Source organism: Sciurus vulgaris (genome assembly GCF_902686455.1).
Source record: "Sciurus vulgaris genome assembly, chromosome: 11".
In the NCBI taxonomy this organism is placed as follows: domain Eukaryota; kingdom Metazoa; phylum Chordata; class Mammalia; order Rodentia; family Sciuridae; genus Sciurus; species Sciurus vulgaris.
The window spans coordinates 17,556,846-17,628,934 of record NC_136472.1 but is presented as its reverse complement, the minus strand read 5'-3'; the positions used below and the strand labels follow the sequence as shown (position 1 = coordinate 17,628,934).

Sequence of the window (72,089 nt, the reverse complement as noted above, 5' to 3'; positions counted from 1 at the left end):
ATTTGTGAAGCACCTCAGGGGTTCATAGTTCAGAAAGTCTCTGAAAAAGCAATTAACTGAGTGCATTGACATTATTAACTTGTTCAATGCAAAAGAAGAAAATGATTTTTTAAATGATGATGATGATGATTATAATATATTGAAGACTTTCTTTTAAATCTCTAGGAAATTTTAAACACATAAAAGCTAAAATAAATATTGTCAAATAACTCCTCTAATGTCTGTTCCAAATAATATCATAGCCTATCAAATATATACAGAATAATAATTGGCCTGCCCATGAAAATTTAGTTGTGTGTGCAAATAGGATTTGACTCTAAGGCAATTTGATCATAACATTCATGGTTGTTAGGCTATAGTAAGGGAAACTCAGAGAAGGATAATTTTCAAATGTCTATCCATTTGTGACCAAGTTGCTACAGAGGTGAACTTGACTTATCCTAAGTGTCAATAAAGATAGCTTTCTGCAACAATTAATCACTATCATTTCTGAAAATCATTACTTCATTTTGAGGTATAAAATGATAGCATTAATTTCTGTAATAGTTTAGGCAATTTTAACCAAGGTGTCACACTTGCTAAAGTAACTTGTCAACTTCCTCTCTTACTTATCATAATAATATTTGTTGAGCACATAATATGGGCCAGGTAGTCTGCTGAGTCCTTTAGAAGAGTCGTCTCATTTCAACAGTAATAAGCTTGTAAAGTAGAAATCCTTACATTCCTGTTTTACAGAAGAGGTTTCTGAGATACAAGAATGGGTCCATACACACTGCTCAAGGTCACACCGTGTGGACTCTGGTAGAGCCAGGATTCAAAACCATTTTTCCCAGTGCTTCTCATCTGTCCAGAACCTGCATACCTGTCTGGCATTTACTGTGTTCTAGATTCTTTGCTGGGTACTGAGGTCAAGAGATATGAGGCCTAGGGCCTGACTGCAGAAAGTCTGTAGTTTAATACAGGAAATCAAATTTTATAAATATAAATGCAGTAGACTGATAAAATGTTCTTTCCTGATTGTGGGAGGCTGGCCAGGATATGACTCTGCCCCACACCACCTACTAGAGGACTCTCTCCTCTAGAGGGAGGGATTTTTTGTGTGGTGGGAAGAATGAATACAGAAGGAGGAAGTTTGCTTCTGTGCTTGAAATAGACGGTTACCATGAGGTAGGAGGACATCCCTGCCAAGGGAAAATAAGCTGCACCTGTGAAGACACAGAAGCAGCAAAACTGGGTCTAGGAAATGTGCACATTTGGCAGGTCTGTCTGTGGAAGACAACATATTTATGGGAACTCTAGAAACCATGTCATAGAGCATTCTTGGTGATAGTGGCTTAACTCAAATCAAGAAACCCTTGAAACTCCAGGGTCTATGGCAGAAGGGCTGCTGGTGTTAAGGAAGCAACTATCACTGTCCAAATGAAGACCCACTCTACAGAACACCTCCTCTCAGCTCCCCTCCTGGTGCTGTACCAGAGACAGAGGAAACCCAGGCCTCCTGGAGAAGGAAAATGACTCCTGGATCCTAAAACAATCAGGTGTGAAACCTGAGGCTAAAGCTATGTGCTCCAAACTCTGCACTGGGTTCTTGTCCAATAGCTAAATAGGTGCCTCCTAAGCCACCTCCTGTCATGACATGAATCCTCCTTCCTAGGACGGGTTTTGCATTTTGGGTCATCTGGAGGAGAGACGAATAACCCTTGACTTTCTGACCCTCACATGTTAACTCGCTCTCCTCTGTAAGAGGCTGTTTTGCCAAGTGAGGGGCTGGGGGGCACAGGTAGAAATGGGGCAGCTCTGGGATGAAGCACACTTTTATTTCTCATGGAACAGCTTGACAAAAAATATTGGTATTTCTCCCCAAGAACTTACACACACCTGTGCACACACACTTGCCTCCTATGTAGCTCAAAGGCTTTCACATACAACATATTTGCATTTGATGCTTTCTGTTCTTAGAACCTTCTTTTACTCCCATTTTTTCCTAAGGGGTGAGGGGAAGCAATATTCGGCTTGCTCAGTAATGTGTGGGTCCCTTAATCACACTCTTCTAAGCTGTGTTTCCTTCCACTCCTCCACACTCTGCCTACCTTCCCTGCTCTAGGGTTCTGCATAGCACTTACCATATGACTCCTCATGTAACTCACTGACTTAATTACCTAGCTTGCTGTCTGCCCCACCAGGAGGATGCCTGTTCGAGAAGGGCTACTTTGTCACTCTGGCTTCAAAAAGCATCTGACTCAGAGTAGGCACAAGTCATGCATTTGCTGAACATATGAGTGGATGGACCACCCTTATCCTCAAAGGCCTGTCAATCAAACCCATACTCTGTTCTGATCTAATGATGACATTTAAGCCTTAAAGGAATTGTTTCTTATCTCACATTTTTGTCATAACTTCAAATCGACTACTCTCCTGTACTCTTCAAAGGTGGGCACAAGGAAAATCAGAAAGTTTCAGAAGACATCTGACCACTGAAATGTATAGATAACTATCTGAGCAGCAAATAGTCTTTCATGTTGAAAGGAACCATATCCTCTACATCAGAGGCAGGCAGGGAGAAAGTGGGCAACCAGACACAGCTCGGGAACTTCAAATGGATGGCATGGATTCAGGTCCAATCTCCCTGCTTATGAGGGACCTCAAAGACCCTGGGTGCTTTACTCAGTTCTCATCAGTCTCCCTGTCTCACGTGTAAGCAAGAATAATAATTCCTAGTGCTAGTAGGGCTGTTTTAAAAATTAAAGGATGTAAGTTTTTAAGAAACACTTGGAGAGCTTAAATCCTACAAGGCTTCAATACGTCAGTGACCCTCTAATTTGAGAGCATACGCATCACTTGACATATTGCTGAAATTGCAGCTTCCTGGGCCTCACACCCAAATGATAAAAATTTAGATGGTTGGGGGTCCAGGGAGCCTCCTCTTCCTCAAGTAGAGCAGTGTTTTTGATGCAAATTCATTGTAAAACTGTAAAAAACACTGAGAAGTTTGTTACTAGAATGTCAGCAGACCTACTTTACATGGGTGTGAAGATGGACTGAACTACTCTGCATACACACAAAGGTGTTTTGCTCAATTTTATATAATAATTCAGGAAGCCACATGGACTCTTCAGTATGAGATGTGGGGTCATGTAGACCTGGATTTAATTTGATGCCAATCCTTTATAGTTTGGTCACCGTTGAAAACTCAGCTAATTCTACTGAGAAATCACTTCCTCATCTGTAATATAATAAAGTTCTTATCTGCAATAATACATTTCTTGCATAATAGAAATGGTTAGATTTAAAGAGATTGTGTCAGAGATTAGAGTGTCTGTAATCCAATGAAAGGTACTGTGAGCTAAGCATTTAACATTATTTTGTTATTAATGTCATGAAATCATACAGTGATGGGACTGTTATAATTTATATAAACGAGTGAAATAATGAAACTGGTGGCAATACTGCCCCTTTTTATCTTGCAATTCTCCTCTGTTAATGAAACCTACATCTCTGTGGTTCCTAGCTCCCTTTCAAGCTCGATTTTCCATCATGGTGCCCCACCCTTATCTTCTTTTGCCTCTGTTATTTCTTTCTTATTTTCCATTCCTTTAAAAATAAGATGGATGTTTTGGGAACAGTGATAGCTTTGGAACCTCAATTCTATAAATCTTCCCCATAGAAAATGCTCAGATCCACAATACAAATACAAACGCAATAGTACACATCTTTTCATGATGTTTCCCTTGAGCCTTAAATATGAACTCTAGGTCCCAGGTTAAAATTGTGCTTTAAGAAAGGAGTTCTTTTCTCTCTGACCTCATCCCACAGTCACCTACCTGACTGTCATAGTAAGCTGTCATGTGATTCTTTTTAAACATACCTGTGTCCTTCTGCCCACCAGAGGAAAATAAACTAGTATCACTTGAATTTTTAGTTTATTATAGTAGAAATTGGGGCTCTTGATATATTCATAAACATTTATCTCTTTAACAAATGCTTTTCTTTGACTGTTGTTTTCAGTTTTGTCAGTTGTATGATTTTATTTCCCATTCTTATCTTTGACATAAATGACTCTCTCTTAGCACAAATAATATATAAGCTCAGTCTCCCTTTTTACCTTTAGTAGTTTCAGAAACTGACCCAGAGTGATGATGAATGAAAATGAGGTGCTTTTTTTCTTATTTCTTATTGTTGTTCTCATTGGGTTTTTTGCTTGTTTGTTTGTTTTTTAGTTCCTGTTATATAACAGAATGTAAAAGAAGGCTGAATTACTATGAGACTAAAGCAGAGCTTCTCTGTCATTAATTATACCCAAATCATGCAACTTACCAAAATTCAGCAGCACCTTATTCCAACATTCCAATGTCCAAATTGGCTATTTCTAGAATTATTTTTAAAAAATTATTAGACGTGCTTTACACACATGGATTTCCTCATGGCTTTGTAGCTTAGGGAAATGGCAAAGGAAGCAATTAAAAATATACTTTGAAAAACTCATTTCAAACTTAATTTATAATACTCAGAAAGGTCAGGTTTAGAGATTGTGATCGCCAGTGATCAGTATATTCAGACATAATTTTCCTTTGCATTCTGTACTGTTTTTATTGAACCTAAATGCATATGTATATGTATATATGTATGTATATAAAACATATGTATCTATACATGCATATTTATATAAATGCAAGGTTTTGGAAACTGCTATAAGGTTGCTAGATTTATTCCTTCTTCACTTGTAGATCAATGCTTGCTTTTTCATTCTGGTCTCTTATCCATAAACCAACCTCGACGAACTCTACAACCAACTTGGACAAATCATGGAAAAATCTACAGGAGAAAAGAGACTGAAGTGAGAGTCCTCATTCCCTGAAGGCTCTTTCCTTCAGGGTTACTGTTGCTCATTTCATCCTGGATCAAAGTCAATAATCATTCACAGAACCATCAATGATGTCTTGGAATGAAGTGTGGGTGGAGGGTGAGGCTTTGAAATATCAATTGATTGAAGCATCGATTATGATCATTCTAATACTGATTTTTAAATCATTGGAGTATCATTGGATAATTCTAATATTGATTACAAAGTTATGTAAAACAATTGTTTCCAAGTGATAAAAGATCCTTGGAAAAATCTAATTACAGCTTCAAAGAAGTTTCTTATATCTTATATTTCTTTAGGAGTATATAGTGAGGTTCAAGCCAGTGATCAATTATAAGGATTACAGTAAAGCAGTGTCAATTAAGTTCTGAACCTTGCCAAATATTCTAAGGTAAGCATAAAGAATTTACAAAGGTAAGAATTGGGTAGCCAAGGAAAACCCTTGCCAATAGAAGTAAGACCTGATACCCACTCAATCCTGTCCTCTCTACAGGAACTTAGTTTTTCTCTAGAGGAAAGTTTTTCAATGACCTCGTAAGCTCTTGTGAATCTCCTCAGATTCCACATTGCTTCCATGGTGAAAGTTAAGTGTCACTAGCCCAGATGAAGAAATCCAAGACTTAGGGACATAATGTAGAAAAAGTGCTATTAGAGTTCCTCATGTATTATGTAGTTTAGACCCGTATCAGATATAGGATGCATGGTTTGCAAATGTTTTTATTTTTTAATTTTCTTCCTGGTGTTGTATATTATCTTCTTCACTCACTTTTTGACATGATATCGCTTTTATCTATTTTGGTTTTTGTTGCCTGTACTTTTGGAATCCTATCAAAGAAATCAGGGCTCAGACAAATGTGAATATTTCCCCTTTTTTTTCCCCTAGTAGATTTATAGTGGTCAAGTCTTATCTTTAAGTCTTCTATTCATTTTGTTAGTTACTTTTTGTATGGGATTCAATTTGTAGAGAAAACTTTTCACCACCCTTGGCTTCTGAGTCTTGAATATTTCACTTAGCATGAAGTACTCCAGTTCCATCCATTTCCAGCAAACACTGTAATTTAAAAGGTCCAATTTCATTCTTCTTCATGTGGATATTCAGTTTCCTTAACAGCATTTTGAAGACACTGTCCATTCCACTTTGTGAATTCCTGTCATCTTCGGGGCAAAACAAATTTATTATAAATACCTGGACTTATTTTTGGGTTTTTCTATTCTTTCCAGTGTCTACTTTTATAAAAGTATTAAGTTGCTTCAATTAAAATATTTATGTATTTGAAATCAGGGAATATGATGCTTCAAAATTTGTTCTTTTTGCTTGTATTTACTTTGGCTATAGGTATATTCTTGTTCCATATGAATTTTCTGTTTATTTTAAAGTAGCATTGAAATTTTGATACACATTCTATTTGTACATAATTTGGGGGTGGTATGGACATTTAAATAATATTAATGTTTTCCAATTCATGAACATGGGGTAACTATTTCATCAATGTTTTATAGTTTTCAATGTATATATGTATTCAGATTCTTGGTTAATTTTACTTCAAAGTGTTTTTCAGCTAGTTTAAATGATATTATTTTCTTCATTTCATTTTTTTGGGTAGTTCATCATTAGTATGCTGCTTTTTTCATTGATTGTGTAACCTGAAAGTTTACTAATTTTTAAAAATCTGTTCCAACAGATCTTCAGGAATCTTTAGGGTTTACTATATATAGATCCTGCCATCAGCAAAAGAACAATTTGACTGCCTTCTTTCCTCTGTTTTTTTTTTTTTTTCCTATATGTTTATTTATTTATTTTTCCTCTTTGCTCTGAAGAGAACTTCCAGTCCTATGTTGAATAGAAGTGATGGGAGTTGACCTTTTTGTCTCATCCTTGATTTTAGAGAAAAAGTTTTAACCTTTTTAGTATTTAGTAAGGATGTTGACTGTGGCGGTCAGATGTGGCCTTTATTGTGCATAGGTAGATGACTTTTATTCCTATTTGTGAATAGTTTTAATCATTCACAATAGTCAGTTATGGTACCAATAAAATAATGGATAGGAACATGTGTGTCTGTATAGAAACACAATGGAATTTTACTCAGCCATGAAAGAATGAATTGTGGCATTTGCCTGATAAATGGCTGAAACTGGAAAACATCATGCCAAAATGAAATGAGCAAGACTAAAAAGTCAGAGCCAAAAGTTTTTGCTCCTACTTAGAAGCTAGAGCAAAATAAGGGGAAAAGTAGGGATCCCATGAACATATAAAGGAGATCAGTAGAGCAGAGAAAGGGGATCGAGGGACAGGGAAGGAGGGACAGAAAAGGGGGGAATTATGTAATTAAATTGACTAAATATGCTTTGTGCATAGATGAATAAGCCACAGTGAATTTCACATTTATGTGTAGTTTATAAGCACTAATTAAAAACAATTAATATATAGAAGACCAGTAGAGCAGAGGAAGGGTAATCGGGAGATGAGGGATGAAAAAGAGGAAGTACTGGGGACTCAAAGGGAGACAATTATATCCCATTCTTATATGATTATGTCAAAATGAACCCCACTATTATGTATAATTATAATGCACAATAGAAACATTTTAAAACAGACTTTTATCATGAATAAATGTTTTTGTCACTCCTGTGTAAAATGGCATATCACAGTTACTGATTTACATTTGTAAGCATCCTTGCATCCTTGGGATAAATCTCAATTGATTGTACTAATTTATCTTTTCAGTATGCTATTGACTTCTTTTTGGTAGTGTCCTGTTGAGGGTTTTTACATTCATGTTCATCAAGAACACAGACCTGGAGTTTTATTTTTTCTAGACTCCTCCACTGACTTTGTTGCCACTGTAAATCTGGCTTTTTAAAATAAATTTGATTATGTCATGTTCTTAATTTCTTTTAAAAACCAGCAACAGATTCATGAAAAATGTTCAACAGGTGTAATGGTAAATTTGAACTGTCAACATGATTGGATTAATAGATGCCAATGATTAAGATGTCCCTGGGTGTGTCAATGAGGGTGTGTCTAGGGATCACTGGAATGTGGGATAGTGAACTGAAGTGGAGGCCCTCCATAAGCGTGGGCAGCACTGCCCAATAGGATGGAATAAAAGTTGGAAGAACAATGAAGCAGATGAAGATGCAAGCTCAACTCTTCTTGAACAGGTTTCTTGATCACTGCTTTGATTGTCTGAGGATATCAGACTCTCAATTCTTCACTCTTCCAAAGTGTACTCTCCAGGTAGTTTCCAGAAGCCTTGGTCTCAGACTAGGGTAGCACTGTTGATTTTCTTGCACTGGGGCTTCTGCCTCTTGGACTGCACAGCTACTGGTTATGCTAGCTCTCCAGCCTGCAGACAGCCATTGTGACGATCCAGATTCTGGTCATGTAAGCCAATCTAATAAATCCCCTTTTCATAATCATACTTCCTATTGATTCTGTTCCTCTAGAGAACCCTGACTAATACACAGGGGAATGGTATTTAAAACTATAATGGACTACCACTATAATGGCCTCTTTGAATGGCCATTTTCAAAAAGAAGAATGGTGATAGTGTTGGTGAGCAGAGAGGGAAAGACAATCCCTTATATATTATTGGTAAGATCATAAATTATAACAGCCATTTTGAAAAATTAAAGTTCTTTAAAAATCTTAAAAGTACCATATGATCCAGCTATCCCACTTACTTGCTATAAATCCAAAACTTCAAGGTCAGTATGTAAAAGAGATGTATTCATTCTATATTATTTGAGCATTATTCATAATAGATAAGAAGTGGAAGCAATCTATGTATCCATCCATGAATGAATGGAATGTGGCAGATAGATATAATGTTAATACTACACACCTGTAGGTAAATTCTGTCATTCACAATAATGTGGATGAAAACTGGGAGACATTTTGCTAAGTGAAATAAGCCAGGCACAGAAATGCAAATATTACATGATTTGCATTACAGAAATGCAAAACATTACTCTAATAGATGGAATCTTACAAAGTTGGTCTCAAAAACAGAGTGAAAGGTGGTTACCTGCTGCAGGGGAAAGAGAAGAATAGGGAAAGGGGAATTGCAAAGGGTACCAAATTTTAGTTTAACTGCAAGAATAAGTTTTTAGGTGGTCTGATGTACTGCATGGTTAATATAATGTGTTGCTATTCAAAAATTGCTCAAATAACCCCTTTTATTGCTCCTATCACAAAATAAGTTAGTGAGGTGATGAATATGTTAATAAGTTTGAGTTAACAATTCTAAAGTGTATACATAGATCAAAACATCCATTGTACCTCAAATAAACGCAATTATTATGTAGGAATGAAAAACAATATATAGAGAAGAATAAACTGAACATCATGAAAGTGAAATGGTGTGTTTGAGGTCACATGTCTAATAAGCTTCAGTGTCAACCTTGTTCCCTTACAAACTATTTACCTGATATGCAGTAAGAGATGAGTCCAGAATTTGCTCTGATCAGGGAGAAGGTAACAGAAATTTAAAATTTGTGTAGAAAGTATACTAGGATTATAGCCTCCTCTAATTCCTGTGGAATCTCCTGGTCCCTCTATTTTAGGTGTGGCTATTCCTGTGGTGAATGTACCCATTTTCATGATTAGGAGTGTTAAGCAATGCAAAAGGATGAGAATATTCTGTTAATTTGTAAAATATTCCATGTCTAAATTATTGAAAACATTCATACTCAGGAAAGAGGATTAGGTGAAGAGAGAAACTAGCACTTGAACCATTGAATCCTTCATAGCAAATGCTTTAATTTTAATTATTGTTCTGGGACATTGTCCCTCAAGAATTTAAAATGAAGCCTAAGGCCCAAAAGTGAATTAGAATATTTAGGATGATTTAGGGATAGTGCATCTTCCTTTTTTTAAGCCAATAAAAGGGTAGAGTTGGTTTATAGCAGTATCTTGTGTGTAGATATTGTGAAGGAATGCTTTTCTGTGGAACTAATTGTTTTGCACATAAATATCACCTGAATTGTCTAGAGGACAGATATGAAGTCGATTATTTCCATGTACTGCTATGATTTTAGTATGATTTTAGGGTATGTTTTATCTATGTGCCTATATTTGAAGTAGTTTATTGAAATGTAAATATTTTAAAAAATGCAAATCAATCGTCATTCAACTAAAAGACATATTGGGATTACTCAGACATGGTTGCAAATTAGGACTCTAAATAACTCCTTTGAGAAATTTGTATAACCTCTCTGATCTTCAATACTTTTCTGCAGAAAATGGAAATAAACATATCTCAGGGTACCCATGAAGACAAAATTTGCTGTGTACAAAATACCTAGTAAAAGACTGACCATTTAGTAGAGAACCATTGTAGGTAGTAATTAGCATCAAACTTTTGAGGAAAAGCTGATTGTTTGCTCCCACTGAACATCTAATAGTATTAATGTTGATGATGTCATTTCCCAGCTGGGCACTCTCGCTGACCCAAAATTTGTCTCTCTGCTAGGAATGACCTTCCAGGAGACCCCACTCTCATCTGTTCCTCTTTCTTTACAGTGTCACACAACCAGATCTCAATTATTTTATTCAAGAGAATGTGAGAAACTCACTCATGCTAAGTGGTAAAGTATTATCCACAGTTTAATTTTTAAGTTCCGTAACTGCTGTTTTTATACTATCTAGTAGTAATTCCTTTTCCAATATATTTTTCATATTTTGTAATGAATTCATTAGAAAGTTGTTCTTAGACTACCCAGTAAATCCTTGTAATAGTCTTCCTTAGTTAGGATAATATTATGATGATTTGATCTTTAGTGTTATTAGTCCTTAAACCTTTCCCTCCCTGAATTTTATTTTAATATTAAATTTTCTTTGCTGATGATTTCATGGTCCTTGAGGAGACATCATAAATTTTGCAATAGGACTTGTGTGAGTTAAGTAAGCTCTCAATGCCTCTGTTTTGATTTGTCAAGTACTACCCGTATCACTATATCTAATAGTCCTTACACCCTTACAACACAGGTAGCAATTCAATAAACCTGGAGTCTCTATACTATTATTAGTTATGATTTATAAATGTTTACTGTGCCAAAAACTCCTATCTACACTTCCTATAATAACCCCAGGAAATAACTGCTGATCAAGTCCTTATTTAACATAGGGCAAAGGTGGGTTTAGAGGAGATTACAAACTTGTGCAAATGATCCAGCACAGTAGTGATGGGGTCAGAACACATATTCCTGCAGTTCTTGTCCTCAGATCATGCCCTTAACTCCTACACTGTATTGCTTTGCCAGATTATCCCTGAAAAATGAATCACTACTAAAAACCAAAACCTCACTGCTATAATAGTATAGAGGAATTATGACTTGATACAATCAAAACATCAGTGAAGAGCTTCACCAGATGAAGCAATAATCATTTTGATTACACATTAGAGAAATGATACTTCCAGTTTAAGTGGTTTATATTATAAAGATTCATAGAGTTAGGTTTTTTTTTTTTTTTTTTCAAATTCAGAACATATGAAGAAACATCAGACTTATCTAACTAAATGAAAAGATATTTGGGATTTTTTTTCCTGTTATTTGAATAATTAGTTAAATTTATATAACATATAAAATGTTTAAGGTGCTAGGTCTATATAATGCCAAATATTCTGATGTACAGTGGAAGTTAGTAACACATTAGCCTGCTTGATATGAAGCCATGTCAAATGTTTTTCTTCTTTTCCTTTTCAAACTGAATTAGATGACTTAAGCATTAGGCACTGTTGTTTGGAAAAAAAAAAAAAAAAAAAACTACTAGGGAACAAATGACTTTGATTCTCAAGTACACGTCATTGAAATTCTGGGTACCATGTGGATGAATTTATTTACCTGAGCTCAAGACTTGAAAGTAAGAAATTAGGGTTCATGCAAGTTTTACCAGGCTTAATAGTGCTTACTGTATGCTTCAGGGTGGGAAAACATAAAGAAAAATGACAGGATTTCTAGACCCTCAAAGTCAAATGAAAAGATAAACTGATGATTTTTTATTTACACACACACACACGCACACACACACACACATAGTCTATCCAAAAGATGGAAATGGTTTGGTAGAAAAGACTGATTACTTTTGTACAGGTGAATGAAATTAGGGTGTGTGTCTAAGAGGCTATTGTTTAGTTTAAAACAGAATCAGCAGAAATTTTCCAGGCAGACAAATTGGAAGAAGGCATTTGACAATTGGTGCCTTTGCCCTGTGAGGTAAATCAAGGATGTGCAGTGAACTAGGTGATAGCTTACTTGATGAGATGCCTGAACAGAATCTGCAGGTAATTACAAACCATCCAGGGTTCTGGAATTCCATGTTTAATTTGGTGAGTTTGCTCCATATTATGGGTTTTAAAATTTCTCTTATAAAGTATCTTTATTTTTCATTCCTTATGAAGAATATGCCGCTATGTGTGTGCTGATAGGAATGCATTAAAATTGTGCCCTGAAAATCTACACAATTGAATATGCTCCACTATCTTTTGGCTGATGATGCTATAAGGTGACAGAAGACACTCCTTGAGGCAACTGTGCATTCAAAGGGATTGAGGGACTCATTTTGAAACTTCAAAATATAGACAGTGTTTAGAGTTGACTGAAATATATATGTTCCTTTTTATTTGCAGTTTTTCTTCTATTTGCTTACCTATAAAACCAAGACTTTTAAGATAGTCTCATTATTATATGCATGTGTATATGATAGAGTCCTATTTACATATACATATGATATAGATATACTATCACAGGTGGGTTCCAAGTTCTTGCACATACATTAAGTACTTACTCAAATAAACTCAGAGCATTTAATATGTTGAAGATTTTGTCTCCACCACTTTGGGGAGAATTTCAATAATCCTTCCTCTGTACATTTAAATAGAATCATCTAATGCGGATCATATGGGATTATGACTATCTATGCTTAACCATTTTAGGTGTTCTGCATGCATTATGTCATTTAATTCCTCCATCAACTCTGTGAGGTGGGTTCTGCTTTTGCTCCCATCTACAGAGGAGGAAGATGAGGCCCAGACTGGTGGTATGAATTACACCTCTTAGATGCGGAGCCAGGTATGTAATCCAAGCTGTTTGGTGGCAGACAAGGTCCTGCTTCCTCACTAACTGTGTTCTCCTTATTGCATGTCATCATGCTATCAATGCAGAAAAACTCTGGATATTATTTATTGTTATTCTAATCACTCCTAAAAGCTCACAAATATAAATTATTAGCAGCAGAACTTCTTAGAGAGTCTGGAAGGCAACTCTGAAGCCTCTCTTTCCTACCCACATCCTCTCCTGCTGTTTTGTTGAAGACAAGACTGTGAATCAACTTCTCTCTTCTCTTTCCAGGTCCATCCTTTTCTGATCCCTGGACTTCAGGTTTTAGATAATGTAGTTCATTCTCTCATAGAAGTATTTAATGTGAAAATCTTGATTTAAATCAAATTACTTGAAAACTCTCTAAAATATTCTGAATTGAAGTCATTTGAAGAAAGGCATTGTCCAGGACGTATTCTTTTCCTGACCTGCAACTACTTGTTTCTTAAATGTCTTCTTGAGCATGCTGCCCCCACTCCCTCAGCAACCAGTTGGTTTTCTCCATTGCAACTTTCAATGGGCAGTGAGACCTATGGGCATCAAGATCGTCTGCTGTGTTTACTGTGTACACCAAACATCTGGTACCTGCTAGAACATCCAAAGCATAGTTTTGAAAGTATACTTTTGAAAAGCATAGAAAGAGAAAGAAAGAAAAAGGAATGAACAAATGTATCAACCAATGACTGACAGTTACTTCTTGCTCTTGTGGCTGAGCTCACATTTAGGTTTCTTCTTTACTCCCTGTTTTTCTAAGTTGCTCCTCTTCAACTGCTGGGGGCTAGAAAAGAGTTGACCAAACATAGTAATGCAGTGCATGTACAGATGTGTATAGGAAGGACCTAAGGAGGTCCCCGTAAATAGACCTTGTAACTTTAACTTGTCTGGATCTTTTTCACTAATATTATTTGTCTGAAATGACTACTTGTAGAGAATTGAATTTCACACAATTTAGCATTACATTTTGTTATTAGAACTATTAATTGCAGATGTTATTTCTGATTGCTTCCTACGTGTAGACATTGTTTAAAATTCTTTAAACACTTTAAATGTCATTTAATCCTTAAAGTCCTCACAAATTGGTTCTGTTATTATTCTGATTTTAATAGCAATGGTTCCATCCCAGATCACATAGCATGGAAGTGGGGAATAAATATGAGAATTGGCACTGAGTGTGCCTCGTGTCTGGTTTTGCTGGTGTGCACTCTTGTTCTTCTGGTGGTCAGTGTGCCTGAGCCCAAGAAGGTACATCAGGGTGACACAGAGGTAGCACAGGCTGCTGTCCTGCCTTTACTTGTCAATCAGTGGGACAGCACATGAAGCCGTGGCTTTAGATGCTATTTCCTTGAATGTTACATGTTGCTTCTCTACTGTTATATATAAAACAAAAACAGAATGAGATATTTTTGAAGGTGGCTTGGTGCAAGGAAGGCTTTGAAGACTGAATAGTGCTTGAAATGATGATGAACAGGCAAAATAAAATTATTTTTCTGGGAAGGCAAGAATCTGCTAACTTCCATTGATACTTGAATTTGATATTCTCATCTCACCAGAATATTCCTTCCAAAACCTGAAGAAAAACTTCCCATTTGTAATAAACCTCAGGGAATCAAGATATAATCCCAGACTAAGAGTTCTCCTGACTTTCTCATATCTTTCGTTCTTAATCTCTGGTATACAGGGCACTTGATTTTATCTTCAGTCACCTGCATAATTCTTTGAAAGGAAGGTACCCTGAGAAAAAAAATGGATAAAATGAAAATAAACTACACTGTGACTGAATTTGTGTTCCTAGGACTTTCATCTGAGCCAAAGATACAGCTCTTTCTTTTGTTATATTCTTGTTCTTCTATTTATTAACAATGGTTGGGAATATTATCATCATCACTATTATCCAGATAGAACCTCGTCTGCAGACCCCCATGTACTTCTTCCTCACTAATTTGTCCTTTCTGGACATTTGCTACACGTCCACCAATGTCCCACAAATGCTGTCCAACATGGTGGGGAGAAAGAGGACCATTCCATTCTCCAGCTGTGCTACTCAGATGTACTTCTCTCTCTCCTTTGGAATGATTGAATGTGTTCTCCTTGGTGTCATGGCTTATGACAGATATGTGGCCATTTGTCATCCTCTTCACTATACCATCATTATGGACCGAAACACTTGTGTCCAACTGGCAGCCATTTCTTGGTCCAGTAGCTTCCTGAGTTCCATGGTAATCAATGTCCTCACCTTAAGTTTGCCCTACTGTGGGCCCAATGTCCTGAATCACTTTTTCTGTGAAGTGCCTTCTGTCCTGAGGCTGGCTTGCACTGACACCTCACTCACTGAGCTGGTTGTTTTTATCTTCAGTATTGTCATCGTCTTCATCCCTTTCCTCCTCATTGTTGTTTCCTATGCCCGGATCCTTCTGTCTGTTCTCAGAATGCGTTCAGCCTCTGGGAGGTACAAGGCACTGTCCACCTGTGCCTCCCATCTGACAGTGGTGGCCTTATTCTATGGAACCGCCATCTTTATGTACATGAGACCCCAATCCAAGTCCTCTCGGGCTGGGGGCAAGGTCATCGCAGTCTTCTACACGGTGGTCACACCCATGCTCAACCCCTTGATCTACAGCCTGAGGAACCAGGATGTGAAAGGAGCTTTGAAGAGAGTTATCGAAATACAGAGGAAGTGAGAGACATTAACAAGACCCCAGCTCAACTGTAGTTAGACACATACACACACATATATATACACATTACAATTTGTACTCAGGAATGTTTCCTGGGTTTTGAAGCTTTTTAGCCAATGGTATCATTAAATTAAACTATTATTTAAATTAAGAGCAATCAAAAATGATTAGTATAAAAACAATATCAATCATATTAGCAATCATTGTTTAATGGCATCTACAACTGATACACTGCTTCACTAGAAATAAACTGTATCTAACATCGTTTCTCACTTATTTACAATTGCAAATAACAACAAAAGTTTGTAATTCATCTTTCAAAGACATCCAGTTCCTAAAAAGCAACCACTTCTTCTTATCCAAATATAAAAAACTCATATACAATCAATAAATATTCAACACTGGTAGTACATGTCAAGTCAGCACTAACCAAAAAATTAAATAATTTAAAGTCAAAAGCAAAAAACAAAATCACTAAACAATGGGTCAAATTCATTACACAGTACTTACTGTACTTTAATATTTACTCAGGTATACAATGATATAGATATGTTATATGTTTACTTAGTACATGAAGTACAATTATAAACACTTTCAACAAACTTTGTTCTGAACAACTTATTTAGATCAAAAAGCAACATTTCAAATTCTCCCAAATATCTTCAAGTAAGAAACAAATTTTCCTTCTGTTTGCTCCTTTTGACATGAAAGGAAAATACAACATTTTCAAGACATTGAATGGGCTATTCTATTTACTATATTTAACAATCATTGTTAGAGCAAAGAACATTTGATTTTTTAAAGCTAAAATCTTTATTATTTCATAGAACTTTAATGGTGTTGACAATTGAACAACTGATTTTTAAGATTAACACAAATCTGGTGAACTATTGGTCCCACACATCTTCAAATGCCTATTTGCATAATTTTCTCCCTACATTTGTTTGGGACCATGGCCACTTAAGGGCAACACAGCTGGGGTTACACTGGCATTTTAAAATAAAAGTCTAGAGAAAAACAGAGAACACTGTACTATCATAAACTATGTTTCTCGATGCTTGATTAGCCAGCATCACTGTGTACTTCAATCCACTATACTTAGAAATAAAATTGTAAACCCAAGATTTTCATTAATAATGTTTACATGGGATGTCATTCCTGGATGTCCAAGAAATGGACCTCAGTTTCTTCATTTATAAAATAGGATATTTGTTGGATAAGTCTATGTATCTATCAGCTCTCTATCAGCATTATCTAGTATCATTTCTTTGATTTCTGAAAATAAATGTATTATAATTTTTTATATATCTATAAAATTGATCCCGAAATGATCTTCTTTTAAATTCTTTTTCATTTGTTCTAATTAGTTATACAGGACAGTAGAAATGCATTTATATATTTTGATAAATTATACATAAATGGAGTATAATTTCTCTTTTTTCTGATTGTAGATCTTTACTTTTACTGTTTGGGTTTACCTGCTTAATTTAAGAATGATAATGCAATTTTGAAAGGTTTTAACATGTCCCTGTAGGTTTGAATGACATAAAAACATGCTTCTTTCCTGTTACCATTTTTTTTCCCAGTAGACATGTTTCCCTTTAACTTGAGAAGCATTGTTGAGTTGCCCAGTTAGAAAGGATGAGAATTATAATAAAATGTTGAAAGAGAATTAGTTCCTTGGTGAAAGGGATTCATGGATATCACCTTTCTGCATAATCTGAAATGCTCCTTGGAAACCATCTCCTCTCTTACCTCTCTGTCTAGGTATGCCCAGTGCAGTGACTTCTCTAGCCTGCTTGACCTTGCAAAGATTCAGCTCATTGTAATCATAGGCTAACTTGGGTCTTCCAACAAGTGTTTCACAGTGTAACCCTGTGCAAATACTGGCTTATGAACTAGTCATGCCACCAGACTGAACATGTCCATGAACCCTATACATGAACATGTCCATGAGCCTCTGTAGGGGTACCCTCAACTTCTTCCCACATTCTGATCATGGCGCTCACTCTTTACAATGCTCTCCATTTCCCTAGTCTATAAAAAATGTTAGAAAAAGAATCAGGAAACATTTGTTCTCATTCCACAACTCCAGTTTCATGACAGTAAGATATGGGACTACTCATACCTTCTCATGAGTTTTATGGAGCTCATACAGATGTCCAATACATTTCCTGAGGCCCAGAATTGGATCTAGGCTTCATTAGCTCTCCTTGATCTCAGCCACGTATGGTCATTCATTTGTTCAATTAGCATCTGTGGCTTACCTAATATATCCCAGAACTTGAGGATAAAAAAATGAGTCTTCTTAAATTCTCTCAGTCCCCCAAGTGGGCCATCACTTTAAAGTGTGTATGCTTTAAAATTACAGCAGAATTATATGCATAGCACTTCCCAGAACATTGTAGAGCAACCAATTATTAAGCCTGGAAGCACTTGTATACACTGTACTTCAGCTTTTCATTTATTGTAATATCTGAGGTAGTACACTTCTGAGAGTGAAAGATGGCAGTGTCAATACTTATTCCAGGACAACTGGCACAACCAAAACTTGCCTTGAGCAAGATGGTCAGGTGGCCTCCATCATACTAACGTGTGTAGACCTGTCATGGAGACATTGCTGACTCCCAGTTACAGGCCAGAAAATCCTGTTGCGGGAGTCCAGGAATGATTTACGAGAGAGATGGTTGATTTGTAATATAAACCTAAGTTTGCATTTCATAAGTAGATTTGGGAACATAGGGACGAATATAAGAAAAAGCAGAAGGGAAAAATTGCATCCTATACTTGAGTTCAATATGGCTTGAACTTCAAGAAAGGATGTGGAAGGGAATGACTGGGGACAAAACTGAGAATTGAGATGTCACAGGTGGATGCCATTCACAGTGTTGATTTCACTGTGGTCCAGTCTCCTAAAGTCAGGGCTGGTGAATACTTACTGTCTTCATAAACCCTCAATTGAACAGAGTTAAATACACAGATCCAAATACCCCTTCAGGAGCTTCTCACAGGACTGCACAGTTCTGGGGAGTGTTTAAAGAAGTGCCACCAACAAACATTTCCTCTCTATTCTTCTCACAGGCACTCCCAAGTGTCCATGGTGACCTTGCTTTTGAGATGGGGAACCTGAATCCACCTTATATAATATTTAAACCACTTCTTCATATATATGCATAATGATAATACTGAAACACACATGAGATAAGATGGCTACAAATTAAAGGATTTTGCTGTGCTTTTCTACCAGCTCAGGAGATTGGAGACAGAGGGTTTCTGAGGAGTGAGTGGTATTTAAGCTGGTCCATAAAGAATGAGTTCAAACATCCTGAGTCAAGGAGCTGAGACTATCAAGGAAGCATGGAGAGTGGGGGAAAGAGAATTGTCAAGAATAGAGAGGCAGGAAGAGGTAGGGGTCATTTAGAAAGAGCTTTGTAGGAGTCTGGTGGAAGACTGAGAGCAGGAGGAATTAACACAGAGATGGCTTATGAAACAGAAACATGAGGGACAAGTCAAGGACTTTGGCAGTTGTTAGCTCCTGAGGGTAAATGTGTGATTCATCAGGAATCTTAAACCCTAATGATTCCAGGAATCCTCTACAAGGCATAAAGACAGAGGTTAGCCTAAACTCTTCCCTTGGGAGCAGACTAGACCTGGAGCCAAGTGTAAGTACTTTAAGCAAACCCCATCAGGACAAGCACCTGACCTATGCCATCAAACTGATTCCATAGCCAGAGGCTGCACAGATTTACCAGCTCAATGGCTATGTTGCTTTGCGTGTTTCCAAAGGTTGCTCTGCTGATGGGTACATGACAGTATCCCAGGGCCAAGGGAAAGATGTTCCCTGGAATAAGCAAGAGAAAACACTCTGCTCTCCAAGGCATATATTCCATGACTTTAAATTGGTTCCAAATGATTGAGCTGCACACACACTTCACCAACAAACCCTCCCAATGAGCATCCAGCACAAATGGCCCGTGGATGTGAGCCTCAGTTTTTGTCCACTCTGTCTCTGTCACACTGTACTTCCTTCCTCATTTTGATATGCTCCACCTCTTCTACTTCCCTTGTTAATTTTTGGTCCATGTTTCAAAGATAGTTCAGGTGCCCATCCTCCACAGGCCTCTCCTAACCTCCCAAGAGAATGTGCTATCCTTTGAGTGAGCCACCATAACATTTTGTCTATGATTCTTTTTTAACTTGAAAAAGAATTTATTTCTTAAATTTACTTAAATGATTCGAGCCAATATATAGTAAAATGTTTATAATATTTAGAGTTATGTCAACATGAGAATGATAGCCATGGTTTTGATTAGCACATGCAATTCACTGCAAAGGTAAAAATACATACACAAGCCTCCCAGACGAAGTGGGGTGAAGTGGGGTGAGATAGCACGTGAACATAAAGGGTTGCACTTACAAAAATGGAGCATGGATAGCATATACAAAGATACGTGCCTAATGCTAATCACTGAATGTGGTGCTAGCAAATTGCACATTTACTTTCAGAGCCTATCATTCAATATAATGCACATTAAGACTAAACAGATTTCAAATACCCAGCTGTATATTGTTTTGGACACATCATTTTGGTATCCATGTAACAGCATTTGAAACCTGTAGTTACCAAAGCATGTGTTACAGGGACAAAAGATCTGGAATATTTATCACCATTGGCCTTATTTTGATCCATGATCCATCAACTGTCAACAACTGGTACTGAAATTTACCACTCTGAGGGAGTGATTGACTGCAAAAGCCCTTAGGAATATAGAAATCAGTGAGTAACAGAAGGGCTCACCCTGAGCTGCCACCTTTCTATGTAATGCTGTGTATTCTAGAACATGGTGCTAATGCACAGACTCGGAGCATATATGGTAGAAAAAAAATCAACTAATTTAAAAGATACTCTGCTTGGATTTACAGAATTTTGTTTGACTTATATCTGAGTTCAATTTATTAACATTATGAAAAGGAAATTCTGCCAAGGACAAGTCTAAAGAATTAGGCTGTAGGTTTGGCAGTCTAGACCTTTGCAATCTGTGATAATCCCCAATTTCAGGCTAATTCGAAATATCTTGCTATTTTATGGCTGCATATTTTCTAAATTTACATAAACATACAAAACTGTTTTAAGAATGTAATCCTACCTGGGCAATATAATCTAACAGTAATGCCTACAATGTAAAGCTATTCCAATTCTTTAAAATAGCATTAAGTTTTACATAGTTTTTTTGTCTTGGTATTTTACTCATCTCACCAAAATAAAACTTTACTGAAACATAAGTATATGGTTTATACATTTGCTCTTAAAACTAACTGAGTAAAATCAAATACAAGAATAATGGAGAACATAAGTAAACAGAGAATGACCACTCCTCCTTGATTTCCTTGGTTAAAATCTACCAACAGACAGAAATCTTTCTGGGAATTCTATATGATTGTTACACTTTTACATATATGTTATGGTTTTAACTAGTGAATAATATGTGTAAAAAAATGACACCTTTAAAATTTACTTGCCAGATTTCTATTTCAAAAGCTACGTTAAATATGAGCTTTAATAAATGTCATATAAATATGCAAACTTTGTCCACCTTTAATTTCACAATAAGAGCTAGGATCACTGGGTGATTTCAGGTCATAAAATCAGTTTTCAAGGCTGAACTGAAATGAACTAGGTAGAGAACAGGCATGAAGATATATGCTCTCTTTTAATACATTATTTTTTCCTTGTAACACAGGGTAATTTCATTTATCTTATCTCCCTACAAACTTAAGTTCTATGAAATCAGATATATATGTGTCGAAAGAATTCAAAGACCTGAAGAAACAACAGATCATTCTTTCAGACTCCCTTTTCCATACATTTCACATAGTTCCCCAGCACCCTGAGTGCATCAAGAGAATCTACGTACGTTTCCCTCTCCCAATGGGATAAAGATTTAGATTGAAAATATAAGGTGACATATGCTACTTTATGTGCTTAGTAACTGACCATCCAAGGCATTCTAGATCCCAAAGGACAATAATCACTGCATCATAAACACATCTCCCAAGGAAAAACATATGAATCAAATAAGTTTTCAATTACCTAATGGGAAAAATAATGTATTTATTATTATTTTTACAAAACCCGCCATACAAATCCAAAAATCAATACATGAGGAAAGTTTCAGGGTAGTGCAGGAGATCACACTTCAGGGCTCACAGAGATGTGTTAGGGATCATGCTCTTTTTCACTCCCTCGTAATTCATGTCAGCAGTGTCTTAGGGAAAATTGCCCTCATTTCTCTGATCTGTGCTTATTCTAAGGTCCACACAACCATTTAGTTTTTACTGGAGGTCTGTCATTCCTGGAGTTCTAAAGTTCCTCTATTTTTGCTCCCCTAACCCTGCATCTCTGAAGACAAAATTTCTCCTGTGCTGAAAGCCTGGCTCGGTTCTTCTCTGCTAGACGGGTCCACAGGGAATGTTATCTACTGGCCACCAAGAATTATTACCACTATGTGTCCATTTCAAATCTCTTATTTATTCTTCCACTGTGCTCCCAAAGTTATAAACCAGTATTGTGCAGCTTCATGCCTTGATGACTTTATAAACTCAATTTTCATCACCAGTGAGACATTTACCATGAAAAAAATATCATTGATAACTTGTGATATCTGCCTCCATTTGTGAGCTGGCCTGTGATATGAAGGAGAGTACTAAGCTGTGCTGAATTTTAGACTCATCACCAACATATCACTCCAGCCATATTGACTCTATTCCTTACTCCTTCGTCCCTGCATCCATCTTGAAGAAGGGTTCCACCAGGGGCTACCTGAAGGCTTCTCCACCTGTCCATCTCAAAAGCTGTCACCTTGTACCATGATTCATTTCTTTTCATTAATTCCAATTGCACAATAGCAGTGTCCTGGACAAAGTGGTACTGGTGTTCTGTGCTGTGGTGATCCCAGTGTTGAACCCTTGAGTAAGAAATAAAGAAGTGCTGGGTGTGGTGGCACATGCCTATAATCCAGGGACTGAACAGGTCAAGGCAGGAAAATCACAACTTTGAAGCTAGCCCCAGCAACTTGGTGAGAATCACAGCAAATTAGGGAGACACCGTCTCAAAATAAAAATAAAAAGGGCTAAGACTGAGGATGTAACCCAGTGGTAAATTGTCCCTAGTTTAAATTCCCAGTACCAAAAAAAAAAAAAGAAAAGAAAAGAAAGAAGAAGAAAAAAGGAAATAAAGATGTGTCAAAGATGCCCTGAGTAAAATGTTAGATAGCACAAAGTTTTCCTTAATAAAAAACATTGAGGAAATGACTTTAAAACACATTATATCAATGTCATTGAGATAACAAGAAATAATCATTGTTTAAGGTGAGAACCCCAGGCTGTTATTGTCTTTTTAATTTGGTTTCAATGAATTTGAATATATTTTAAAATTAATGACGCTATGACATTCATAAAAACAGATGTGTATATCACTGTGTATTCTTACTTTTTAATCTTTATAAAAATATATTTCATTTATTAGTTCTAGAAGTTTTCTAGTGGAGTTTTTTTGGATCTTCTAAATATAGGATCATTTCATCAGCAAATAATGACAGCTATAGTTCTTCTTTTCCTATTTGTATCCCTTTAATTTCTTTGGTCTGTCTAATTGCTCTGGCAAATGTTTCAAGGACAATGTTGAAGAGAAATGGTGAAAGAGGGCATCCCTGTTTTGTTCCAGGTTTTAGAGGGAATGCTTTCAGTTTTTCTCCATTAAGAATAATGTTGGCTGTGGGATTAGCATAGAAGGCCTTTACAATGTTGAGGTATGTTCCTTCTATTCCTATTTTTTCTGTGTTTTAAGCATGAAGGGGTGCTGTATTTTATCAAACACTTTCTCAGCATCTATTGAAATAATCGTGTGATTCTTAACTTTAAGTCTATTGATATGATGAATTACATTTATTGATTTCCGGATGTTGAACCAACCTACATCCCTGGGATAAACCCCACTTAATCATGGTGCACTATGTTTTCAATGTATTTTTGTATGTGATTTGCCAATATTTTGTTAAGGATTTTTGCATCTATGTTCATAAGGGATATTGGTCTAAAGTTTTCTTTCCTTGGTGTCTTTGTCTGATTTTGGTATCAGAATGATACTAGCCTCATAGAATGAATTTGGAAGGGACTCTCCTTTTCTATTTCTTGGAATACTTTGAGGAGTACTCAAACTAATAAATGAATTCAGCAAAGTAGCAGGATATAAAATCAATATGTATAAATCTAATGCATTTCTATTCATAAGTGATGAATCCTCTGAAAGAGAAATTAGATAAACCACTCCATTCACAGTAGCCTAAAAAAACAATAAAATACTTGGGAATTAATCTAACAAAAGAGGTGAAGACCTCTACAATGAAATCTACAAAACATTAAAGAAATTGAAGAAAACCTTAGAAGATGGAAAGATTTCCCATGTTCTTTGATAGGCAGAATTAACATTGTCAAAATGGCCATTCTACCAAAAGCACTACACAGAGTCAGTGCAATTCCAATTAAAATCCCAAAGACATTCCTCATAGAAATAGAGAAATCAATCATGAACTTCATCTGGAAGAACAAGAGACCTCGAATAGCCAAAACAATCCTGAGTAGAAAAAGTGAAACAGGTGGTATCACAATACCAGACATTAAACAATACTACAGAGCAATAGTAACAAAAACAGCATGATATTGGCACCAAAGTAGACAGGCAGACCAATGGTACAGAATAGAAGACACAGAGACAAAAACCACATAAATACAGTCACCTCATACTAGACAAAGGAGCCAAAAACATATGATGGAGAAAAGATAGCCTATTCAACAAATGGTGCTGGTAAAACTGGAAATCCATATGCACTAAAATGAAATTAAACCTCTATCTCTCACACTAATTCAACCCAAAATGGATCAAAGACTTAGGAATTAGACCAGAGACCCTGCACCTAATAGAAGACAAAGTAGGCCCGGATCTTCATCATGTTAGCTTAGAATCAGACTTCCTCAACAAGACTCCCAAAGCACAAGAAATCAAAGCAAGAATCAATAAATTGGATGGATTCAAACTAAAAAGCTTTTTCTCAGCAAAGGATACAATCAAGAATGTGAAGAGAGATACTACAGAGTGGGAGAAAATCTGTTCCACACACACTTCAGATAGAGCACTTATCTCCAAAATTTATAAAGAACTTAACAATGTTTACAGCTGCTCAGTTCACAATAGCTAGATTGTGGAACCAACCAGGATGCCCTTTAACAGATGAATGGATAAAGAAACTGTGGAATATATACACAATGGAATACTATTCAGTCATAAAGAAGAATAATATTATGGCATTTGCAATAAATGGATGGAACTGGAGAACACCGTGCTAAGTGAAATAAGCCAAGACCAAAAAAACCAGACTGAATGTTTTCCCTGATAAAGTGGAGAATGATATATTATGGAGCTGGGTGGGTGGGGAGTGAAAGAAGAATGGGGGAACTTTAGATTATGTAGAAGGAAATGAGAGGGAGGGGGGATACAAAAAATGGTGGAATGAGACAGACATCATTACCTTATGTACAAGTATGATTACATGAATGGTATGAATCTACATCATGTACAACCATAGAAATGAAATGATGTATCCCATTTGCATACAATTGAATCAAAATGCAGTCCGTAAAAAATTAAAAGATAAATAAAAATAATAATAAAAAATATATTTCATGAAGAAAAATTATGTACATTTAAGGTGAAGAGCATGTTTTGATTCATGTATACATATGAAGGTAGGACCATTATCAGGTTACTTAATTATCCTTCACCTCAAGGACTATTTGTGTGTGTATGCATGTGTGTGTGTGTGTGTGTGTGTGTGTGTGTGTGTGTATTGTGAGAACTTTAAAATCTTTTCCCCCAGTAAATTTCAAAAATACAATGAAGTATATTAAATTACAGTCAGCTTGCTGTACATTAGATTCTGAGAACTTATTCATCTTGTGCAACTTAAGTTTTGTACTCTTTGAATGAAATACTGTGACTACCATTATAAAATTTGTTTTCATGATATTGACTCCTGTATTTCACCTGTCTTTAATATGATGTGGTATTTGTCTTTTGAACCTGGCTTGCTTTACATAGCATATTACCTCCAGAACAATCATGTAGCAGCAAATGATAAGATCTACTTTTTATAAGGCTGAGTTATATATATATTTCATGTACATGCACTTTATATAATATATATACAGCGTATGTATGCATATGTGTGTATGTGTATATATGTGTATGTGAACTTGTGTGTGTGTGTGTGTGTGTGTGTGTGTTACCCAGAAAGGGAGTGTTGGAGGGTAGTTCTATTTTTATTTTTATTATATATTTATGGCCCTGGTATTAAACCCAGAAGCACTGAACTACACCTCTAGAACTTTTCAACTTTTTTTTGAGACATGTTCTTTCTGAGTTTCCAGGCTAGCCCTGAACTTGTCATCCTTCCACCTCAGCCTCCCAAATCACTGGGATTACAGGAAGTGTCATCATACCTCTTTGATTTTTAATATTTTGAGGAGCATTTGTAATTTATTTCATAATGGCTATACTATTCCACATTCCTGTGAACACCACAAAAGGCTTCCCTTTTCTCCACAATCTTGCCAACACTTATTATTGTTTTTGTGTATGGTAAGGGCCTGATTTTGATCCCTGATTGTGATATTGATTTGCATTTCCCTATTTTTTAGTAATATTAAACATTTTTCCTGTGTTGCCCATTTGTCTGTCTTATTTTGAAAAAAAAAAAAAAAAAAAACCAATTAGGTGTGTGTTAGTAATATTTTGGTTCCTGTGACCAAATACCTGACACAAACAACTTGAAGATGGAAAGGTTTATTTTGGCTCACAAGTTCAGACCTTTCGGTCCATGGTCTGGTGGCTCCATTGCTCTGGGCCTGAGGTGCAGTAGAACGTGATAACAGAAGAACATGGCAGCCAGGGAGCAGAAAGGGAGAAAGAAAGGGTAAAGGAGAAGATATCATCCCCAAAGGAATACCCCTAATGACTTACTTGCTCTTACTGCGTCTCACCTCCCAATAACATTCAGATTTTTAAATCACAAAATGTGTTAATCCACTAATGAGGTTACAGCCCTAGTGACATAGTATTTCCTAAATGTCTGACCTCAAAACATTGACACATTTGAGACCAAGCCATTAAATATGTGAAGCTTTGGGGGACATTCCACGTCTTAAGCACAACAAGGTCCTTTTACTCACATGATTGTTTCCTGTTGCTAATTTTCTTTGTGTCTCCCCGTGTGTATGTATGCTATTGAGTTGTTTCCATTCGTTACACATTTTGGTTTTGGTTTTGTCTTTTTTTCTTTTTTTGGTGGTGCTGGGGATTGAACCCAGGGCCTTATGCATGCTAGGAAGGCACTCTACAAACTGAGCTATATCCCCAACCCTCTTTACACATTTTGAATATTAACATCTTATCAGACGTGTATCTGCCATTCCTTAGGTTGTCTATTCAGTCAGGTGTGAGATGGAGATATATACATATATATGTATATGTATATCCCAGTTATGTGAGATATGTGTGCATATACATCTCACATAAGTGGGATTTTTTTTAATTAAAAGATGTACCTAGTTTTAATTATCACTTGATAGTGCATATGTTTCATATTGATAAAACTATTTGAACCTAGACATCTCTTTATTTCACCTTTATGTATATCTATAATGCTCTAATTAAAAACTGAATATAAGGAGAAGAAAGACCTATAGAATAGAGAAAAGGGAATGTGGGGAAGGAGGAGGAGAGGAAAAGAAAAAGTACTGGGAAGTTAATTGGGCAAATTATATTGTAAACTTGTATAAGTATGTCAAAATAAATCCGATATTAAGTATAACACGAATGCACTAAAAGTCCTTTTTAAAAAAAAAAAAAGTGTCTCCAAATACCATCACATTCTGAGGACCTAGACATGAGAATTTCAATATGAATTTGAGGAGGAATAATTTAGCCCAGAATTCCAAGTATGGTCAGGAGTTTCCTCATGGATGAGACAAGGCATTGTAGCCTAAAGGGGGAGATGATCGCATGACAAGGAAAAAATCATATACCATAGAATAAATTCAAGGTAAGTCTAATGAGTATAATTGTACAATTTTGTGATTTAGATCAATTGTGTCAACTTTTAATAGAATGTTACCTATTTCCTCAGACCCTAATTAAAATGTCGTCATCAAATTCCAGGCTGACTCTAATTGAGTCTTTGGAGACTGGGGTACACATTTCGTACTACTATATGGGAAGACTCTCAAAAGAGCTGTTGAGGAAAGACATGTATAGGGTCCAACAAAGCCATGCCCAGCCACCAGAGAACATGCAAAAGAGTGTCACTTTCAGGAACTCACCTTTTTGATCAAAGGTAAGCAACTTGGGTGAGGTTCAGAAGTAGTGAGGCCTCTGTGCCTTCAGCTGCCATTAGAAAGAAAGCAGTCTGGCTTGGTTCTAAATGGATCATTGCTTTCACACACACACACACACACACACACACACACACACACAGATTCCATCCAGTGCTATCCTGTCCTCATCTAAATTTAAAATTCAATCTGGGTGGTTTGGTTAGACCATGCATCTTCACTTAGGCAGTGAAGAAATCTTGAAGATATAAAACCTGCCCTACTTTTGGCTTTGTTGATGTTCTGCTCTGTCTTCCAGATTTCTAGTTTATGAAGTTTCATTTCTCATTTCTTACTTTCAGGTTCCACAGGTCACATTATTTCCAAAGGATTTTGAGTGCTCCTGAGAGAATTGCTGCGTGGTAAGGTGCATCTCAATGGGCCATTATGTGTAGGAGGCTTTAACATGAAAAGCTCTGACATATCTTATGCCTATCATTTCACATTCCCATATCAATTGGCAAATTCTTTCAAGTCCTATATGGATTTGAGGTCTTGAGAATGCATCTTCTCTTTCCTTTATTCAGAGTACACTGTACTGGAAAAGTCTACTGACTGGTAGATTTATAACCTGAATGTTTTGAGTTAGGTTCAAAGTAGACAATTTGTTAGAAAAATAACTTCAAGATATAAGTAAAATTCTCCCATTTGCTCAGTGTAGAAGAGTTTATTAAGGGTCTCTTACTCACTTAGAACAGTTCTATATGCTGGGTTATAGCAGAAAACAAAATTGAACTCTGTTTGACTTCAGGATATTACATTGTGGTCAGGAGAAAAAATCAGTTCAGTTAAGATGTAGGAGATGGCTAGTGGGGTGGCAGCTATAGAGAAATATGAACAGAGAAAACAAGATGGGGATAGTTGGTTGAAAGTGAGCAAGGTACATAAAATAGTTATTAGAATGGGCTTTGGCCAGAAAATGACATTTGAAAATCAGGGAGTGGACCATGCCTGTACCTGGATGTTTCAGGCAAAAGAAACAGATAGTCAGTAATCTTTGATACAAGAGCAGAGTTGTCATGTTGGTGGAATTTTGAGAAAGTCATCAAGGTTGGAACAGAGCAAAAGAGGAGTAAGTGTTAGGATATTGTAACTTGTGGAGGAAAGCCATGAATGATTTCATGGCCATTGCAAAAAATTTGATTTTCAAATTTTGATTTGCAAAATTTTGATTTGCAATTTTGATTTGCAAAATTTTCAAAATTTGATTTGCAAAAAATTGGGAATTTCACAGTGTTTAAACCCAACAGTGATGTCACCTGCTGCATCCCTTGTACTTTTAAGTATCATACTGGATGCTCCATGATATAGACTATCGGAAAACAAGGTGTAGACCAGTTAGAAGCTACTGCAATACTCCTTGATAAAGATCATGTTAGTTTAGACCTAGGTGGTAGCAGTGTAGGTGATTAGAAGAGCAAAAATCAGGATAGGACTCAAAGGTAGGGACAGAGGTATTTGCTGGGATATTGCAGAACTGATAGGAGACAAAGGGAATAGGTACAGTCTTGATTTGGTGTTTGGCAATCTGGAACACTGAAATGTCAATAATTGATTCAGGAAATGAACCAATCTTTTCTGGGGAAGTGAAGATTGGGAATTCAGCTTTAAACATGTTAAATTAATCAACTCTTATTATAGAATGTTAGCACTGTACATAAACATAGCCATCTTTGAATACTAGAATTTTTAACCTGAGAATCATGTGCAGAAAATCCACAAAAAAATAGTTGTGAGTTTGTGAATATTTTTGTATTGTGTATATACATACATATATGTATGTCATATATGTGTGTTTATGTGTCTATGGAGAATTATTATTGTTCTTATCATATCCTCAAAGAAATGCATAATTCCAAAACCTTCAGATCCTTTTATTATTTGCAGGCAAAGAACTTAGGGAATACAGTTGTTAGAGAATGTGCACAAGCTTAAAGTTTATTATTTTAGGTCAAAAAGAATGAGAATAAAAATCTCAAAGAGAAAGTGCAGTCATCTCTGATACTCTCATTTCAACCAAAATGATGATATTATTCCATGTATGTGAAGATATATGTGCATATAAATTTTCTTAGTCTGCTCTTCCGTGCAATATTGCAACATGAGGCTGTCTATTCTTTTGTTAGAGAGCCTAACAGATGTTAACTAACTGGGATTATAGAAAGTTTGTGCTTCCAAAAGCATCAAAAATATTTATATGTGTTCCTTGAAGGAAGATCAACTCTTCTAAAATTACCCATGTAATTAACATTAGAACTACATCCAAATTACATTTAGACATGCTAATCAGCTCTTGATATAGAATGTTAGCACTCTACATAAACTGTCTCCAGTCCACGGACTTTGTACTTCTCAGAGGTCACTCCTTTGTCATATTACAAAAATGTGTGATGCAGTCCCTTATGTTCACTTTTGCACCTATTTTCTATGCCTCTAGGATCATATCCAAAGACAAATATCAAGGACAACTATCAAGGACCTCCCTGACTATGTTTATTCTAAGTGGCCATAGTTTAGGTCCTTACGTTTATGTTCTCAATCTATTTCAGGTGGTAAGAAATATGGGTCCAATTTCATTATTTTGAAGCGATTATACTTATCTACACATCAAGGAAACTCTTCTTTCTATACTGTGTATTCTTGGTCACCTCGTCAAAGATTAGGTGCGTTTCTGGTCTCTTGATGGATCTGCTTTTATGCCAGTCATACACAGTTTTAAGGCCGACAGTTTTGGAAGGGTTTGAAATCAGGAAGTATGATAACTCCAGTTTACTGCTTTCTTAAGTTGTGTTAGCTGCATGAGATCTTTTATGGTTCTACATGAACCACGGGAATTTTTTGTTCCATTTCCATTGAACATGTCATTGTGACAAAGATGAACAGGTAGAATATTATCTAAGTGAAATAGGTCTTACTGAGAAAAGCAAGTTTAATCCCACTTAACTGGGAAATCATAGAGACAGAAATACTGCCAGACGCTGGGAAGTACCAAGGTGATATGATGGTCAAAGATCACAGCCTTTCAGCTATAATTTAATAAATTAATTAATACTGGGGATGAAATGCACAGCATACTGGCTGTAATTACTAAAGCTGTATTGCATACTTGTAATACGCTAACATGGATTTTAAATGTCCTCGTCACAGGAAAAGTAGGCAAACTATGTGAAAAAATTACATGAAGTGGAAAACAAAATTAATGAACTTGTGCAATTCAGCAGAACTCTGAATAACACCAAAATCTGGATTATATTGCATCTTTGTGGGAGCCTTGTTTCCTTTCCCCAGAAAATTAACTTGCATAAATTATTCAATTATTATCCTTTCCCTTGGAATAAAAAGAGTGACCATTGTATCTTTTCTTTCAAGCCTCTATGCATTTTATCTATACAACGTTTATAAATGCCTAACATTTTTAGAGGTGAAGATGGTAGGTTGAGAACATTTGAAGAATTTCTAAATATTATAACGTTACCATGTATTAGAATCAGAAGTGAAACCCAGATAGAATTTTATTTATTAGATTCTGACTATACCAGACCCGTTTGTCCTCAGCTGAGCTTCCTCATGGCGGTGGTGAGCTCTTAGCTCAAATGGGTGCTGGATCATATAGAACGGCCCCACTCCCACTTCTATGGGCCAACTTCATGTAACTTGGGTAAAACAAAGAATAAGACCAGATGTCTTTTTACCTAGAGAGCTAACCCTGGATTGTTCACATGGTAACCTCTTGAGACCTAGGTTTGTAATCTCCATGGATCTGCCCACATCAACCTATTGATGAGAATGATACACCAGGTGATGCAAAACTCAAGAAGTGGAAAAAAAAAAAAAAATACAGAATTCATTCTGGAAATCATTAAGAATTCTGATTTTTGTTTTGCACAGTAACACATAGGTTCATAGGTTATTTTACAGGGGTTGCAGGCATTGAGGGTAACTTTTCTTTCTGTTTTAAATGTAAGAAATTTTTTACTAAAATATAATGTGATTTTTTTTATCATGCATACAGAAGTCAAAGCCATGAATAAGATATCAAGTCTATTAATGAAGTGTTCTCAAGTTTTCATCTAATTTTATTTTTATCCACTCTAAGACCTAATTGTTTGGCATAAAAATGAAGATATGAAACATTCATTACCAAATATATATTTTAAAAATATCCTCATCTGTGGACTTCCATAGGGCTTTGAAAATAAAAATGTATATAAACAGAATTTTCCTTTTAGCGAGAGTTTTAGACTACTGACCTTAATTCCTCTCCTCTAGGATAATATTTTGTACATTCTTTCCTAACTCTATACAGAGTGTCTTACATGTTTTTATAAATTTATAAAATGTTTTATGTAGTTTCATATCACCTGGAAGAAAATTGGAAACAAAGCTCTCCTAAGTAAAATATCTTTCTAAACTTTTTTGATAAGTAAAGAAATTCATATTTAAGAGATCTATAGCATTGCCTTGGGTAGGAGAAAAGAGGAAAAAAGAGTCATACAATTCTGAGTGGTAAATGGTTTAATGTTAGTGCATATTTCTCAGTTAAGAAAATTCTGGGTAAGTTTGAACTGTGCTGTTCATCAGCTCTGTGACCTTGGACTTGTCACTTAAATATTTTGTGCTTCAGTTTCTTCATCTGTAACAAGATCATCACAAAACCACCTTCCTTATAAAGTTAAGGTGAGAATTAACCCCGCTAAGCGTAGAACCTGAGTGGTAACTGGCACAGAGTGCCTAATATGAAACTTCTAATTGCACTGTACCAGCAGGAATAGTGCAATACCTCAGTAGTCCTGTAAATGCCTTTGCACTACTTGGTATATAACACCTTTTTGTTAAGTTATGAACAGATGCTGAAATTTGCTGAATACACACTATGTACCAAATATTCAGCTGGGTGTTCTCATGTGAATCTTTGCACACTCAGACAGCTTGCCAGGAAACTATTAGTCATCATCGTGAGCTTATTTCTTCTCTCATGTTTGATAAGGGAATATCCCTGCATTAAACAGGTAATAAATGGAAGCACTGCTTTTAAAAAAAGGGTCTACCTCTAATTCCAGTAGTTTTCCAAGGTCAAAGACTGAAATCATATAATTCTAAACAGAAAAAAGAAAAAAGATCCATGTCTACTCCCTAATTCTGGCTTAATTGATGCACTGTTTACTTCTTTTAATAGAAAACACCATTAAGTTGTTTTTCCCCCTATTCTGATATTCAGGTTCTCCCTCTTGTGGACATGGAAGTGGGAAATCGCACCCTCCTGACTGAATTCATCTTGGTGGGCATCTCAGCAGACCCCCGGTGGCAGCTGATTCTATTTGCAATATTTCTGATGCTCTATTTGCTAACCCTGTCAGGGAACATGAGCCTGGTTATCTTAATCAGGATTGATTCCAAGCTGCATACACCTATGTACTTTTTCATTGGCAGTCTATCTCTTTTGGATTTCTGGTATACCTTTGTGTATACCCCTAAACTCTTGGCCAACTGTATCTCAGATGATAGGCGCATTTCCTTGGCTGGATGTGGGGCTCAGTTTTTCTTTTCCTGTTTTGCAGCCTACACTGAATGCTACCTCCTAGCAGCCATGGCCTATGACCGCCACGTAGCAATCTGCAATCCATTGCTTTATTCAGGTATCATGTCCTCTTCTCTCTGCATGGGTCTTGTTGCTGGCTCCTACATAGGCGGAGTTTTAAATGCTGCAGCCCATACTGCCAATACTTTCCGGTTGAGTTTCTGTGGCAAAAATGTCATTGATCACATTTTCTGTGATGTTCTACCTTTGATAAAAATTTCCTGTTCAGATACTCGATCAGCTGTGATAATCCTTTCCAGTATGGTGGGCTTCACTGTCCTCTCCTGCCTTCTTGCCATTCTTGTTTCCTACTTCAACATCCTCCTGGCCATCCTGAGGATCCGCTCAGCCTCAGGAAGATTTAAAGCATTCTCCACCTGTGCTTCCCACCTGGTCTCGGTCATGCTCTTCTATGGCTCCTTGCTCTTCGTATATTCAAGGCCCACTTCCAGCTACTCCCAGGAGACAGACAAAGTGGCTGCCCTGTTCTATACCATCATCAACCCACTGCTCAACCCTCTCATCTACAGCCTGAGAAATAAAGACGTCAAAGAGGCCTTCAAGAAAGCAGTACTGTCCTTTCGATCACAAGCATGAAGGTTATGTTTTGATTTTTTATTTTAGTTTATAATTTATTGACTGAGGACATTTTTTTGCTTGGTTGGTTGTTTTGTTTTGTCTTCAGTACTGGGTATCAAATCCAAGGACTCATTCATAAATGACAGGCAAGTGCTCTACCATGAGCTACCTCAATAGGCTCTCTCCCTTTTTATTTTCTTCTTTTTTTTTTTTTGAGATAGGTTCTCCTCAGTAAGTTTCCCAGGATGACCCTGCACTTGTGATCATCTTTCATCAATCTTCCAAGTAACTGATATGGCAGGCATGTGCCACTGCAGCCAGTAGACTTATAAACACATTTATGCAGATTTCTATATTTCCTTCAAATTTGACAACTTATACTTGTAACAGTAACATATTAAACAAACCCATCTTTCATGTTTATCATTACTTTCTTGTGATGTACCTTTTCTAAGTCTATAATAGTGCAAACCTGAGTCTTTGCATATCACATTTTGCATAAAATTCATCCTCTTGATTTTCTATGGGAGGTTTTGGAAAGAGGAAAAAAGAATTGAATGGTTTTCTTATATACAGTCTGAATTTTAACCTAGTGAGCAGACATTATTGATAAGCAAATGATATGAAATGGTGAGATTGCTGGAAAATTAAGACATGACAAATATTTTTAAGTTGTCCCTTCCAAATTTCCTCCAGATGACCTCATTGAATACTAGAATATATTTGTGTAAGCTTTTTACCTCCAACATTGACATAATAACTGTCAAAGTGTTAAGAGTTATTTAGATTTAATTGAAATACATAATGAATCATGTATTTTGGGGATCTTGCATCAATTTAAGAGAGTAGTATCTCTCCACAGAAAGTGAGTACTCCACAGTACTCTCTCCCTTTGACCACATAATGTAAGCCAAATAGGGGGAAATAACACCATTGAGTGGAACAAAATCAAACCATTAGATTAACAAGCATCCCACTAGTTCTGGACCAATGATCATTTTCCTCCAACTGAAGCTTTTGTGCAGAAAGTAATAGTTTCATATTGATCACATGAAAGGTGTTCAGTTGATATTTTGTTCCATATGTTCAAGACCATTGCAATTCAGGGATTATCAATTATATTTCATATGAGCAGTTTACAGCCTGGAGGTTAGAAATTTACAGCTATTGAGTGAAAAATAACAGTTTTAAGTGAAACGCATGCTACCAAATATATGAAATGTTTTAAAACAGGCTCTAAAACATCAATAAACATGTTTAATTAAATATTTATCATTTTATCATATTCTTATTGATTTTTGATCTTCCAATGTTTATCTTAGTTGCACATCATGTTATTCCTAGGGTCTTGGTAATATTATTTAAACACAAATCTGGAGTTTAGAAAACTTTCACAGATATAAAATAAACTTAATCTGCCCTTATGCCAGCCCAGGATCAGCATCTATGTATGTACTGATTCTTACTTGAGGTATAGATGTTAGTTACTTCTCACAAAGGGATGAAGGTAGAGATCTTTATAGGGTTGTATAAATGTGTGTATGTACATATATATGCATGTATGTACACATCATTTGGACATATTAACACTACTTAGAAATGTTTTATGTAGCAGTTTTCTTATTAGTTCAAAATAGCTTACACAGCACAAAAAGGGAGAGTTCACATAACTCCTTTCTTTTTGGGGACACAGTCTCAATCAAGAATCTTGGAATTTCATCATTGGACCCTATTTCTACTGGTTACTGTGTGTTACAAGTACTGATGCACCTTTATTCCAAGTCCCACATTAACACGCATGACATCCAGTGTGGATCAGGATTTCCTGCTCTGTGTGGAGCTCCTGCATGCTCTAGGTATAGCATTACTTACCGTGATAATACTTACTTGAACAAGTTCCCATTTCTGAAAACTTCATTCCCTACTGCTAAAATGGATATAAACAGGAACATATTTATACTTTACAGACATGTGTTGATTAATATTCTCTTATTTTACACTATGAAACAAAATGAATTGAAACATTCATATTTCCCCTTACATTTTATCACTGTGTGCACTCTCTATATAAAATTGTATCTTCCCATGAACATATATTCATAGACTTTTCCTGTCCAAGTTCTTTTACTGCATGCACCATGATTGTTTTTTATTATAACAATGTGTTTTCATGCTTGGAATGTCATGACTTGAGTGTAGAAGTCCTTGTAAGTTTGCCACTATAAGATAAACAGCCTTCCTTGGAGTTATGCCATGTCTAACAAAAATCATCATTTTTACCTCTTTATTCTTCCATGGAGAAATATATAAAAGAAATATAGATTGGGAGGATCATGCCTACTCAGTCCACTTTGCAAGGAGTTATTTAGTGAGTGGGCATCTGTGCCATAATGCTTCTGGGGTAGTATGTACATATAAAAATGCTTAAGATATTATGTTAACAGAGTGGAAAGTAACAAATGTTATCTAATTATTCATCATAGCCAAATACTAGCAATTAGTTGAATATGTTTATACTTAATTCTAGGAATTAACTTTATAGAGAATACTGTATGTGTATCCTTCAAACAAATATTTTATGTCAATCCAGGTGGGCTCTTCTGTCACTTAATAAAGGTAGAAAAATATTGGGGGGGCTCAGAGTTATTTTTGATTATTTGATTGATTGATTGACTGCTTTAAGTCTCAAGTAAAATAATAAGATCCAATATTTCATATATCTCATCCTTGTTCTTTCACATTCTTCTTCTTCAGGGATTTACATGGGAAACACCACAGTGTAAAATTCAGAAACAATTTTGTCCATATGCAAAGTCTAGCTAGATGGGGGGTGAGTGTAGATGTGGCAAACGAAGCTGTAGTATAAGGTCACTGAGATCAGGTGGGAGGAGCAAGTGGAGAAGGCCTAGAGGAGCCTCTGAGTGGTGCAGATGCTCAGGTGGTGGTAATGACGAAGAGGAGATAGGAAGGCAGGATGAATATACTAGGGGTCACGCCATGGAGGCCAGGAGAAGGAACAACCCAGCCTGAAAGTCACCCTTACTGCCACAGGCCAGCTTCGCCAGGGTGGGAAATTCAGCAGTGGCATTGTCACTACAGAAGTTCAAGGTAAAAGTGTCTTTGCTGATGATGAAAGCATTGGTAAAGTTAAGATATGAGGCAGCTATAAAACAGTGCACACAGCTTTATAGACAAGACCTGAGAATAAAGCCATAGCTTTGAGATGTCCACATAGCAGCCATGAGCTATGGAAGCCAGCAGTCACTCACTGTAGGCCAGCCTACTGGAGAAAAACTGAGCCTGGCACAAGCAAATGAGAGGCGTTTGTCTTCAGAGATGCAGGTCACTGGGATCTTTGGAGTGTAGACAGAGGATAATGAGAGATCTGGAAGAGATAGACTTCCAGTAAAATCAGTATGTGGAGCCTGGAGTCATTATAGATTAGCACCACTACAGGGTATTTCTTGTCACAGTCAAAATGTACGTGGCAAGGCACACCACAAAGAGGACCAGCTGCTCACAAGATCCATCATGAAAGCCCAGCAGGATGAATTCAGGCCCTGTGTGATCGCCTCTCTCCAAGACTACAAGGCATCTCACCTGAGAGGAGAAAATGAGAGTTGAGATTGAATCACTGCACTAAATAAATGAAAAGTACCCTTATTACACAAAGTCTCTAAAAAGATGATGAATGAAAATGTGTGTTTATTTATGGAAATCTATCTGAATGCAAAAAAAGGTAATAATTGAAAGAATTATATTATTTTACATATAATGATTACACTTTATTATATTATGTCTGTGTCAGCTTTGCATTGATGTGACCAAAATACCTGACAAGAACAATGTAGAGGAGGAAAAGTTCATTTTAACTCACAGTTTCAGTGGTTCAGGCCATGATTGGCTACTCCATTACTCTAGGCTGGAAGTGAGGCACAGCATCATGGCGGAAGGGCATGACAGAGGATGGCTGCTCTGTTTATGGTGGTCAGGACACCAAGGGAAAGGGACCACAGGGAAGAAGAACCCTTCAGGAAATGACTCCAGTGACCCATCACTTCCAGCAACATACATTATCACCCAGGTTGTTCATCAAAACCAGGAAGGGCTGATTAGATTACAGCTCTCATTATCCAACAATTGCACCTCTCGACATTCCTGTCTTGATGCAGGAGGTTTTGGGGGACACCACATATCCAAATCATAAATTGTTCCATCTGATTATATGTATATTTTAAAAATGTATAGAGAACCTACCTTTCACAAAATAGCTTTTATTCAATTATCAAATGACTCTATAAATTAAATTTCACAATTCTCATTATAGAGTAGAAAATAGGTGTGAAACAATTAATTATTCTCCCCAAAATATAGTCAGAAATAAACTCAGGTAGGAATTGAACCAATAGCAGTTGGATCAAAAAGCCTGTGATCTTCCCACATGCCACGGGAGCCTCAAAACCTTTGAGTACCTCTTTCTTATATCACTTTAGACACGCATCACTTATCCTTAGTTGTATAAATATAAAATTTTCATCAAGATCATATTTATATGTATCAATGACTCAATTCCCAATTTTGAATTAATAAAAAGTGTATCATATTAACTAATGTAAAAATGTTGTCTAATGAGATAATTTAAATAAGCATCATACTGGCTAAAAGTAAAATGTCAACTTCCAATATTATGTGTCATAATAATACTTCATGAGCATTTAGTATATGTCAGACACTCCACTTATAGTTGTAAAGGTCTCCTCTCATTGAGCCTTCAAAATAATCTTGTAAAGTAACTGTGATTATTCTGATTTTACAAATGAGTTTTCTGAAACACAGAAGTAGTTGTATATGCCTTGTTCAAAGTGACAGTTGACAGTTGGCAAAGATGTGATTCAAAACCAGTTCTCCCAGGGGTCCTCATCGGTACCAGACCTGCATATCTGCCTAGAATTACTGTTTTCTAGACACTCTGTTAGAACTAAGACATATGGAAAGCAGTATGGAGATTCCTCAAAAAAACTAGGAACAGAACCACCATATGACCCAGCTATCCCACTCATCAGTTATAGATGCAAAAGAGTTAAAATTGGCAAATTTCAGTGATGCAGCCACATCAATGTTTGCAGCAGCACAATTCACAATAGCCAAGCTATGGATCAACCTAGGTGCCTTTCAACAGATGAACAGGATAAAGAAAATGTGACATATATACACAATGGAGTATTACTCCACCATAAAGAAGAATGAAATTATGGCATTTTCCAATAAATGGATGAAACTGGAGTCTATCATACTAAGTGAAATAAGCCAGTCTCAAAAAGTCAAAGGTTCAATGTTTTCTCTGGCAGAATGAATTATATTAGTCACGTATGACTAAAAAGAACCAATAGAATAAATATTTTTTTAAAAGAACTAAGGCATGTGACCAGATGTAAAGGGGTGTTTATTTTATATGAGAAATCAAATGCTTGTACATAAGTACATGTGATAGAAAATGATGGAATCAACTACCATGATCTGATAGTGGGAGGCAGGGTCAAATCAGAGACCCTGCTCAGGGCAGTAAAGATAGCATTGTGTGTTCTATGAAGAGGAGGAGGATGTGGGCCTCTGCACACTATCTCTTCAAATCTTCCTACATGACTGCCAAGGAAAACTGTCCAGCACATTCCCCAGAAGAGGGAAATGTAATGTCAGCAATTTGGCAGATCCACCTGCTGTGTTTGAGGAATAACAGGAATGAAGAAACAAAAAAGGTGATGATTAGTTAACATGATACAGTTAAGATCATAAGCTCACAATAGACTTTGAAAGCCACATGCAGGACATTTGAATTTTTAGAAATTTTCCTTATGATCCTTTAGCACCTTAGACCATTCTAATCCTCAAGACAATCACTCCCAGGACTAGTTAACTCCAAAATATGAAAGTCAGACTTCTAGCAAGCATGTGAACACCTGTCATGCAAACCGTCTAAACTGATGCCCATATCCCAACCCTCTCCTTTATCTCTCATTCATATTGAGGCAGTATTTACCCTGTACTCATCACCCTAGGGCCTGATATATTCTCCCAAACAGAGCATTTAAGTGTTCCTTTTCCCCCTACATCCTCACCTACATTTTGTCTATCAAAAAGCAGAATGTATTTTTATAAAAGTCTCCAAGTTTCTGGAACCCATAAAAGTTGATTATCTATGCTAACATAAGAGCAAAAAACTTGAAAGGATGTTTGAGGGAACAAAAAGGAAGAAACATCACCCTGGGCTCTGTGATGGTGGGGAGGTCACTGAGAGGACTAAGAGAATGCTGGTGAGAGAGGGGACTATCAAGAGGTCAGCAGCCCAGTACTAAGGTCAAAATTTTGATTATTCTCATATTTTACCTAAAAATGGAATACCACTAATTTCCAATCAGGCGACATTGCCACTTACATGTGAAATATTTTATATGAAAAAGAATTAAGCACTTTACATACACTATCTCTTTAAATCTACCTACAAACATATGAGGAGTTTAGCTATCTCCTTGAATGCATATGTAAAATCGGATTAGAGATATTTAAATGAAATTACCAAGGGCCCAATTATAGAAATTTTAGCAATAGAATTGAGACATAGATCTAGTTTTAGATTGTCTTTTAATGTGTACAACATTTTGCAACATTGCTTTGCATTTGTAAAACTGTACATTCTTCACAACGTTGGAATGCAGACAAGATTCTTGAGAGGTGTAACAGTGCTACCAATAAAACTGATACTTAATTCAGTATTTTGCAGACATGATCTACAGAAAACCTGCCTTATAGGAAAGCAGTACTGCCTTCAGGAAAGCAGGCTCCTGATCCCCAATCACAACCTCCCAAGTTAGAAATACTGGGGTGGAACCAAGTGATTCTCATGCAAAAAGTTTGAGAGCCACTAGTTAATTGAGTGATTATCACAAGTCCGGCACTATACTTGGGTCTTACTTGACTTCTCTACAAAAACCTAAAGAGAGAAATCATCCTTATTTTATACATGAAGAAGTCAAGGCTTTACACTGTTGAACACTGAGAGAAAAGTTCCATCTTTATTAATTACCTCAAATTCAAATGCTTTTTTTTTTCTTTCTGTTTTTGCTTTGAGAAGTCAGCATTGATTCCTAAGGACTACTTCTTATCCTTCACAGCACATAAGGACAATCTGTTGCAGAAATCTTGGCAGACACAAGATATTTTAGAAACAACTATTTTGTGCACTGGTTTCTTATTTTTTTCCTACCACTGTCTGCAAAGAACACAAATGGCCGGTGGTTTCTTGTGTCAAGAAGTGTATATGGAATATTAAATGAAATTCTGTAGTGGTTTGAGGGTAAAACACCACCATTAGAGTCCATCCAGAGAATCTGTCCTGTTGACTCCTTTCTTTCCTGATGCAGGGCTGCTCATTGATTCATATATAAGTAAAGATTTATTGTGTCCCTTATATCCCAAGAACCGTCCTTAGCACTGGATATGGGAATAAACAAAACAGACAACCCCCCTGACCTCCTGGCATTTATATCTTGGTGGGTTACTATCTCTGTTTAACCCTGGTGTCCAGTGAAGCCGTGGAAAGCTGGATGGAGTGGCTTATCACCACAGGTAGTATGGCCAGTTGGGCCTATTCTCCAGTTGCTTTCTATTTCTATTTCCATTTCAATACCTAGAACAATCCTATGAAGAGTCACAAGGTAAAATGTAGACTGTGGGGTAAAGTTCCTTAACACAGGGCAACAACCTCAAGAGTTGGTATCACTTTTTAACTGTGTGGTTGTGTTTTTATTTTCATGAAGGTCCTGGATTACCTACTATTTCATATGTAGTAAAATAGGATGTAAATATCCTGCACCCATGGGACAATTTTGTCTAACGAAAAATGTTCTCCCTAAATTCCCCCTATATTGAGAAAGCTTTCTGTTTGATTTGGTTTGGTTATTGTTGCTGTTTTTGTTGTCGTTGCTGGTGTGCAGAGTTGGGGATCAAACACAAGGCTTCCTACATGTTAGCTAAATGTCCTACCACTGAGTTACAAAGTAAGGCCTATGTGCAGAGTCTTATAGCCATTATACATTGAAAAGGATTCTTGAAATTATACCAATCATAATATTAATTTTTATTTTATATTTATAAATAAAAGTGAAATTATGTACTCCCTCTGCTTTAAATATTTGAATTATATGCCATAACTATTATATATCATATATAAATATGAATTTATATATTCTAAATTATTTCTTGGAAATTCTATTCTGCATTATAATCAAAATTTCTTCCTGTGAGGTCAGCACTGTGATTACTCTGGCATGGTGGACACCACCATTGCCCTGCTTGGTTTGGTCCTATGGATTATTTGCTGTTCTCCACCCAGAGTTCCCTATGACTCACACTTTGCTTCTCTCCCTGGTGGTAAGACACAGGTGACAGATGACCCTGAAGAGCACCTGAGGGACACTTCCTATAAATGTGGAAGAACCTTCGAACCCATGGGGACCTTACATTTTCTCATGTGTGCTGAACAACTTGGTCTTTCCTACCTTAGAAATGGAGAAGGGTTTTTATTCTCCGCATCTAAATTTTTAATTTCATTTTTTTGTTCTAATTAGTTATACATGACAGTAGAATGCATTTATACATTTTGATAAATCATACAGAAATAGCTCCTCTACCAACTTTACTTCTATCTCAATATCCAATTTTATTGTTAATAGATACTACAACTGCATAAATATCTAGCAGTATTTTTTTGTATTTCTCCCTTCTAGAATAAACCTTTGTAATATTTTGGTCATCCCTATCACTCTCACTGATAAATCTTCATGTCTAAAACAGACTTTGGGATCTGAGAATACTTAATAAAACATGAATAAACATCCTTGCAGCTTCATAATTTCTATTATCATATGGAATTAATAAAATAAATGTATTGAACTCAGAAAACTCCTCTCATTTGCAGAAGGGAGACAAGGTTCCTGTTAAGTGTTGATCAAAGCTCAGGGGCTTAGCACAGAGAATGCCCTTATTTGATTTTGGTGGTGGCAATTAAATCTTCTCTGTTCCTTGTGAAAGCTCTCTAAGCCATGGAGACGGGCAATCACACGGTGACTGAGTTCATCTTTCTGGGTTTCAGAGGAGAACCCTGTGATGCACCCGGCTGATCCTTTTTGGCAGGTTCCTTAGAGTATACTCTGTAACCTTGGTAGGAAACACCACTCTTATAGTTTTGTCCTGGAATAAACATTACTTTTATATTATATTACAAACTGATCACTATATTTTAGTACCAAAGTTCTTACATTTAAAATAGAAAGAGGGAAATTAAACCTCAACTGGTATATATGATATAGTACAAAAAATGAAATGGCCACAATCCTTTACTGATTTCCTAAATTCGAGAATGGATTCTGTTTTTTCCACCCGTTGGGTCTAGCGTGGCCTGTGATTCACCTTAATGAACAGGTGCAGTAGAGGCAGCCCCATGGGGGTTCCAAGCCTGGGTCTCAAGAGGCTTTTCCATCACCCTGTAAATCAGCCTAGGTAGCTGGCTGGATAATGAGAAAGCCAGGTGGATTCTCCCTGTTGCTCAGCTGGTGATAGGCTGCCCCAAAGATGTGGGCCCATTCTGTATGTCCAGCCCCCACCTGAGCTTGGAGCTAAACACAGACTGTCAGCAAGCCCAGCCAAGAGCAAACGGGTCAGGCACACACAGAATCAACAACTGAAATGCATTGTACTTCCAATGCTGGTTCTGTTACATGCAAGTTTTGTTATCTTGGAAAAAATCTCTTAACAAGCCCTCAACCTAAAACTTCACCTCTAAAAATGTTTAATTGCCAAGGTTTTATAGAAAAAAAAAATGCATAGGCTAGTTTCTGGAAAGAAAGTATGTCTTCCAAGCAGGACTTTCTAAGAATAGGAGTCTTAGACCTATCATATTAAACAGTTTTCTTCATAACCTTTATCAAGTAAAATTACACAGTGTTCGTCATCAGAAAACTTGCCACAGAAAAGACCAGGCCCAGATGACTTTCCTGGTGAAATCTATGAAATGTTTAAGGGAGAAATAACATTCCTCCTTCACAAGTTCTCCAGAAAAAGTAATATAAGAGGGAATTCTTTCTAACTCATTCTATAAGACCAATATTATCTCAAAACCAAAATGAGACATAAGCATCATAAGAAAAATATAGATGAATATCCCTTATGAATATATACACAAAAAGTCCTCAACAACATACTAGCAATAGTCAGTTACTAAGTAGAATTTATTCTGGGGATGCAACTTTGGTCTGATATCCAAAAATCAATCCATTTAACACACTATGTTAACAGAATAATGGGAACTAGTTACATAACCATCCAGTAGATGCAGAAAAAGCTTTAGGCAAAAACTTATAAATACCCTTTCATAATAAAAAACACTCAACAAACTAGAGGTATAATGGAATTCCCTCAACCTGATAAACTCTCTGTGAAAAATTCACAGCTAGGCTGGGAGCCGTGACACATGCCTGTAATCCCAGCCGCTTGGGAGACTGAGGCAGGAGGATCGAGAGTTCAAAGCCAACCTCAACAAAAGTGAGTCACTGAGCAACTCAGTGAGATTCTGTTTCTAAATAAAATACAAAATAGGGCTGGGGATGTGACTCAATGGTCAAGTGCATTCCCCTGAGTTCCATCTCCAGTACCCAAAAAACAAACAAACAAAAAAAAAAAAACCCTCACAGCTAACCTTGCATGTAGTAGTGAAAGATAGAATGCTTTGCCTCTTAGAGCAAAGCAAGACAAAGATGTCTGCTTTTGCCACATCTATACCACAAATGTACTGCAGGTATGCTGGCTACCAGGGTGTCATTTCTCACTTTTCCTGGGCTGTGTTAGGCCCCTAGGATTCTGGATATGACCCTCGCAGGAAAGGCATCCATAAGGATATTGAGCGTGTCAATATCCTGGCACTTAGGAACAAAAAAGAAAATAAATTTAACAAATTGTAGTTATTTTCATTTTATGTGAGAAGAATAATGCCCGTCTGGTTATAAAGTTGAGTTTTTCGGTGGGGAAAACAATCCTAAGCTTATGCAAAGAGACAGCTTAGGCTAGAGTGTTGGCGTCATTCAGAATCTTGCCAAAATCTAGAAGTTTAACACCTTTGTCACTATTCCCATGCAATTTTGGAAACATTAACACAGTTTGTTATTTTGATCATTTTCACAGTTAAAACAGGTTAAAATCTACTTTCTTACCAAATTTCAAGTATGCTGTACAAAATGATGTTATTCAGTATGATCACTCCAATTGATCTTCAAAACTTACTCAACTTTGATTTAAAGTGGGTATTCTTTTGCCCTCCCCAGTGTCTCCATTCCCCATCCCTTGGTAACACCCTTCTTCTCTGTATTTCTATGAATTCAATCTTCTCATGTCATTTATAGGGAGGCCACACAGTGTTTCTGTGACTGTGGTTGACTGGTTACACTTAGCACAATGCTCCCCCCAGATGTACCCATGCTGCTACAAGGCATCATTCACAGAAATGGAAAAAAATGATTCCACATCTGTTAGAATGCAAAAGACCCTGAATGGCTAAAGTCACTTTGAGAAGGAAATAAACATGAGAACCCAGAACCCAGACTTTCTGATTTTGAACTATATCGGGAGGTGTGGTAATCAAACTAGTATGTCACTGGCATAAAAAAACACACATAGACCAGTACCATAAAATCAGGAGTACTGACACAAATACAAGTAAGCAATCTTTGGAAGAAATACATAAAGGGGAAATGATAGTGTCTTCAGTGAATGGTGTCGGGAAATATGAACATCCCCATGAAAATTAAATTGGATCTTTTCTTCATACCACAATCAAAAATTAACTTGAAATGGATTACGACCTAAGACCTAAAACTATAAAACCCCTAGAATAAAACATTGCTAGGGCTCCTTGACCTTTGTGTGGCAACGATTTTTTGGATAGGTCATCAAAATCACACACAATAAAAGCAAAAGTAAAGACCTAGTGGGTCTTCATCTCACCCTCCTGCAGTATGACAGGACCAAGGAATCCTGTAAATAGTTTATACCTCTAAAGCCACTTTTTATAATGAGAACACTTAAAATCTACTCTTAATAATTTTCCAGAATATACTATACTGTTATTAACCATGGTCATCATATTATCCATTTCTCAAAATAACTCTCAAAGAATAATTGGAGATCTAAAAGATAATCTTTATATTTCTATCTCAATTTTAAGATAAAGCCTTAGCACAATGACCAAGTTTAAATTCATGTTTTTGCTTTTCCTAGCATGAGATGTTAAAGCCTTGGAAGTAGTAACAGAGATTTTACTTCTTCTGACAATCCAGAATCCTAACTAATTTAGCCCATCTTTAGTTGTCGCTGGTTGTAACATGGGCCTTTGATGTGTAATACGGACAAGCAGAAAGGGTGTTTGTCCTACTTTCTGACAACAGTTCAGTCTCTTCTTCCAAACTTTGAGGGAAAGAGGTCTCTGAGGTTGTGTTCCATGACTCCCTGTGTTAGTTTCCTTCTACACTTCTAACTAAATGTCATCAGCTTGGCGACTTAACCAGAAATTTAACCGGTTGAATTTCTGACAGTCAGACATCTTTTAAAGTTAGCATTGCTGAAACAAAACCAAGGAAGGCAGGGCCATCCTTCATCCAGAGGGTGGTAGAGAATTCATTTCTTCTTATTCTACTGTTTCTACATCTGCTTTCTTTCGTGACACCTGTACTATTTTACATTCCCCTCAAATACTGCCAACACTTGTGTTATTCATGATTTTGATAAGAACCATTTTAGCAGATGTACTATGACACCTCATTGTAGTTTTGATTTGCATTTTCCTATTTATTAGTAATGCTAAGCATTTCTTCATAAATGTGTTGACCATTTATATGACTTATTTTGAAAAATATCAATTTAGATTGTGGTTAGTTTTTTTTTGTTTTTTTTTTTTTTTTTTTTTTTTCATTGTGACCAAACTCCTGACACAAACAATTTGGAGGAGGATAGTTTTATTTTAGCTCATGATTTCAGTACTTTGAGTTCTTCATCAGTGGCCTTCATTGCCCTGGACCTGAGAAGAGGCAGAACATCATGGCAGAAGTGTATGCTGCAGAAAAGATGCTCAGCTCATGGAAGACAGCAAGCAGAGAGACAGAGAAAGAAATGGTCAGGGACAAGATATAGTCCCCAAGAGCACACTATCCCACACTCCCTGTGACCTACTTCCCCAAACATTGTCCCACCTCCCAATAATCCATCCAAAATTTTAAACCACAAAATGGTTTAATCCTCTGACAAAGTTGGAGCCTTCATGATTTAATATCTCCTAAGAACCTCTCCTCTGAACGTGGATGCACTGGGGACTAAGCCTTTAAGTACATGAGCCTTTGAGGGACATTCCAGACCCAAACCACAATAAGGTCCTTTGCTTATTTTTTACTCAGATGAGTTATTACGACTGAGTAATTTGTTTTACTTTTGGTATTTTAGTGTGCTATTGAGTTGTTCCCATTCTTTACATTTTGGATTTCCCAAATATTTTCTTTCATTCCTTATCTGTTCATTAGCTGTGAACTACCTTAGAAGAACAGAGACTATAACATAACTGGGATTTTTTGAAACTTTAAAAATACACATAGTTACAATTTTCACTTGATTGTATATATGTTTCAGGTGTCCATACTATTTTAACCTATAAATGGGAATCATTGCCACAATTCAGTGAATTAAAAAAATTGTTCAAATTGTGTAATTTGTAGGTGAGGAAATAGCAATATAAGCCCAGAAATTTCAACTTTAAAAATGCTCATCTAATTCCATAGTTCAATTAAATCAACCAAATTCAGCTATGTGCATGTATGAATATACCACAATGAAGTTCAATTTACATAAAACTATTATGTGCAATAAAAAGAAATAAATGGAAGACCAGTAGAGTAGAGGACAGGGATCAGAGGAGTTGAAAAGAAGGGAAAAGGAAGTCCTGGGGATTGAAATGGAGTAAATAATACTACATATATACATATATGTGTATATATATATATACACACACACATGTATGTATATATTTATGAATATATTTAAATGAACTCCACTATTATTAATAACTACAACACTAATAAAAGAAAAGTTGCTACCAAGCCTACTTTGCTCAAACCACAATTAGCAGATTATTCTTTCCTATAATGTCCCTTTGAAGCTCTCTATTGAGAAAACTTAGCTTCAAAGGAGAAATGTTTAAAGGAATTCTCTCACTTATCACAGAGTATTTATTTTAGGATACGTTCAGAGATGAGAGGTCATTGACAAAAGATAACAGGATTTTCAAGAAGAGCTCAACTCACTTGTAAACAGAGAATTATTAAGTCGAACACAAAATATGCATAGCATGACAAGACTGTTCTGAGGGTGGCATTGGGCCTCCCAAGCCCCCCAAGTTCTTCCCTTTACATTGCTTACAGTTCTTGAGGATGACTGTAGATAACTGTGCAATATAACATGCTAAGATAAGAAGGGCTGAACAAAACAGTCCAGGCTCTTCTGGTCACTAGCAAGATGTCCCTGAATATCAAACTGTCCCTCCCTGCTTTAGCCCAGTGGGTTGTGTAGGGATGAGGTATAAAACCCAAGACTGGCTGCTTTCAAGGGTTCTCTCATTTGCTGTGCAAGGGGTACATGCAATATTATCTCCATGGGCCCTGTGCAGATTTCCTGGGCCATGGGATATTGGCTTACAAGGAACTCTTGGTTTTTCTTGTCCCATTTGACCATGTGTAAGGAAGAAGCCATTTCATGTAACCTGCAGAGTGTGTATGTGTGTGTGCGTTCTGTCTCACTGAACTCATACAAATTGGCAACAAGTTCATGGTGGACATGCTTCACAAAATTGGCCCTAGAAACAAGTGTATTTTTTCCTTTTTGGTCCTCATTTCTTTACTTGCTGTGATTCAAAAATAATAGATTTCCATGAAAATGGATGAAGAGTAGAGTACATATTTTTGCCCATAGTCACTGTGAGCTTCCAGAGAAAGAATATTTCTCCCAACAATTTAACAAGGGAAATAGAAATAGTTATATGAGTAGACAGTAGTGGAGACATAGACTGAAAGACAAGAGAACATAGAGATTTCAGAAATGCCTACTATCTAAGAGAAGATTCATTGTGAAAATTAGTGACTCATAAAAATTAAAGTTCTATGAATGTATTTTTGTGCTTGTTCAGTTTTATGCATGAATTAATTAAAGCTAGAGCACATTACTTTGTGATACATCATATGTCTTCATGTGAGCACTCTTTTACAAAGAGAGCATGAAGTTTTGCCAATACCTAGGACCTTATGTTAGTAAAAAGCTGCTATGACAAAACTCCACATGCTTGGTGACTTAAACAATAGAAATGTGTTCTCATCATTTTGTATGCTGGAAATCCATATGCAAGATCCAGCAGGGTGGTTATTCTAGAAGCCTCTCTCCTTGGCTGGCAGATGCCAGTTATCCTTCTGCATCCTCACAAGACCTTTTTCACTGTGTGAACCCAGACCTGGTGTTCCCTTGTGCCCAAATGGTCTCTTCTGATAAGAACACATCAAAATATTTGACTTAGGAGCACCCTGACCACTTCATTTGAGCTTAATCACTTTTTAAAAGGTTCTATCTTCAAGCACAGTCACATTTTAAGGATCTAGACATTAGAGCCTCAATATGAATTTGGAAGGGGAAATAATTCAGCCCACAAAACCAAGTATGAATAGGAGTTTCCTCATGAATGAGACAAGGAGTTGTAGCCTGGAGACAGAAAAGAGGATATGAGAAGGAAAAACGTTATGGACCACAGGGAATGCTAAAGAAAAGTTCAAGTAGTTTAATTTGTAGAATTTCTATTATCAGGCATGTTTTACAATCATGCTGCAATTTAGATTCATTGTATCAACTTTAAATGTAAAGTTACTCATTTCTACCTCCAACATTTTTAATCTTTAATCTTTTAATAAGTATAGAGTTCTAGAGATATAGGAATGAATCCTTCCAACATAAAATAGTAAACATCTTCCCAGCTCAGAAAATATATTGCAATTTAACTGCTTTCAACCTCTATTTTAAATTTGTTCTACTTAGTTATACATGACAGTAGAATGCATTTTAATACATTGTACAATTGGAGCATAACTTCTCATTCCTCTGGCTGTACATGGTGCAGAGTCGCACCACTAGTGTAATCATACATGTATATAGGGCAATAATGTCCATCTCATTCCACCATCCTTCCCACACCCTCTCCACTCCCCTCACTCCCCTCTGCACAATCCAAAGTTCCTTCATTTTTCTTTACTCCTCCCCATTGTGGATCAGCATTTGCTTATCAGATAAAACATTCAGGCTTTGATGTTTGGGATTGGCTTATTTCACTTAGCATGATATGCTCCAGCTCCATCCATTCACCAGCAAATGCCATAATTTCATTCTTCTTTAAAACTGAGTAGTATTCCATTGTGAATATGTACCACATTTTCTTTATCCATTCATCTTTTGAAGGGCACCTAAGTTGGTTCCATAGTTTAGCTATTGGTGAATTGAGTTGCTATAATCATCCATGTGGCTATGTCACTGTAGTGTGCTAATTTTAAGTCCTTTGGGTATCTTGCAATATTCCTTTCCGTTGGTCTTCAGAAAGTTATTGTCTTTCTAGTTTGCAAGTTAATATATCTGCATTGATAGCTTTTTGATTGTTAAGTAAGTTCTGTCTTGGAATAGCTGTCAGACAAATTACACTGTGGTGTGTTTAAAAGAAGCATCACAAGAGTCAATCAGCATCATTGTTTTTATATTCATACTTTTGTTTACATATTTGAACCTCCATCATGAAAACAAGGAAGGATGTTGAAATAGTCATGTTTTTCTGTTCATATTGCAGGACTGAATGTTACTTTTAGAATATTTTATATTTAGAAATACATCAAGGCTGACTTTACATTTAACCTTCTATTTTATGTCAGATATGTGTGCATGTGATAAATGGTAGTCCATTGCTACAAAGTTTAACACAGACAATGTCATGTTATGTTAATAAAAGCAATAAAATTTCTGGCAGAAAATTTTAAAAGTTACTCATTTCATCACAACCTAATTAATATCATCTGCAAATTCCAGATGGACTCTGAGTCTTTGGAGACTTCAATACATATTCTATACTGCTACGTGGGAGAAGTCTCAAAGCACTTTTGAGAAAACGTATATATTGAATCCAACAAAAACGCATGCCTAGACATCTGAGAACAGAGAAAAGTTTGTCACTTCCAGGAACTGGCCTTTCTGACCACAGGTAAGCCCCTAAGGTCAAGTGCAGCAAAGCAGTTTGGCCTCTCTGTGACTAAAATTAAAAACTACAATTCAAAGGGAATAGAGTCTGGCTTGGCTCTAAGTGGGTCACTGCTTTGATACACACACACACACACACACACACACACACACACACACCACAGCTTAATCCTATTCTATCCAATGATATTTAAAATTGCACCTGCAATTTAAAATTGAGGCAGGTAGTTGTGTTATACCTTGCATATTCACATAAGCAATGGAGAAATCAAGAGGACAAAAAATTGTCTTGCTTTTGACTCCAGTTTTGAAGAAGTTTGCCCTGCGTTTTCCAAACTCCTAGGGTATGATGTTTCATTTCTTAGTTCTCATTTTCAGATTCCAGAGGTCACATTATTTCCACAGAACTTAGAGAGCTCCTGTGAAGAAAACAGGAAAAGACTACGTGGGCAGGTGCAGCTAGCTCAATAAGCCATTCTATAGAAGAGGCTTTAACACGCTAAGTTCCAACACAGTTTATGACTTATTTCATATTCAAATATCAATTGGAAATTTCTTTCACAGTCCAGATGGATTTGAGGACATGAGAATGAGTCTTTTTTGTTTAATCTTATTTTTTAGTAGTGATACAATACACTGTATTGGTAGATTTATAACCTGAATGGTTTGGACTAAATTAGAATTAGACAACAAATACATTTGACAAACAACTTCAAGACTTAAGGGGAATTCCCCATTTACTCACTAGAGAAAGATTTACTAAGAGTCCCTTAGTTACTTGGAACTGTTCTGTTGCTGGATTATAGCAGATCAGTTAATGGAGAACTCTTTTTGACTTAAGACTTTTGCCTTGGGTTTAAGAGCAACAGACAATAAACTCAATAAACACAACTTAAGGGAAACAGAGAACCACAAACAGACAGAAAAAAGAAGGATGGAGATTGGTGGTTGAAAGTGATGATGGAACAAAAAAAATAGTAGGAAGGGCTTTGGAAAATGCCATTTGAAGCTTTGTAAGTGAGGAGAGGATATAAATCCTGCAAACATATAGACAATAAATTTTCAGACAAAGAAATGGCCAATAATCATTGCTATTGGGGCAGAGTTGTACTGTTGGTGGGACTATGGGAAAGTCAGCAAGGCTGGAGCAGAATTAAGGAGAAATGAATGTTAGGATAGTAGAATTTGAAGTCTAAGCCATGAATCAATTCCTAACCATCGTAAGAAACTTTATTTTAACTCAGTATAAATTAAGAGTTTTATGTATTTTAATACTACCTACTTCCTTTCTTGTGTTTTGAGTATTATACTGGATGCTATGTTGAAATAGAATGTGGCAGGGACAGGTATTTAGACCAGTGAGAAGCTTCTTCTGTACACTCTGCAAAAAGTTGATGATGGTTTATTCCAGAATGAAGGCAGTGCAGGTGGTTAGACAGACCCAAATCAAGAAACATAAGGATGCAAGCATTTTCTGCATTCTTAAAGAGCATATAGAAGACCAAGGTATAGGCTGATTCCTAATTTTTGTCTTGACAACCTGAAAAGTTAAAATATCAATGATTGATTAGGAGAATGAATAGATTCATTACTTTTTGGAAACAAATTGGGAACTCAGCATTAAACATGCTAAGCTAATTAACTCTCACTACAGAATGTCAGCACTGAACAAAAACTTAGGCATCTTCAAATTCTAGAAGATGAATGTATATATAAAGATTCCTGATCTGCTCCTCTACAGAGTATTGGTCTATTTTTTATGATTGATTCTATAAGAGATGTTAAGATACCAGAATCATAGAATGTTGGTGTTTGCAAAAGTATCAAAAGAATTTTAGATGCATGAAATGTGTTGCTGGAAGGAGATGATTCTCCTAAAATCACCCATGTAATCAGACCTGGAGCTATATCCCCATAAGGATTCCTCAGTCTAAGACCAATGAACTTTGGACTTCTAAGACTCTTACCCCTTTGTCAAATTATATATTAAGGTTTGATATAATCACCCCTCTTTAGTTTTGTACCTCTTGTCTATGCTTGTATCATATCCAAAAAAATCATTGCTAAGACAAATATTAAGCATCTTTGACCTGTGTTTCCTTCTAGATATGCATAGTTTAAGATCTTATATTTATGTTGTCAATCCATTTCAGGTTAATTTTTGTGAGTGGTGTGAAACATGGGACCAATGTCATTCTTTTGCAAGTGGATATCCGGCTTTTCCAATGCCCAACATCAAAGAAACCCTCCCTCCCTCATTGTGTATTTTTGGGGAGATTTTCAAGGATCAGTTGCACAGGTTGATTTCTGGGCTCTCTATCAAGTTGCATTGGTCTCTATGTGTGTTCTTATGCCAGTCATATGCTGTTGTGAAGACTATGGCTTTGGAAAATAATTTGATATCAGGAAGTATGATGGCTCCAGCTTAGCTCTTGTTTGTGGTGATGACCCTAGATACACTGGACCTTTTGTAGCTACAGATGAACTATAAGATCTTTTTTTCCCATTTCTGTTAAAATTCTCATGCAACATGGATGAACATGTAGAATATTATTTTAGTGAAGTAGGGCAGACCGAAGGAAAAAAACACTGTTTGGTCTCACTTAACTGTGAAATTATAGAAACAGTGACTAGAATGGTGGCTTCCAGAAGCTGGGGAATAGGAAAGTGGGGAGACAGAGGGCACAGCCTCTCAGTTAAAGCAGAGTAAGTTTGGGGGTCCAATATACAACATGATGCTTACAGTTAATAATACCACATTGCATAATTGAAATTTGTTAACAATTGATTTTACTTGTTCTCATTATAGAAAAAGTTGGCAAAAATATGTGAAACTTAAATAATTACTTATAATAATAAGTAGATGACAAAAATATTAAATTTCCAGAATTTAGCAAGCTTTGGAGTGACACCACCACCTGGCTTAAATTGCTTCTTTGTAAAAGCTTTATTTTGCCCAGGATCTCCGTTCTCATAGTCAATCATTATTCCTTTCCCATGGAATAAAGCAGTCATCATTTCCTACATACCTTTTCTTTCCAGCCTTTTCTTTCTGATCTACATAGCATTGAAAATTCTTGTCATGTTCAGAGGTGAATATTGTAGATTGAGGACTTGTTAAAAGTCCTTCCTGAGATTAAAGCTTCAATGTACTGGAATTTGAATTGGTACCCAGACGAAATTACATTTATTTGATTCTGCCTGTCCCAGACCTGTTTGCCTGCAACTGGACTTCCTCATATGTTTGTTAGTTCTTTACTCAGTTGGGCACTGTATCATACAGAATGGCCTCATGCCTATGCCAGTGATCCAACTTCATGTCAGGTTGAGTGACAGAATTTGACCACATGCCTCAATATCCAACAAGCTAGCCCAGGCTTATTTACATGGTGCAGCCAAGCTAATGATTGATCAGGCCATGCCCAAATGCAAGATGTTAAAAAACAAAACAAAACAGAATTCACCCTGTAATCAATAAAGAGGTATGGTATTTTCTTCTTTTTTCTTATTTTTGGCACAAATGATACATGGATTATTGGATCATTGGATTAACTTTTCTAATTACATGTAAGCATTTTGGTACTAAGACAATGTGGTCTACTTATGATGCACACAGAAGTGAGAATCATAACCAAAATATCAGGTTTGTTTAATGGGGTGTCCTTAAGTTTTCATCCATCCATTGCAAGACGTAAGAGTTTTTGTGTAGAAATGGAGATAAGAAATTTTATGACCAAATACTTACTCTAAAATAGCTCTTGTTTTTTAGCTTTTCCCAATATTTTGTAGAGGACTGGTTATGCAAATAGAAATGCCCCCTTAGAGGAGAAATTGAGACGAATGACCATACTTCTGTCCTCCAAAATTAGGTTGAATTTTGAACAATCTGTCTTGACTCAACCTAGAATTTTTAATTCTTCCCATTTCCCTCTTTACTGGAGTACTGGTGTCAATAGGTGACAGAAAGAGAACTTCCTTCATTCATTCTGGGGTCATATTTATTCCTCACAATGGTAATAACTTCTGTCTTTATAGGTTTAAAGGCAGCTTCTGAGTCTGTAGCTGCGGCACCTAGCCCCGGTATTGAATGTGCTAATGAAAAGGTACATTATGCAATAATAGAAGAGTCTTCACAACTTCCAGTTCCTTTTACTATTGTCCTCTCTGAATATCATCAGCTACATTTGAAAGGTGAGGATCATGCATCTCGATTTCTAACACACAGGAGCAGTGAACCTAGAGAGAGAGGCCTTCGTTTGGCATGCTGGTTACAATGCTTACTTACATTGACTTAGCTCAAAGGTAAATACTTTTAACCTTCAAACAAATAATAATTTTCTCTTGCATGTTAATTTTCTCCATCTGCTTTAATGGTTAGGGAGGGAGTCAGTGATCTAAACAGTAATTTTTGGAAAGGTTTATTTTAAATTATATAGATGTATTAAAATTAGTAATGTAGTTATTAATTGAATTTCTCCTTTTATCTTTCTTCTGAGATGTTTGTAGTTTCAGCATTGGAACTTACAGGACTCATGATCTCTCACTACCTTAACATAAAATATTGAGTTCTCCTCACAATATCAAAAATTGCCTTGAACATGCATGTGATTTCTTATCACCTGGAAGGAAATTGGAAACAGCTCATTTAAGAAAAATATCCTCTTAACATTTTTTCATAAGTAAAGAAATTCATGTTTTAGTGAGCTATAACATTGTCTTAGGAAGGAGAAAATGGGAGAAAAGAATCCTGCACTTCTAAGAATGGTAAATGACTTCACATTTGGAGCACATGCATTTAATTAAGAATTCTGGGTAGTTATGAGCTGTGCTGTTCAGCTTTGTGACCTTGGACTTGCTACCTAAATACTTTGTGCTTCAGTTTCTTCAACTAAAACAAAATCGTAATAAAGTCACCTGCCTTATAAACTTCAGGTGAGAATTAAATTAAATTGACTAAGTATAGGACCCGAGTGGTAACTGGCACAGAGTTACTGATACCAAACTTCTAATTGCACTTATAGCAGCAGGAAGAGTACAATATATCAGTATTCCTATAAATACCATCACACTACTTGACACATGAGATGTTTCTTAAGTTGTGGGCCAGTGCTGAAATATTTTTCAAATACAGACTATGTACCAAGCATTCAGCTGGGTGTTCCCATGTGAATCTTTACATAATCAGACAGTCTGCCAGGAAGCTATTAGTCATCTTTGTGAGCTGATTTCTTCTCACTTGTTTGATAAGTGAATGACCCTGTGTTAAACAGATAATAAATGGAAACTCTCATTTTAAAACAGCATTTTGACTTCAATTCTAGTAGTTTTCCAAAGTCAAAGTCTTATGATTCCACATAGAAAGAAATCAGTTTTCACAAACCCCCAAAGAGTTATTGACTTAGTTGATACTGTTTATTTCTCTAAATATCTAAAATTGTCACTAATTCATTTTTCTCCTCATTGTGATATTCAGGCTTTCCCCTTTGTGGACATGGAAGTGGGAAATCGCACCATCCTGACTGAATTCATCTTTTTAGGCATCTCAGCAGACCCCCAGTGGCAGCTGCCTCTGTTTGTAATATTTCTGATGCTCTATTTGCTAACCATGTCAGGAAACATGACCCTGGTTATCTTGATCAGGATTGATTCCCGCCTGCATACACCTATGTACTATTTCATTGGCAGTCTGTCATTTTTGGATTTCTGGTACACCTCTGTATATACCCCTAAAATCTTGGCCAACTGTGTCTCAGGAGATAGACGAATTTCCTTGGCTGGATGTGGGGCTCAATTTTTCTTTTCTTGCTTGGCAGCCTACACCGAGTGCTATCTCCTAGCAGCCATGGCCTATGACCGCCATGCAGCTATTTGTAAGCCATTGCTTTATTCAGGCACCATGTCTGCTTCTGTTTGCACTGGGCTTGTTGCTGGCTCCTACGCAGGAGGCTTTCTGAATGCCATAGCCCATACCGCTAACACCTTCCGCCTGAATTTCTGTGGTAGAAATGTCATCGACCACTTTTTATGTGATGTGCTGCCGTTGGTGAAAATGTCCTGCACGGACACTCGGGTCTACGTGATAATCCTTTCCAGTTTGGTGGGCTTCACTGTCCTCTCCTGCCTGCTCGCCATCCTCATCTCCTACCTCAACATCCTCCTGGCCATCCTGAGGATCCGCTCAGCCTCGGGAAGGCGCAAGGCATTCTCCACCTGTGCTTCCCACCTGGTCTCGGTCATGCTCTTCTATGGCTCCTTGCTCTTCGTATACTCAAGGCCCAGTTCCAGCTACTCCCTGGAGAGAGACAAAGTGGCCGCCCTGTTCTACACCATCATCAACCCTCTGCTCAACCCTGTCATCTACAGCTTCAGAAACAAAGACGTCAAAGAGGCCTTCAGGAAGGCAATTCTGATGATATAACCATAAGCTTAAAAGTTATCTTTAATGCTTTTATTTCAGTTTACGAGTTATTGACTTGTAGGGATGTTTTGTTTTATTTGCTTTATCTCATTGTGTCTTGTTCTGTGGTACCAGGTATTGAATCCAAGTCCTCTCACATATTGGCAATTGCTCTGCCACTGAGTTATAAGTACACCTCCCACCAACATTATTATTTTTTGGATAGAGTTACACTCTGTTGCCCAGGATGGCCTGGAACTTGGCATCCTCCTGAATCATTGTCTTAAATAACTGAGATTAAGATATGTGCCACCACATCTCATAGACTTGTACATATGTTTGTATGCATTTCTCTATTTCATTTAAACAAAGAAGTTACAATAATGAACTATTGAGCACACGCCACTCTTTAGTGATTTTTTTGTGATGTGCATTCTAAAGTCTGTAATATTGGATTGTTTAAGTCCTGCAATATGGTGTTTCACCTCTGTGCTTACTACATTTTTCATAAAATTCTCTTGGTTTTCTTTGGGAGGTTTTAGACAGAGAGAAAAGGAATCAAATGTTTTTCTTGCATATCATCTGAGTTTGAAGTTTAGTGAGGAAACTTTATTGGATTAACAAATGACAAGAAATGATTAGATTGATAGAAATTTGCTGAGGATTTTACAAATATTTACTTCTATTAAGACATCCCCTCAAAATTTCTTTCAAACTCTCTCATTGAACAGATAGAATATATTTATGTAAGTCTTTTACCTTCTATGCTAATGTAATAACTGCCAAAATGTTTAAATTTAATGGAAAAAACACTTGATAAGTCCACAATGAAAGATGTATTTGAAGGATCTTATACTACAGAGTGAGTACTCCTCAGTGAACTCTTGCAGTTGCACAATGTAAGCCCCACTAGGGGAAAGTGGCAGCATCAATGGAACAAAATTTAAAAATCAAACTAACAAGACCCAATGATATTTTCTTGCAACAGAAGGATTTGTGCAGAAACTAATAGCTCTAAATTTATCTCATGCAGGTGTTCAGATGATATTGTGTTCAATACTTTTCAAAACAATGCAATTTAAGGATTATAAGTGATGCTTTAAAAATGAAGAGCTTACTGCTCTGAGGTTAGAACTTTGTTTTTGAAAAATTATAGCCATTGAATGAAAAATTATAGCCTTTAGTGGAAAATTTGCTACTAAATATATAAACATGCTTTAAAATGTCAACGAGGGTCTAAGGACTTAGTGAGAGCCTGTCTTGAAATAAATTTTTTAAAAAGGGCTGAAATGTGTCTCAGTGTTTAAGCACCTCTAGGTTCAGTCCCTGGAACAAAAAATAAATAAATAAAAGTGTGAGGTTGTCTTTTGGTCTGCAATGTATGAATATCTTACCTGAAGAGCATTTGGAAAAACCCAAGTATAGCTTCAAGAGAGTTTGTGATCTCCTGCAGGTGTTCAAGACTACTCCAATGATGGAGTCAGAGCCCTCAAATCCGTCACCTTCCACGGTCACCACCTATGAACACAGCTGCACTGGAACCAAGCCTTCAACACATGGGCTTCCAGGAGATGCTTCAGATCCAAGCCACATCATACTAAAATGTAGCCACAGCTAACTTAAGAGAATTGCTGAAGTTTTGGCTGGGCAGTAGGATTAGAGATAGAAATTTAGGATCAACATGTGCAGATGAGGACTTTCAAGGGGAATGCGTGTGTTCTTTGAGTTTAAGAGGAGTGGTGGTCCCCGATGCAAGTCTACACAGTTTCATGAGCAAGAACTGATGGATCAAGAAGTGAGCAAAACACTGGAAAATTAAACTTGGAGAGGCACGTGGATGGCTCTTTAGAAAAGCACAGTGTGAAGACACTTATGCTACATTACTAAATGTCCACTAGCGAACATCAATTAGAGTAGACATTCATGGGAAAAACACAAAAATTCTATGCCACTAATAATATCTACATCACACAACTTACCAAAGTTACAGGAAACTCTTCATTCCAATACTCCAAGATTTAAAACAGCTAGTTCCAGAATCTTTCATAGTAAGCATTAAGCTTTTATAACCAGTCATGAAGTGTACAAAATGAGACTCACTCTTTGCTTCCCTAGATTGCTGAGCTTGAATAGTGTGCATATTACAATGAGCCATGGCAGTAAGGATGGAAACCATATCTGGGCTCAAAAAATAAAAATAAAAATAAACAAGGTCTCCTCTCTTTTATCCTCCACTTGTCAAGACAATTTCAAATGAGGCACTACCATGACTCTTCTCACCTAACTAGTACACTGCCCTGTTTTTTGTTCACTAAAATGTATTTTCCTCATGAGAGTCAAAGTCTCTCATAATTTTAAGTCATAAGTCAGATCAAGTACATTTTTTGCTTAAAATTTTCAAATATTATAATCAGAATAAAATCCATGCTCTTTACCCTGATCTAAAACCTTGCTACCTAAAATGTGTGAATCAAGAGTGAGAATTCTAAGTATCATGGACATCTGGTTAAAGGGAAGACCCAGGGAATTGCTGTGACTGACTGAATTACCTTCTGCATTTCATGGGTAGGTGAGTTAAATTCTACTGGCCTATCATGTAAAAGATGTTGGATTACTCTGGATCTTCCAAGAAGACACCACGGCGGAATTAAACAGGCAAAGATTTTATTGGATGAAGTGTCTATGTCTTCAAGATTAAATGGAGACTGGCTTCCCCCTCTACCAGCTTAAATTAGTGAATTACATATTTCTATACTGAGACAATTTGAGTTAATTTTCCTTCAAGCACAAATGTTTCTTCTTTACAAGAAATACAGTGCTTTGTCTGCTTTCCATCTTCTTCACTCCATAAGGATCTGCAAATCCAGTAGATATTGCCATAGATGTCTACCCAACAAAGTAATCATCATCTAGTTTTTTTGTATATAGGAGCAATCCCCCTCACCTTATCTTTACAGTTATGTACTACAACCTGGTTTCTGCTGTTCTGAGAATCTAAGTGCTTTGCAGCTTCTCTCACTCCACTCCCTAGCCCACTGATGTCAGCCTCTACAGAGCTTTATGGGGATGCTGATGATGTTCCTAACATGCATTTCTTAATGCCTTAGAACAGTGATGGTTCCTGGAATCCTAGAATAAGGAAGATAGGGGGCTGGTGATGTTAGGCAGTGGCAGATCCCATTACACCTAACACAACATAAACACAGTCTCAAAAAGAACTTTCTCAACTTTGCTTAATAACACCTGATTTGTCAACACACAATTCCATTTAATTGTCTTGTTAGTTCCTCCCCAGGCAATGAAATCCTGAGGGGAACAGCAATCAATAACCCTGGGAACGTGGAAACTGGCATAAAAGATTCTGGAATTTGCAGATTCAAATTCTGTTAAGATGTTGTTGTCACTGAAAACCTTAGGTAAGTTGCTCAATTCAGATGTTATAGCTAGAAAAATTTATTTCTCCTCGCAAATCAGTTTAATAGCCTTCTATTTCTAACCTCTTGTTAGGCTGAAAGAAGAGGCCTCTCTTGAAATATATTATCTTCCTGTTTTAATCTCTGAGTTCACACAGAGAAGTAGAACTTCACAATATTGGCAATACAAAAAATAACCATTAACCCTACAGAAAAAATACAAGCAGAAGAAAACTAAATGTGCTAACAAGAGTCCACCAGGAACCACTAAGGGAAGAAGCAGCCTTTGTTAATATCTGAAGAGCAACTGAGGTGAATGAAGTAGCAGAGATCATTAGTTCAGAGGACAAAAACAAAGGCATATGGTATTTTCAAGAAGACCTCTGATAATGAAGCTTATCTTAAGCAGAAAAGGGTGGCTTTTAATAATTTTGAGTGGAAAATTTACTTTTTGCTTATCATACAAAAAAATACCCTTTGTTAGGAAGATACATATGTAGGCTGATTAACATATCCTGCCAGGTAAACAGATTTTCTTGTTCTGATTTAAAAATACAGGATCAGCACTTCATCAGCCTTTTCCTGCTGTATGTAGTGATACCAAGGGAAATGCTGAGGGCATTTGTGCCCTTTCTTTGTGTGACCCAGGGTGAGCCATGAGCATCTTTTTTTCTTTCTTCAAGTGAAAAGAATTACATGATTTTTTATAAAATCTAAGAGACTGAAACCCAATAAAAGCTAATTATCTATTTAGATAGAATAGACTTAAGAGGAGAAAACTTTAATGCAATGAGACACAGTAAGGGGCTGGAGCACCCCCTGGGCTCCCAATGGATGGTTAGGCCACTGAGAGGTCTACCCTGCAAAGGCAGTGGGGTTGGGGGCCGAAGAAAATGCCAGTAGAGGAGTACATTGCACACATGGAGGTGTCAGTACCAAGCACAAATCTAACCCATTGCAGTACTTTAAATAAAAATGCAATGGTGCTGCTTTACACCTGCATAGTGTCATTATTTGCACAGGATGGATAGTTTACATGACAATGTATTAAGCAATTTATGTATAATATCTCCTTTAAATCTTTCTGCAGTCATATGAGAAAATTATTATTATCCCCTTGCATAGGCAAGAAAAGTGAGATTGGGGTATTTAAATAAGTGTTGCAATGTCAAAACTACTGAAACAAACATCTGTTACAGCTCATCTACTGAAATTCATAAAATTATGAACCACATCTTTACATGCATTAACTTCTAGAGTCTTCACAACATTGTAATACAGGTAAGGCTCCTGTAATAAATAATAATGACAACAATTATAGTAATAATAATAATAGAGGAGGTATTCATTTCAGCATTTCTCAGTGTGATTTACAGACAATTTGCAAATACTTGGACTGCTTTCATGAAAGCAGGTTCTTTGGGGCTCACCTACAACCTGCTAAATTAGCAGGTGATTTTATGTACAAAGAATTGAGAATCACTTGTTCCTCTGGTGTTACAACATACTGGACATTTGCTTGCTCTGTAGTTGAGTTGACTTCTTTACAACCATTCTAAGAAGAGATAAATTGCCTATGCTACTTATGAGTAAAGGCTTTGTATTGTGGTGGGGAACTTAAGTCCTTGTTAATTGCCGGAAAGTCAAATGCTTTTTAAGCTCTCTCTGGTTTGATGGACATCTCTGATTTCTAAGACATGCTTCCTATTTCTATCTGTCATCACATCTGATAACAGGCAATCTGTTGCAGACATGGAAAACACTTTATTTGCAGATGAACTCTATTCAGGTAAACAAATATTTGGTCAGGCTGATCATTTGGGGACTATTTTATTTGTTTCTTCCTATCTGGGTTTGCAAAGAACACAGTTAATCTGAGTTTGCTGGTGTCAGGATATGCATGTGGGATATCAAAAATTTTATGGTGGTTTTAGGGTTAAATGACACCATTTGAGGCCACCTAGAACATTGATCCTGAGATGTTTCTCTTCTAAATCAAGGCTGCCCATTCATTCATTAAGTATTTATTGTGTGTCTGTTATAGGTCAAGTATTCATAGATATTGGGAATATACTAGTGGATGAAATGGACAAAAATCCTTCCTATCAAAGTTTACATCCTCTTTTCTCTGACCCCAGTGACATGGTAAATTAAGGGTCAAATCACTACAGGTAATTGGAACACAACGATTTCTCTAATTATTTTCTCTTCTTCCCATGATTCCTAGAAGAACCTATGAAGATTCACAAAGTAAAACATAAAGCTTTGGAACAGAGTTTCTTAACATTTGGTAACATCCTTTAAGAACATCTTGAACTCTATGCTTGGGGTTTTGGCCTGGGTGACTATTTAATATGAAGAAAACCAGGGTGAGAAATGTCTGTTATCTGTGGGACAATCCTATGCAAAGGATAATTGTCTCAAAATTTACATCAGGTCTTAATGTATACTTGTGCACTGAAAAAAATCTATATGAATATGAAATTGGCTCTACATTAAAATGAAAGAAAATATATATTTGTAAGTTTTCCTATATTTAGGAAACTTATCTAGGAATTTCAATTTGAAGAATAATTTTCATTTGGTCACCTTCTCAGTAAAATCTCATCACCAATGTTAATGCCATTCCTGGTATTGAAGACGCTTAATATCTTCATGATGCTTCTACATGTATTATCTACTTTGCTATATTATCTATTTCACAAAATGATCCAACTTTTACATATTGAATTTGCATCTTGTACAACAAATTCCACATGATAATTATTATCATATAATAATCATATTATTAAATACTTTGATTTATGTCTTTTATATTTGACTTAGAATAGTTGACAAACTATTCTTCAACTATAAATTTCATTTTGGACCATAAAGGAAGCACTAAAAAATGTTTGTTTTAAAAAAAGAGATTTTTCAATATGATAGAATTCTGAACCGCTAAACACAATGACAGTCTTTAAAAAAAGATGTCCATTACTAGGTATAGAGACTGGGAAATAATATTAGTACCAGGCTTTTAGGCCCCCAAAACCCACAATGACATCAGACTTGTTTTTATTTGATATAAAAATAGGTTGATTTGTTGGTGCCCATTTTAATTTCACCCTGACTCTCCATCTGATTCATTCACTGAGGTTCATGATAAAATGTGTCAACCCCTCTTGCCAACTACATGGGAACAGAAAATTCTCTGAGATTGTATTAAAAGATATTCTCACTGCCTCTTAAATCACAGGGACAGCCCACTTCTCATGGACTCCGAATGTGTCCATTCCCAGCTGGAAAATGGGAAAATGGATTTTTCTCCATGTCTAAATTCCATTAGCTCCTAGTTCATTATTATCCAATTATCTGGTTTAATTTTTGTAATAGCATAAGACATTAATTTTAAAAATCTCTCTGTATTTATTGATTTATTTGTTTTTTTCATATCTTTGCCTTGTAAAATAAAGTCTAAATAAATTAAGAGTCAGCCCTCTCAACCTCACAGCTGTCTTGGTATCTAAAACAGCACCTGGAGCTAAAGAAATTTTTTTTGCAATAATAAATAACAAACCCATTATGGTTTGAATATGAAATAGCCCCCAAAGGTACCTGTGTTAATGCAGGAATCTGCAGAGGTGAAATGATTGGATTATGAGAGCTATAATTAATCTGTGAATTAATCCATTTGATAGATTAAAAATTCTAAAAGACTACTCTACTGGGTATTAAAAATTCTAAAAAGTAGTTAACTGTAAACCAGTGTCACATTGCTGGAGGAGGTAAATCACAGGGGCATTTTCTTAGAAATTGTATCCTTTCCCCCAGCCTGGCTCTTCTCTCTCTCTCTCTCTCTCTCACTCTCTCTGTTTCTTAACTGCCACTTGGTGAGCAAATTTCTTTGACCATTTCCTTCTTCCATGATACTGTGTCTCACCTCATGCCCAGAGCAATGGAATTGGCTCACCACAGACTGAACCTCTGAAACCATGACCCCAAACAAACTTTTCCTCCTCCAAGTTTTTCTTGTTTGGTATTATGGGCATAGTAACAAAAGACTAACACAAATCCTTAACATCATTTTGAATTTCCTATTATTAAATGCATCTCATATATTGAAATTGAACTCAGAAAATTCTTGTAACTTGCAAAAGGGAGGCAAGGTTCCTGTTTAGTGTTGAGCACATCTCGGGGGCTTAGCACAGAGTTGGTCGTGGCAATGAAATCTTCCCTACTCCATCCCTAGGTGAAAGCTGTCTAAGGCATGGAGAGGAACAATCACACAGTGACTGAGTTCATCTTGTTGGGCTTCACAACAGACCCTGTGATGCAGCTGGTCCTCTTTGTTATGTTCCTTGGAGTGTACTCTGTGACTTTGGTAGGAAACACCACCCTCATTGTGCTAATCTGTAATGACTCCAGGCTCCACACACCCATGTATTTTTTCATTGGAAATCTGTCTTTCCTGGATCTCTGGTATTCTTCTGTCTATACCCCAAAGATCCTAGTGACGTGTATCTCTGAAGACAAAAGCATCTCCTTTGCTGGCTGCCTGGCTCAGTTCTTCTTCTCTGCTGGGCTGGCCTACAGTGAGTGCTATCTGCTGGCTGCCATGGCATATGACCGTTATATGGCTATTTCCAACCCCCTACTTTATGCTCAGGCCATGTCAAGGAGATTGTGCATCTGTTTGGTTCTATATTCCTATACCGGGGGCTTTGTCAATGCAATAATATTAACCAGTAACACATTCACCTTGGATTTCTGTGGTGACAATGTCATCGATGACTTTTTCTGTGATGTCCCACCCCTAGTAAAGTTGGCATGTGATGTGAAGGAGAGCTACCAGTCTGTGCTGTTCTTCCTCCTGGCCTCCAACGTCATCGCTCCTACCCTGCTCATCCTGGCCTCCTACCTCTTCATCATTGCCGCCATCCTGAGGATCCGCTCCACCCAGGGCCGCCTCAAGGCCTTCTCCACCTGCTCCTCTCACCTGGTCTCTGTCACCTTGTACTATGGCTCCATCCTCTACATCTACTCTCGCCCAAGTTCCAGCTATTCCCTTGAGAGGGACAAAATGGTTTCTACCTTTTATACTGTGCTGTTTCCCATGTTGAACCCCATGATCTACAGCCTGAGGAACAGAGATGTTAAAGAAGCCCTGAAAAAGCTTTTCAAGTTGGTACAGTTCAAAGCCTAAATTGATAAACTTTTTTTCTGATCAGTGCTAAGCTATAACTCCTGGGGAAAGATGGGGAATTGGATCTTAAAATATCAATTTCAGTTTAATGAAATTCAACACATATTTTATTTGTATTAGTTTCTTTGTTTTGTCTTAGTGATTAAGCTAGAATTTCTACTACTGATTATAGATTAATTTTAATATTAGTACAATTTTCAAAAGGCATGAGCTGGCCCAATTATTTCTCCCTACATAGTGATTATCATGGGGATTTGAAAGTAACATAATATGGATTGATATTGTTGACTATATACTGTTCTTTAAGTACAAACAGATCTTCTTCAATGATAGACAAAAAAGGAATGTCAAGATGTTTGATGAAAAGAGAAAAAGCACTGATATGTAAGAAAATAAATGCAGGTAAAATTAAAGATAATAAATTTTGAGCTAATAACAACAATACAATGTCTACAACTACTAGTTCTAATGTTTTCTAATTTTAATGAATTTTATAAATGTGATCATTTCATCAATTGCAATCGTCTTTCAATGACAATGTTCCAACTTATGAGCTAGAAGCTCCACTTCTGTAAAAGTTAACTGATCATCCTTCACTTATACTCTTGTAAAGGGTATTAAATAAAATATCAATCAAATCAAACCAGCCATAGACTGAATATTGAACTGTAAGCTATGTTTTCATAATTAAAATGTTCTGTGGAAAAATACTAGCATTGGGTCTATAATGTTGTCCTGTTCACCAGAACCTGTAGTTGGAATTTCCCCAAAAACTGTGGCACAGAAGTTCCCCTAAGGGGCACCCCAAACCATCCTGAGATAGGGCTTAGTGGGATTCCAGGAAAAAATCATTGATGGGTGGATAAATTCACAGCATTCACTAGGGAATCTTAAATACAGGAGTGCTGCAGTGTGTCCTTGCAAAGGACAGCAACATGATGGATGCCATACCTAGTTGTGTCCACCAATGGGGGTGAGTTTTATTGAGTTTATATGAGGGCTAAAGAGAATTGGCTCAAAATCAGGGTCCCCATGCATTTAGCAACATATTTGGTCATTCATTGTTTTAGGTAACAACTTAAACACGTCTGTCAGTGCCTGCTGATAATCAAGCTTCCTGCTCTGTTTCAAGTGTCCTGGGAGAACATGCAGCTGGTTGCCACATGGTCAGGCATCCTGTGTTTCTTGGCCAGGACAAGGAAAAAAGCAGAGGGAACTGGGGACTCTATCAATGGGTTTTTTTGTTGTTGTTGCTGTTGATTTATTTCATGTAGTTTGGTCTTCTTCTTTTCCCCTAGTGGGGTTCCATGGCTGTGTGACCTAAGGGAGAATATGGTAAGTACTCATATTCTCCAGGAGAGAACACTCATGTAGAAAGATGTATAGTCCTAAGGACATGTATTTCCCCACGGATTTAGGAATGATTTGTTATTTTATAATCTAAACAACTCTTAAATATTTTGAATGATGTTAGACATAGAAGAAATGAGGCTTTCAAATACAGTTTCTGTATATTCAATTTGTTCATAGCTGCTCAATTCACCATAGCCAGATTGTGGAACCAACCTAGATGTCCTCCAGTTGATGAATGGATAAAGAAACTGTGGCATATATATACAATGGAATATTACTCCACCATGAAGAATGATAAAATGATGGCATTTGCAGGCAAATGGATGAAATTGGAGAATATCATGCTAAGTGAGATAAGCCAATCTCAAAACACTAAAGGATGAATAATCTCACTGATAAGTGGATGAGGACATATAATGGGGGGTAGGAGGGGTTAGCGTTAGGGTTAGGGTGAGGTTTAGGGTTAGGGATAAGGAGGGTGGTAAGAATGGAGGAAGGAAGGACTGTATAGAGGGAAAAGAGGGGTGGGAGGGGTGGGGGGGAAAGGGAAAAAAAATAACAGAATGAATCAAACAACATTGCCCTATGTAAATTTATGATTTTTAATAAAATAAAATAAAAAAGAAGGTAATATTGAAACTCAATTCATAAAAGTTGGGGTTTATTCATAGTAATTTGAGGGTTCTAAAATTAAAGTTCTTTCTTCAGTCCAGTCCAGTTGCTAGGGACTGAATTGTGCCCCAACCCTAATCATACACTGAAGGCCCAAGTCCTGTCATGAATGTATTTGGAGTTAGGACTTTAAGGAGGAAATTAAGGTGAAATGAGGTCATAAATGTGGGGTTCTAATCAGATAGAACTGTGGTCTTACAAGAAGAGAGTAATACCTTTCCCACCCCCATGTGAGACACAGAGAGAAGGTGGCAGTCTGTAAGTCATGGAGGGAGCCTTCACCAGGAACCAAATCTGCTGAAGTCTTGGTGTTGGACTTCCCATGCTATAGAACTGTGAGAAATAAAATTTCTGTGGTTTAAAAAAAAAAAAAAAAAGAACTTTATGAAGGAATTTAGAGGAAACATCTTACTAAAATTAATTATTTGTAAAATCTGGAGTAAATATTCCAGAGTACCATCATTCCAAATCTTCTCCTCACCTAGTAATGATAGTTTAGCACGTTTTCAAGTTAAACTTCATGCTTAGAACTATTCAATTTCCTCTTTCTTTCCCCCAAACCTCCCAATGACAGCTAACGAAATGAGTTTTATGAAAACTCTAGTACTGCAAAATAAGCAAAGTAACATTATGGAGCATTAAACAACCTAGCCCTGCAGGTTTAGAAGAGTTAGTATCACAAAAAAATAATAATACTTTGAGTTTTTTGTTCGATATCTCACAGTTTAAAGTATATATATTTTTTAATTTAAATGAAATACAGGGAGGGGTATGCACATGTCTACGAGTCAATTATTTGGAAAATGTATTAACAGTGTTCAGCCAGAAAACAATCTTCATGCTTGTGGTCGTATGGTCTGTGTTGCCTTCCTGAAGGCCTCTTTGACATCTTTGTTTCTCAGGCTGTAGATAAGAGGGTTGAGCAAGGGGTTTAACACAGTGTAAAACAGGGCAGCCACTTTGTCTTTCTCCAAGGAGTAGCTGGAACTGGGCCTTGAATACATGAAGAGCAAGGAGCCATAGAAGAGCATGACCGAGACCAGGTGGGAAGCACAGGTGGAGAATGCCTTGCGCCTTCCCGAGGCTGAGCGGATCCTCAGGATGGCCAGGAGGATGTTGAGGTAGGAGATGAGGATGGCAAGAATGCTGGAGAGGACAGTGAAGCCCACCACGCCCAGGAGGACTTTTTCATAGACCCGAGTGTCTGTGCAGGACATTTTTACCAATGGTGGTGCATCACAGAAAAAGTGGTCAATGATATTTTTACCACAGAAACTCAGGCGGAAAGTGTTAGCGGTATGGGCTATGGCATTCAGAAAGCCTCCTATGTAGGAGCCAACAACCAGCCCAGTGCAGAGAGAAGTAGACATGATACCTGAATAAAGCAATGGGTTACAAATGGCCACATGGCGGTCGTAGGCCATGGCTGCTAGGAGATAGCACTCAGTGTAGGCCACAACACAGGAGAAGAACAACTGAGCCCCACATCCAGCCAAGGAAATGCGCTTATCTTCTGAGATACAGTTGGCCAGGATTTTGGGAGTATATACAGAGGTATACCAGAAATCCAAGAAAGACAGATTGCCGATGAAAAAGTACATAGGTGTATGCAGGCGGGAATCAATTCTGATTAAGATAACCAGGGTCATGTTCCCTGACAATGTCACCAAATAAAGCACCAGAAATATTCCAAAAAGAATCGGCTGCCATCTGGGGTTTGCTGAGATGCCCACCAAGATGAATTCAGTCAGGACCGTGCGATTTCCCACTTCCATGTCCACAAAGGGGAAAACCTGATTATTGTTACCAGAGAATAAAAGTCACTTAGAGATTTTCCTTTTGAAACAACATAGCAAGTATATCAATTGAATCATCAGTTTCTAATGCATAATTTTATTTTTTACTGTCTAGAATTTTAGAACTTCAGTCTGACTTGTAATGATCATTGGGATTGGTACAAAAATGATTTTAAAATTAAGTAATTCACTTATCATCTTTAATCTAAGACATATCTATTATTCTCACAAAAAAAAAAGATGAGATAAATGAAATTAATGAAGATGACTAATAATTTCCTGGAAGATTGTCTGAGGAAAAATATATATATAAGAAAACACCAAGGTTAAGTTTTAACAAATGATAGGCCCTCAAAAAAATTCAGTTTCCTTCCATAGATCATTGAAAATTTCTTGTGTGTCAAGGATGGTGTAAAAGTAGATTATCCTATCCCTCCTGCTATTAGTACAAATAGAAAAATAAATACATTTCTGATCATGTACCAGTTTCTCTTCGCAGTCCTATATTTAATTTAACTGACTTAATTTTCCGCACAACTTTATAAGGTAGGTGGAATTTTGTTCTTCGTGATATGAGGAAACCAAAGCATAAAATGTTCAAGTAACCACAAAGTCACAGAGCAGGTGAGCTGATATTGGAACCCAGAATCTGTTTAATCAATAGTCTCTGCTCAGATACCAGGTTATAATTAGATAGGAGGGAAAAGTTCTGGAGTGCTATTGAATAGTAGCATGACCATAGGAATTGGCAATGTACTGCATAGCTTTAAAAACTAAAAAGAAGAATTTTGAATATTTTACCATAAAGAAATGATAAATGGGGAAATAGATGTATTTCCCTACCTTAAACATTATACAAGGTATATATGTATCAAAATGTCATGTGGTACTGCCTAGATACATATTTTTTTGTTTTTTATATGTCAATTAAAATAAATTTAAGTTTAAAAATTTTAAAAATAACAAAAAATGAAAGAAGAGCATATACTCTCCACCACTGCCATTTCTCTCTCATGGGTGAATACTTGTTCTCTCGTGTTCTCCTAGTTAAGGCAAAGCTGTTACCCTCTTTCTACCTGCAAACCTCTTACAACTAACTTTTCTCCAGCTGATGAGTTTTGTATGCATAGTTCATGTGGTGGATGCTGAGCAAAAGGAAGAACCCAATTTTGGTTGGCAAGGCATTGAAAAAGCATGAATCCTTTAAATTTCATATCCTGAATCTCCAAAGTTCTCAGACAGAAGCCAAGAAGAGGTGTCTAATTAAAACAACACCAAATTAGAGTCAATGTCCCAATAAGCAGCTGACCTGTTTCCAGCTCTTGAGGCAAAGGGAGAAACTGAAACTAAGAGAGGATGCTGATATATTTCCATATTCAAAATATTTACCTTCTAGAAAAAAACAGTGTTCTAAGCAGAAACTCAAGCAAACTCAAGGCCTTGACTGCTTCATTCATCCAGTGTTCTTTGTTTCTAGGAAGGAAGACATGAATGGACTAATATTTCAAATATACACAATGATGATCAGTGATTTGATTTGATTGATGATACTATAACTAATCAGCTTGAAAACCTAAAGACAAGTCCACCTCTTTTATTCTTAGTACATAATGCATCTTTTTCATTAGCACAT

At 36.7% G+C, this 72,089-nt stretch overlaps 4 protein-coding genes across 4 annotated transcripts; 3 read left to right on the top strand and 1 right to left on the bottom strand.

Moving 5' to 3' along the window:
• Nucleotides 1–14,704: 14,704 nt before the first annotated feature.
• LOC306639679 (uncharacterized protein) lies at nt 14,705–66,635 on the top strand (the record flags this gene model as incomplete). Its single annotated transcript, XM_079103459.1, is given in 5 exon segments — nt 14,705–14,783; nt 14,786–15,635; nt 53,052–53,146; nt 55,676–55,831; nt 65,698–66,635. Coding segments are annotated over 5 exon segments (2,118 nt in total).
• On the top strand, nt 27,957–34,429 carry LOC306638987 (olfactory receptor 9G4-like). The gene is made up of 3 exons (XM_079102436.1): nt 27,957–28,082; nt 28,422–28,481; nt 33,338–34,429. Exon 3 carries the CDS (start codon nt 33,356–33,358, stop codon nt 34,292–34,294), a length of 939 nt encoding a protein of 312 aa, XP_078958562.1. The 5' UTR covers nt 27,957–28,082; nt 28,422–28,481; nt 33,338–33,355; the 3' UTR covers nt 34,295–34,429.
• Nucleotides 57,132–58,058, top strand: LOC306639111 (olfactory receptor 9G4-like; the record flags this gene model as incomplete). The annotated part of the gene is made up of 1 exon (XM_079102536.1): nt 57,132–58,058. The coding sequence occupies one exon, from the start codon at nt 57,132–57,134 to the stop codon at nt 58,056–58,058; it is 927 nt and encodes a 308-aa protein (XP_078958662.1).
• Nucleotides 66,636–69,496: 2,861 nt separating the features above from the next.
• Nucleotides 69,497–70,435, bottom strand: LOC306639678 (olfactory receptor 9G4; the record flags this gene model as incomplete). Its single annotated transcript, XM_079103458.1, has 1 exon — nt 69,497–70,435. One exon carries the CDS (start codon nt 70,433–70,435, stop codon nt 69,497–69,499), a length of 939 nt encoding a protein of 312 aa, XP_078959584.1.
• Between the last annotated feature and the right edge of the window lie 1,654 nt (nt 70,436–72,089).

Excerpts from the sequence above, each read along its gene's own strand:
- LOC306638987 (XM_079102436.1), top strand. The coding sequence starts at position 33,356 with ATGGAAGTGGGAAATCGCACCCTCCTGACTGAATTCATCTTGGTGGGC.